Below are 72,089 nucleotides of genomic sequence, written 5' to 3' on the forward strand. Positions count from 1 at the left end.
CTTAGTGGCCTTAGCCATGAAGCATGATGAAGATTCGAAGAGAGAAGGCTTCTCATTTATAGCAATGCTTGCAAGAACCTTCTTCTTGGTGGTCTTGTTATCGTCACTATTATCATCATCATCACTTGAGGAACCATCACTATCCCAAGTGACTACATATGAACCACCCTTCTTCTTCTTGAATGCCATCTTGTCCTTCTTCTCTTTCTTTTCCTTCTTGTCCTTCTTTGTGTTCTTCTTGTTGTCATCATCATTGTCGCTATTGTATGGGCATTGAGCAACAAGATGATCTTTGCTTCCACACTTGAAGCACCTTCTTGACTCTTATTTGTTCTTGGATGAAGACTTCTTCCTTCTAGCACGGTAGCCCTTCTTCACATTGAACTTGCCAAATCTCTTGACAAAGAGAGCCATCTTCTCATCATCATCATCATTCCAAGATTCATCTTCTTCACTTGATGTCTCTTGCTTAGCTTTGCCCTTTGATGATGTGGCTTTGAATGCCATGCTTTTCTTCTTGTCATCCTTCTTGTCATCTTTCTTCTCCATCTTTTCTTCCTTCTCATCATCATCTCTATAAGTATCATCGGTCATTATATCTCCCAATACTTGGTTTGGTGTCATAGTGTCCAAACCGCTTCTTACTAGAATGGTGACCAATGTGCCAAATCTTGAAGGTAAGCACCTCAAGAACTTATGGGAGAAGTCCTTGTCCTTCACCTCTTCTCCAAGTGCTTTGAGATCATTGACAAGCACTTGAAGCCTATGGAACATCTCCGGCACACTCTCATCCTCCTTCATCTTGAAGCTTGCAAACTTCTCTTTGAGGATGTATGCCTTAGCACCCTTTACGCCTTGAGTGCCCTCAAATGATTCTTCCAACTTCTTCCAAGCTTCATGTGCCATCTCAATATTCTTGATTTGCTCAAATGTTCTTTCATCAATTGCATCATGAATAGCACTTAGAGCAATATCATTGTTTTGGAGAAGCACTTCTTCGGCCGCGGTGGGATTCTCCGGATCTTCAATCTCAATTTTGGTTTCTACCACCTTCCACACTCTTCTATTGATTGACTTGATATGTGCGGTCATCTTTGACTTCCAATATGGATAATTTGTGCCATCAAATAGAGGTGGCTTCTTGGTGTTGTTGATTTGAGCCATTTTTACACCGAAGGTTGTTAAGCCTCAAATCACGGTGACCTCGGCTCTGATACCACTTGAAAGGTCCTAATAGCTAGAGGGGGAGTGAATAGCCTAATAAAATTTCTACAACAACACTTAACAAAATAGTTAGACAATTATGAGGCGAAGCAAGTGTTGCGCTAGCCTACTCAAAAAGCAAGCCACCTACCACAATTCTAGTTTAGATAGTGTCGATTCACACAAAAGCTATGACACTACCCTATGTTAGTGTGCTCTCAAAGGCTAACTAAAGAGACACACCAACCAAGCAAGCAAGCTCTCACAACTAGCTACACTAAAGAGCTTGTCAACTAGTTTGCGGTAAAGTAAAGAGAGTGATCAAGAAGGTTATACCACCGTGTATAAGAAGAAATCAATCAATCACAAGGATGAATAACAATGAAGACCAATCACCTCAGAATCAATGATGAACACAATGATTTTTACTGAGGTTCACTTGCTTGCCGGTAAGCTAGTCCTCGTTGTGGCAATTCACTCACTTGGAGGTTCACGCGCTAATTGGCTTCTCACGTCAAACCCTCAATAGGGTGCCACACAACCAACACAAGATGAGGATCACACAAGCCACGAGCAATCCACTAGAGTATCTTTTGGCTCTCTGCCGGGGAAAGGTCAAGAACCCCTCACAATCACCATGATCGGAGCCGGAGACAATCACCACCCTTCGCTCAATGATCCTCGCTGCTCCAAGCTGTCTAGGTGGTGGCAACCACCAAGAGTAACAAGCGAAATCCGCAGCAAAACACGAATACTAAGTGCCTCTAGATGCAAACACTCAAGCAATGCACTTGGATTCTCTCCCAATCTCACAAAGATGATGAATCAATGATAGAGATGAGTGGGAGGGCTTTGACTAAGCTCACAAGGTTGCTATGTCAATAAAAATGGCCAAATATGTGAGCTTCAACTGGCCATGGGGCTTAAATAGAAGCCCCCATGAAATAGAGTCGTTGGCTCAAATATTTGGCTGACTGCGCATCGACCGGATGCTCCGGTCACAATACACCAGACGCAGCACCGAACGCTCCGACCGTGAATATTGGACATGTCCGGTCAGCCTACTGGACATGTCCGGTAGCTCCCAGACTGCCACGTGTCCAGTTCAAACCAACCTAGCCGTTGCTGCCCATTCTGCCGATGACCAGACGCTCATACCGAACGCACAAACACAAATGACCGAATGCTGAGCCGTTGCGTCTGATCGAGTCCAGTAAGCCTCCAGGGCCGATCGGACGTGTCAGTTAAAAACTGACCGGACGCTGAGCCTCAGTGTCTGGTCGAGTACAATAAGCATCCATGCTCGACCGGACACGTCTGGTCACACCGGACCGGACGCTGCCAGCGTCCGATCAATGGATCTGCTGAACATTGCGTTTGCTGATTCATACCGGACGTTTCCGGTGTGGTGACTAGATGCGTCCGGTCGCTGAGTTCGTCGCTAAATACCAGACGTGTCCGGTCACCATACCAGACGCGTTTGGTCACTCTGTAACCAGCGCGACTAACTCCTTTTCAACTCTATCTTCTTCACCCTTGCTCAAATGTGCCAACCACCAAGTGTATCTCCTTGTGCACATGTGTTAGCATATTTTCATAAACATTTTTCAAGGGTGTTAGCACTCCACTAGATCCTAAATGCATATGCAATGAGTTAGAGCATCTAGTGGCACTTTGATAACCGCATTTCAATGCGAGTTCCACCCCTCTTAATAGTATGGCTATCGATCCTAAATGTGATCACACTCGCTAAGTGTCTTGATCACCGAAACAAAATGGCTCCTACAATTTTACCTTTGCCTTGAGCCTTTTGTTTTTCTCTTTCTTCTTTTCCAAGTTTAAGCATTTGATCATCACCATGCCATCAACATTGTCATGATCTTCGCCATTGCTTCATCACTTGGAGTGTGCTACCTATCTCATGATCACTTGATAAACTAGGTTAGCACATAGGGTTTCATCAATTTACCAAAATCAAACTAGAGCTTTCAACCGTGAACCTATCTTGCACCGACACTAACACTGACTCCAAAACTATCTTGCATCAAGATTACACTATCTCCAAATGGATCGAAATGAGCTATAGCTTGAGAGTCGTCACCTAGTAGTACCATCGGGTGCATCCAACATGATTTATGAGCCTATGGTATGTTTGGCGTAAACCGTGCACCTATCTTACACAGACACTAACTGTCGGGTTCATAGACCCAAGGTCCATCGGGGACCGGCTTCCTAGACAAAGGCTCGGCCCAAACTAACAAATGCACAACTCATGGGTTGGCCCAAGTATCAGAGCAACAGGCCGGGGGAGTGGTCCAATCTCCGACCAGAAGGTCAGGTCGAGGAGGAACAGCGCCCGTTTTCGGACTCTAGCCAACCTCTCCAACCAGAGCACTTGATTCAGTCACCAGCCCGCCTCTAGATGGCCTCTCCAACTGGAAGGACTGGCCAAAAGCACCGCTTCCGACTCTGACCCTGCTGTCTCTGACCGAGGATACGCCCAGCCCCTGCTCACCGTCCTTCTCCGACTAGCACAATCAGAGCCAACTGAGATCAACCGACCGGGGACGCCCAATTGGTAGGGACCAGGAGACGTGCGGAGAAAAGCAAGGCAAGGCTCACAAGTCAAAACCACTGTACTAGGGACCATACCCTGCATGGAACAGTACTCCATAACCACCCTAACACAAACATTATTGTAGGTGCTGACATTTCCCTCTACAGTGTTGTGGGCGCCATTGACTCCCATATGGCGAGGCCCCCCACATGCCCCTAGGCATCGACAATGTTGTTGGTGCCGAAATTACCGTACCGAGTAAACATGGTGAAACCCCCTCACATGCCTCTAGGCATCAACAGTATAGAAGATACTGATATATGCCATACCCGAACAAGACGACATAACCGCCCACATGCATCTGACATTCTATAGTGACATCAACAGTGTTGTGGCGCCTACCATTATCCTGCACCCGTCGGCGTGGGCAACAAGGCTTAGAAGCATTCGTACTCTCTCCCTCTCACTTGTAAGGCCATCCCCTTCATCTATAAAAGGGGCTTGCTCTCTCCCAATAGACCAAGTTAACCCAAGTTGATTCAAGCTCAGTCCCTTCAGATTCATTAGATCGATCAAGTTCACTAGCTCACAACCACAGAACGGCTAGGTTTGGATCTTAAGCACACGCTTGAACACTTAGCTCATAGCGGAGCTCCTGTCGCTCTCGGCCCTTCCGACCAGAGCCGACCAGACCTCTTGTACACCCCATCTTTCTCCTTCTCGTTTGTAACCCCACTGTAGACTTCGAGCACCTGGGCTTAGGAATAAAGTCACCAACCGACTCAAACTAGACGTAGGGTACATTGCCTAAACCAGTATAAACCCTATGTCATTGAGTGCTAGGCCACCTCCGATCACAACGTATGGCAAAACTACAAATATTCACTAGCTGGTCACTTTCTGTACCGACACTAACAATGTCTCTGAATGGGCCAAAATGAGATTCCACATGACGCACGTCACCTAGGAGTTCCATCGGGTGCGTCCAAAATGATTTCTGAGTCTATGATACGTTCGGTGCAAATAATGCACCTATATTGCGTCAAGATTAGCACTATCTACAAATGGACCAAACCAATCTTCCACTTGAGCCTCATCACCTAGGAGTACCATTGGGTGCATCCAAAATGATTTCTGAGCCTATGGGACGTTTGGTGCAAACCGTGCACCTATCTTGCACTAACACTAACACTATCTCCAAACAGACCAAATCGTGATTCCAAATGACCCACGCCACCTAGGAGATCCATTGCATGCGTCTAAAATGATTTCTGAGCCTATGGTACGTTCGATGCAAACTGTGCACCTATCTGGCATCTAGATTACACTATCTCCAAATGGGCTAAAATGAGCTACCACTTGAGCCTTGTCAACTTGGAGTACCATCGGGTGCATCCAAAATGATTTCTGAGCCTAAGGTACGTTCGGTGCAAACCGTGCACCTATCTTGCATCAAGATTACACTATCTCCAAATGGACCGAAATGAGCTACCACTTGGGCATCGTCACCTAAGAGTACCATTGGGTGCGTCCAAAACGATTTATGAGCTTGTGGTACATTTGGTGCCAACCAAGCACCTATCTTGCACCTACACTAACAGTCTCCAAACTGACCGAAACGAGATTCCACATGACCCACGTCACCTAGGAGTTCCATCTGGTGCCTCCAAAACAATTTCTAAGCCTATGGTATGTTCTTCGCAAACCATACACCTATCTTGCGTCAAGATTAGCACTATCTCCAAGCGGACCGAAATGAGCTCCACTTGAGCCTCATCACGTAGGAGTATGATTGGGTCCATCCAAAACCATTTCTAAGCCTATGGGACATTTGGCGCAAACCATGCACCTATCTTGCACAGACACTAACACTATCTCCAAATGAACCAAAACGAGATTCCACATGACCCATGTTACCTAGGAGTTCCATTGTGTGCGTCTAAAATGATTTCCTAGCCTATGGTACATACAATGCAAACCATCCACCTATCTTGCGTCAAGATGAGCACTATCTCCAAATGGACTGAACCGAGCCTCCACTTGAGCCTCGTCACCTAGGAGCACCATTGGGTGCGTACAAAATGATTTTTTAGCCTATGGCACATTTGGCGCAAACCGTGCACTTATCTTGCACCGACATTAACACTGTCTCCAAACGGACCAAAACGAGATTCCACATGACCCATGTCACCTAGGAGTTCCATCAGGTGCATCCAAAATGATTTCTAAGCCTATGGTACGTTCGGTGCAAACCATGCACCTATCTTGCGTCAAGATTACACTATCTCCAAATGGACAAAAATGAGCTACCACTTGAGCCTTGTCACCAAGATGTACCATTGGGTGCATCCAAAATCATTTCTGAGCCTATGGTATGTTTGGTACAAACCATGCAACTATCTTGCATCAAGGTTACACTATCTCCAAATGGACCGAAACGAGCTACCACTTGAGCTTCGTCACCTAGGTGTACCAATGGGTGCGTCCAAAAGAATTTCTGAGCCTCTGGTACATTTGGCCCTAACCCTGCACCTTTCTTGCACCAACACTAACAGTCTCTAAACAGACCAAAACGAGATTCCACATGACCCACAACACCTAGGAGTTCCATCTGGTGCCTCAAAAATGATTTCTGAGCTTATGGTATGTTCGTCGCAAACCATGCACCTATCTTGCGTCAAGATTAGCACTATCTCCAAACGGACCAAAATAAGCTTCCACTTGAGCCTCATCACGTAGTAGTACTATCGGGTGCGTCCAAAACAGTTTATGAGCCTACATTACATTTGGCACAAACCGTGCACCTATCTTTCGTCAAGATTACACTATCTCCAAATGGACCGAAATGAGCTACCACTTGGGCCTCATCACCTAAGAGTACCATTGGGTGCGTCCAAAAGGATTTCTGAGCTTGTGGTATGTTTGGTGCCAACCAAGCACCTATCTTGCACCAACACTAACAGTCTCCAAACAGACCAAAATGAGATTCCACATGACCCACGTCACCTAGGAGTTCCATCTGGTGCCTCCCAAATGATTTTTGAGCCTATGGTATGTTCTTCGCAAACCATACACCTATCTTGCGTCAAGATTAGCACTATCTCCAAATGGACCGAAATGAGCTTCCACTTGAGCCTCATCACGTAGGAGTACGATCGGGTCCATCCAAAACCATTTTTGAGCCTATGGGACATTTGGCGCAAACCGTGCACCTATCTTGCACAGACACTAACAGTATCTCCAAATGAACCAAAACGAGATTCCACATGACCCATGTCACCTAGGAGTTCCATTGCGTGCGTCTAAAATGATTTCCTAGCCTATGGTACGTACGGTGCAAACCATGCACCTATCTTGTGTCAAGATTAGCACTATCTCCAAACGGACTGAACCGAGCTTCCACTTGAGCCTCATCACCGAGGAGCACCATTGGGTGTGTCCAAAATGATTTGGTAGCCTATGGCACGTTTGGCGCAAACCGTGCACTTATCTTGTACCAACATTAACACTATCTCCAAACGGACCGAAACAAGATTCCACATGACCCATGTTACCTAGGAGTTCCATCGGGTGCATCCAAAATGATTTCCGAGCCTATGGTACGTTCGGTGCAAACCATGCACCTATCTTGCGTCAAGATTACACTATCTCCAAATGGACTAAAACGAGCTACCACTTGAGCCTCGTCACCTAGATGTACCATTGTGTGCAGCCAAAATCATTTATGAGCCTATGGTATGTTCAGTACAAACCGTGCAACTATCTTTCATCAAGGTTACACTATCTCCAAATGGACTAAAACGAGCTACCACTTGAGCTTTGTCACCTAGGAGTACCAATGGGTGCGTCCAAAAGAATTTCTGAGCCTCTAGTACATTTGGCACTAACCCTGCACCATTCTTGCACCAACATTAACAGTCTCTAAACAGACCAAAACAAGATTCCACATGACCCACGACACCTAGGAGTTCCATCTAGTGCCTCAAAAATGATTTCTAAGCCTATGGTATGTTCGTCGCAAACCATGCACCTATCTTACGTCAAGATTAGCACTATCTCCAAACAAACCAAAATAAGCTTCCACTTGAGCCTCATCACGTAGTAGTACTATCGGGTGCGTCCAAAACAATTTATGAGCCTACGTTACATTTGGCGCAAACCATGCACCAATCTTTCGTCAAGATTACACTATCTCCAAATGGACCGAAATGAGCTACCACTTGGGCTCGTCACCTAAGAGTACCATTGGGTGCGTCCAAAAGGATTTCTAAGCTTGTGGTACGTTTGATGCCAACCAAGCACCTATCTTGCACCGACACTAACAGTCTCCAAACAGACCGAAATGAGATTCCACTTGACCCACGTCGCCTAGGAGTTCCATCTGGTGCCTCCAAAATGATTTCTGAGCCTATGGTATGTTCTTCGCAAACCATACACCTATCTTGCGTCAAGATTAGCACTATCTCCAAATGGACCGAAATGAGCTTCCACTTGAGCGTCATCACATAGGAGCACGAAAGGGTCCATCCAAAACCATTTCTGAGCCTATGGGACATTTGGCGCAAACCGTGCACCTATCTTGCACAGACACTAACACTGTCTCCAAATGAACCAAAACGAGATTCCACATGACCCATGTCACCTAGGAGTTCCATTGCGTGCATCTAAAATGATTTCCTAGCCTATGGTACGTACGGTGCAAACCATACACCTATCTTGCGTCAAGATTAGCACTATCTCCAAACGGACCGAACCGAGCTTCCACTTGAGCCTCGTCACCTAGGAGCTCCATTGGGTGCGTCCAAAATGATTTTTTAGCCTATGCCACGTTTGGCGCAAACCATGCACTTATCTTGCACCGACATTAACACTGTCTCCAAACGGACCGAAACGAGATTCCACATGACCCATGTCACCTAGGAGTTTCATCAGTTGCATCCAAAATGATTTCCGAGCCTATGGTACGTTCGGTGCAAACCATGCACCTATCTTGCGTCAAGATTACACTATCTCCAAATGGACTAAAACGAGCTACCACTTGAGCCTCGTCACCTAGATGTACCATTGGGTGCATCCAAAATCATTTCTGAGCCTATGGTATGTTCGGTACAAACCGTGCAACTATCTTGCATCAAGGTTACACTATGTCCAAATGGACCAAAATGAGCTACCAGTTGAGCTTCATCACCTAGGTGTACCAATGGGTGCGTCCAAAAGAATTTCTGAGCCTCTGGTACATTTGGCACTAACCCTGCACCTTTCTTGCACCAACACTAACAGTCTCTAAACAGACCAAAACGAGATTCCACATGACCCACGGCACCTAGGAGTTCCATTTGGTTTCTCAAAATGATTTCTGAGCCTATGGTATGTTCGTCGCAAACCATGCACCTATCTTGCGTCCAGATTAGCACTATCTCCAAATGGACCGAAATAAGCTACCACTTGAGCCTCATCACGTAGTAGTACTATCGGGTGCGTCCAAAACAATTTTTGAGCCTATGTTACATTTGGCGCAAACCGTGCACCTATCTTTCGTCAAGATTACACTATCTCCAAATGGACCGAAATGAGCTACCACTTGGGCCTCATCACCTAAGAGTACCATTGGGTGCATCCAAAAGGACTTCTGAGCTTGTGGTACGTTTGGTGCCAACCAAGCACCTATCTTGCACCTACACTAACAGTCTCCAAACAGACCAAAATGAGATTCCACATGACCCACGTCACCTAGGAGTTCCATCTGGTGCCTCCAAAACAATTTCTGAGCCTATGGTATGTTCTTCGCAAACCATACACCTATCTTGTGTCAAGATTAGCACTATCTCCAAACGGACCGAAATGAGCTTCCACTTGAGCCTCGTCACGTAGGAGGATGATTGGGTCCATCCAAAACCAATTCTGAGCCTATGGGACATTTGGCGCAAACCGTGAACCTATCTTGCATAGACACTAACACTGTCTCCAAATGAACCAAAACGAGATTCCACATGACCCATGTCACCTAGGAGTTCCATTGTGTGCGTCTAAAATGCTTTCCTAGTCTATGGTACGTACGGTGCAAACCATGCACCTATCTTACGTCAAGATTAGCACTATCTCCAAACGGACTAAACCGAGCTTCCACTTGAGCCTCGTCACCTAGGAGCACCATTGGTGCATCCAAAATGATTTTTTAGCCTATGGCACGTTTGGCGCAAACCGTGCACTTATCTTGCACCGACATTAACAATGTCTCCAAACGGATTGAAAGGAGATTCCACATGACCCATGTCACCTAGGAGTTCCATCGGGTGCATCCAAAATGATTTCTGAGCCTATGGTATGTTCAGTGCAAACCATGCACCTATCTTGCATCAAGATTACACTATCTCCAAATGGACTAAAACGAGCTACCACTTGAGCCTCGTCACCTAGATGTACCATTGGGTGCATCCAAAATCATTTCTGAGCCTATGGTATGTTCGGTACAAACCGTGCAACTATCTTGCATCAAGGTTACACTATCTCCAAATGGACCGAAACGAGCTACCACTTGAGCTTCGTCACCTTGGTGCACCAATGGGTGCATCCAAAAGAATTTCTGAGCCTCTGGTACATTTGGCACTAACCCTGCACCTTTCTTGCACCAACACTAACAGTCTCTAAACAGACCAAAATGAGATTCCACATGACCCACGACACCTAGGAGTTCCATCTGGTGCCTCAAAAATGATTCCTGAGCCTATGGTATGTTCGTCGCAAACCATGCACCTATCTTGCGTCAAGATTAGCACTATCTCCAAATGGACCGAAATAAGCTTCCACTTGAACCTTATCACGTAGTAGTACTATCGGGGGCATCCAAAACAATTTATGAGCCTACGTTACATTTGGCGCAAACCATGCACCTATCTTTCATCAAGATTACACTATCTCCAAATGGACCGAAATGAGCTACCACTTGGGCCTTGTCACCTAAGAGTACCATTGGGTGGGTCCAAAAGGATTTCTGAGCTTGTGGTACATTTGGTGCCAACCAAGCACCTATCTTGCACCTGCACTAACAGTCTCCAAACAGACCAAAATGAGATTCCATATGACCCACGTCACCTAGGAGTTCCATCTGGTGCCACCAAAACAATTTCTGAGCCTATGGTATGTTCTACGCAAACCATACACCTATCTTGTGTCAAGATTAGCACTATCTCCAAACAGACCAAAATGAGCTTCCACTTGAGCCTCGACACGTAGGAGTATGATTGGGTCCATCCAAAACCATTTCTGAGCCTTTGGGACATTTGGCGCAAACCATGCACCTATCTTGCATAGACACTAACACTGTCTCCAAATGAACCAAAATAAGATTCCACATGACCCATGTCACCTAGGAGTTCCATTGTGTGTGCCTAAATGATTTCGTAGCCTATGGTACGTATGGTGCAAACCATGCAAATATCCTGTGTCAAGATTAGCACTATCTCCAAATGGACTAAACCGAGCTTCCACTTGAGCCTCGTCACCTAGGAGCACCATTGGCTTCGTCCAAAATTATTTTTTAGCCAATGTCATGTTTGGCGCAAACCATGCACTTATCTTGCACCGACATTAACACTGCCTCCAAATGGACCAAAATGAGATTCCACATGACCCATGTCACCTAGGAGTTCCATCGGGTGCATCCAAAACGATTTCCGAGCCTATGGTATGTTCGGTGAAAACCATGCACCTATCTTGCGTCAAGATTACACTATATCCAAATGGACTAAAACGAGCTACCACTTGAGCCTCGTCACCTAGATGTACCATTGGGTGCATCCAAAATCATTTCTGAGCCTATGGTATGTTCGGTACAAACCGTGCAACTATCTTGCATCAAGGTTACACTATCTCCAAATGGACCAAAAGGAGCTACAACTTGAGCTTCGTCACCTAGGTGTACCAATGGATGCATCCAAAAGAATTTCTAAGCCTCTGGTACATTTGGCACTAACCCTACACCTTTCTTGCACCAACACTAACAGTCTCTAAACAGACCAAAACGAGATACCACATGACCCACGACACCTAGGAGTTCCATCTAGTGCCTCAAAAATGATTTCTGAGCCTATGGTATGTTCGTCACAAACCATGCACCTATCTTGCATCAAGATTAGCAGTATGTCCAGACAAACCGAAATGAGCTTTCACTTGAGCCTCATCACGTAGTAGTACTATCGGGTGCGTCCAAAACAATTTATGAGCCTACATTAAATTTGGCACAAACCGTGCACCTATCTTTCGTCAAGATTACACTCTCCAAATGGACCGAAATGAGCTACCACTTGGGCCTCGTCACCTAAGAGTACCATTGGGTGGGTCCAAAAGGATTTCTGAGCTTGTGGTACGTTTGGTGCCAACCAAGCACCTATCTTGCACAGACACTAACATTCTCCAAACAGACCGAAATGAGATTCCACATGACCCACGTCACCTAGGAGTTCCATCTGGTGCCTCCAAAATGATTTCTAAGCCTATGGTATGTTCTTCGCAAACCATACATCTATCTTGCGTCAAGATTAGCACTATCTCCAAATAGATCGAAACGAGCTTCCACTTGAGCCTCATCACGTAGGAGTACGATTGGGTCCATCCAAAACCATTTCTGAGCCTATGGGACATTTGGCGCAAACTGTGCACCTATCTTGCATAGACACTAACACTGTGTTCAAATGAACCAAAACGAGATTCCACATGACCCATGTCACCTAGGAGTTCCATTGCGTGCGTCTAAAATGATTTCTAACCTTTGGTACGTACGGTGCAAACCATGCACCTATCTTGCGTCAAGATGAGCACTATCTCCAAATGGACTAAACCGAGCTTCCACTTGAGCCTCGTCACCTAGGAGCACCATTGGGTGCCTCCAAAATGATTTTTTAGCCTATGGCACGTTTGGCACAAACCGTGCACTTATCTTGCACCGACATTAACACTGTCTCCAAACGGACCAAAACAAGATTCCACATGACCCATGTCACCTAGGAGTTCCATCGGGTGCATCCAAAATGATTTCTGAGCCTATGGTACGTTCGGTGCAAACCATGCACCTATCTTGCGTCAAGATTACACTATCTCCAAATGGACTAAAACGAGCTACCACTTGAGCCTCGTCACCTAGATGTACCATTGGGTGCATCCAAAATCATTTCTGAGCCTATGGTATGTTCGGTACAAACCATGCAACTATCTTGCATCAAGGTTACACTATCTCCAAATGGACCGAAATGAGCTACCACTTGAGCTTCATCACCTAGGTGTACCAACAGGTGCATCCAAAAGAATTTCTGAGCCTCTGGTACATTTGGCACTAACCCTGCACCTTTCTTGCACCAACACTAACAATCTCTAAACAGACCAAAACAAGATTCCACATGACCCATGGCACCTAGGAGTTCCATCTGTTGCCTCAAAAATGATTTCTGAGCCTATGGTATGTTCATCGCAAACCATGCACCTATCTTGCGTCAAGATTAGCACTATCTCCAAACGGATTGAAATAAGCTTCCACTTGAGCCTCATCTCGTAGTAGTACTATCGGGTGCGTCCAAAACAATTTATGAGCCTACGTTACATTTGGCGCAAACCATGCACCTATCTTTCGTCAAGATTACACTATCTCCAAATGGACCGAAATGAGCTACCACTTGGGCCTCGTCACCTAAGAGTACCATTGGGTGCGTCCAAAAGGATTTTTGAGCTTGTAGTACGTTTGGTGCCAACCAAGCACCTATCTTGCACCGACACTAACAGTCTCCAAACAGACCAAAATGAGATTCCACATGACCCACGTCACCTAGGAGTTCCATCTGGTGCCTCCAAAACGATTTCTGAGCCTATGGTATGTTCTTCGCAAACCATACATCTATATTGCATCAAGATTAGCACTATCTCGAAATGGACCAAAATGAGCTTCCACTTAAGCCTCATCACGTAGGAGTACGATCGGGTCCATCCAAAACCATTTCTGAGCCTATGGGACATTTGGCGCAAACCATGCACCTATCTTGCATAGACACTAACACTGTCTCCAAATGAACCAAGATGAGATTCCACATGACCCATGTCAGCTAGGAGTTCCATTGCGTGTGTCTAAAATGATTTCCTAGCCTATGGTACGTACGGTGCAAACCATGCACCTATCTTGCGTCAAGATTAGCACTATCTCCAAACAGACTGAACCGAGCTTCCACTTGAGCCTCGTCACCTAGGAGCACCATTGGGTGCGTCCAAAATGATTTTTTAGCCTATGCCACATTTAGCGCAAACCATGCACTTATCTTGCACTGACATTAACACTGTCTCCAAACGAACCGAAACGAGATTCCACATGACCCATGTCACCTAGGAGTTCCATCGGGTGCATCCAAAATGATTTCCGAGCCTATGGTACGTTCGGTGCAAACCATGCACCTATCTTGCATCAAGATTACAGTATCTCCAAATGGACTAAAATGAGCTACCACTTGAGCCTCGTCACCTAGATGTACCATTGGGTGCATCCAAAATCATTTCAGAGCCTATGGTATGTTCGGTACAAACCGTGCAACTATCTTGCATCAGGTTTACACTATTCCCAAATGGACCGAAACGAGCTACCACTTGAGCTTCGTCACCTAGGTGTACCAACGGGTGCGTCCAAAAGAATTTCTGAGCCTCTGGTACATTTAGCACTAACCCTGCACCTTTCTTGCACCAACACTAATAGTCTCTAAATAGACCAAAACGAGATTCCACATGACCCATGACACCTAGGAGTTCCATCTGGTGCCTCAAAAATGATTTTTGAGCCTATGGTATGTTCATCGCAAACCATGCACCTATCTTGCGTCAAGATTAGCACTATCTCCAAACGGACCGAATTAAGCTTCCACTTGAGCCTCATCACGTAGTAGTACTATCGGGTGCGTCCAAAACAATTGCTGAGCCTATGTTACATTTGGCGCAAACCGTGCACCTATCTTTCATCAAGATTACACTATCTCCAAATGGACCAAAATGAGCTACCACTTGGGCCTCGTCACCTAAGAGTACCATTGGGTGTGTCCAAAAGGATTTCTGAGCTTGTGGTACGGTTGGTGCCAACCAAGCACCTATCTTGCACCAACACTAATAGTCTCCAAACAGACCAAAACGAGATTCCACATGACCCACGTCACCTAGGAGTTCCATCTGGTGCCTCCAAAATGATTTCTAAGCCTATGGTATGTTCTTCGCAAACCATACACCTATCTTGCGTCAAGATTAGCACTATCTCCAAACGGACCGAAATGAGCTTCCACTTGAGCCTCATCACGCAAGAGTACGATTGGGTCCATCCAAAACCATTTCTGAGCCTATGGGACATTTGGCGCAAACCGTGCACCTATCTTGCATAGACACTAACACTGTCTCGAAATGAACCAAAACGAGATTCCACATGACCTATGTCACCTAGGAGTTCCATTGCGTGCATCTAAAATGATTTCCTAGCCTATGGTACGTACGGTGCAGACCATGCACCTATCTTGCGTCAAGATTAGCACTATCTCCAAACAGACTGAACCGAGCTTCCACTTGAGCCTCGTCACCTAGGAGCACCATTGGCTGCATCCAAAATGATTTTTTAGCCTATGCCACGTTTGGCGCAAAGCATGCACTTATCTTGCACTGACATTAACACTGTCTCCAAACGAACCAAAACGAGATTCCACATGACCCATGTCACCTAGGACTTCCATCGGGTGCATCTAAAATGATTTACGAGCCTATGGTACGTTCGGTGCCAACCATGCACCTATCTTGCGTCAAGATTACACTATCTCTAAATGGACTAAAACGAGCAACCACTTGAGCCTCGTCACCTAGATGTACCATTGGGTACATCCAAAATCATTTCTGAGCCTATGGTATGTTCGGTACAAACCGTACAACTATCTTGCACCAAGGTTACACTATCTCCAAATGGACCGAAATGAGCTACCACTTGAGCTTCGTCACCTAGGTGTACCAATGGGTGCGTCCAAAAGAATTTCTGAGCCTCTGGTACATTTGGCACTAACCCTGCACCTTTCTTGCACCAACACTAACAGTCTCTAAAAAGACCAAAACAAGATTCCACATGACCCACGACACCTAGGAGTTCCATCTGGTGCTTTAAAAATGATTTCTGAGCCTATGGTATGTTCATCGCAAACCATGCACCTATCTTGCGTCAAGATTAGCACTATCTCCAAACGGACCGAAATAAGCTTCCACTAGAGCTTCATCACGTAGTAGTACTATCGGGTGCGTCCAAAAAATTTTTGGGCCTATGTTACATTTGGCGCAAATCGTGCACCTATATTTCGTCAAGATTACACTATCTCCAAATGGATCGAAATGAGCTACCACTTGGGCCTCGTCACCTAAGATTACCATTGGGTGCATCCAAAAGGATTTCTGAGCTCGTGGTACGTTTGGTGCCAACCAAGCACCTATCTTGCACTGACACTAACAGTCTCCAAACAGACCAAAACAAGATTCCACATGACCCACGTCACCTAGGAGTTCCATCTGGTGCCTCCAAAATGATTTTTGAGCCTATGGTATGTTCTTCGCAAACCATACACCTATCTTGCGTCAAGATTAGCACTATCTCCAAATGGACAAAAATGAGCTTCCACTTGAGCCTCATCACATAGGAGTACAATCGGGTCCATCCAAAACCATTTCTGAGCCTATGGGACATTTGGCGCAAACCGTGCACCTATCCTGCACACACACTAACACTGTCTCCAAATGAACCAAAACGAGATTCCACATGACCCATGTCACCTAGGAGTTCCATTGCGTGCATCTAAAATGATTTCCTAGCCTATGGTACATACGGTGCAAACCATGCAACTATCTTGCGTCAAGATTAGCACTATCTCCAAACGGACTGAACCGAGCTTCCACTTGAGCCTCGTCACCTAGGAGCACCAGTGGGTGCGTCCAAAATGATTTTTAGCCTATGCCACGTTTGGCGCAAACCATGCACTTATCTTGCACCGATATTAACACTGTCACCAAACGAACCGAAATGAGATTCCACATGACCCATATCACCTAGGAGTTCCATCGCGTGCATCCAAAATGATTTCTGAGCCTATGGTACGTTCGGTGCAAACCATGCACCTATCTTGCGTCAAGATTACACTATCTCCAAATGGACTAAAACGAGCTACCACTTGAGCCTCGTCACCTAGATGTACCACTGGGTGCATCCAAAATCATTTCTGAGCCTATGGCATGTTCGGTACAAACCGTGCACCTATCTTGCATCAAGGTTACACTATCTCCAAATGGACCGAAACGAGCTACCACTTGAGCTTCGTCACCTAGGTGTACCAACGGGTGCATCCAAAAGAATTTCTGAGCCTCTGGTACATTTGGCACTAACCCTGCACCTTTCTCGCACCAACACTAACAGTCTCTAAAAAGACCAAAACAAGATTCCACGTGACCCACGGCACCTAGGAGTTCCATCTGGTTTCTCAAAAATGATTTCTGAGCCTATGGTATGTTCGTCACAAACCATGCACCTATCTTGCGTCAAGATTAGCACTATCTCCAAATGGACCGAAATAAGCTACCACTTGAGCCTCATCACGTAGTAGTACTATCGGGTGCGTCCAAAACAATTTTTGAGCCTACGTTACATTTGGCGCAAACCGTGCACCTATCTTTCGTCAAGATTACACTATCTCCAAATGGACCGAAATGAGCTACTACTTGGGCCTCATCACCTAAGAGTACCATTGGGTGCATCCAAAAGGATTTCTGAGCTTGTGGTACGTTTGGTGCCAACCAAGCACCTATCTTGCACCTACACTAACAGTCTCCAAACAGACCAAAATGAGATTCCACATGACCCACGTCACCTAGGAGTTCCATCTGGTGCCTCCAAAACAATTTCTGAGCCTATGGTATGTTCTTCGCAAACCATACACCTATCTTGTGTCAAGATTAGCACTATCTCCAAACGGACCGAAATGAGCTTCCACTTGAGCCTCGTCACGTAGGAGTATGATTGGGTCCATCCAAAACCAATTCTAAGCCTATGGGACATTTGGCGCAAACCGTGAACCTATCTTGCATAGACACTAACACTGTCTCCAAATGAACCAAAATGAGATTCCACATGACCCATGTCACCTAGGAGTTCCATTGCGTGCGTCTAAAATGATTTCCTAGCCTATGGTATGTACGGTGCAAACCATGCACCTATCTTGCGTCAAGATTAGCACTATCTCCAAACAGACTAAACCGAGCTTCCACTTGAGCCTCGTCACCTAGGAGCACCATTGGGTGCGTCCGAAACAATTTTTTAGCCTATGGCACCTTTGGCGCAAACCGTGCACCTATCTTGCATCGACATTAACACTATCTTCAAACGGACCAAAACGAGATTCCATATGACCCATGTCACCTAGGAGTTCCATCGCGTGCATCCAAAATGATTTCCGAGCCTATGGTACGTTTGGTGCAAACCATGCACCTATCTTGCGTCAAGATTACACTATCTCCAAATGGACTAAAACGAGCTACCACTTGAGCCTCGTCACCTAGATGTACCACTGGGTGCATCCAAAATCATTTCTGAGCCTATGGCATGTTCGGTACAAACCGTGCACCTATCTTGCATCAAGGTTACACTATCTCCAAATGGACCGAAACGAGCTACCACTTGAGCTTCGTCACCTAGGTGTACCAACGGGTGCATCCAAAAGAATTTCTGAGCCTCTGGTACATTTGGCACTAACCCTGCACCTTTCTCGCACCAACACTAACAGTCTCTAAATAGACCAAAATGAGATTCCACGTGACCCACGGCACCTAGGAGTTCCATCTGGTTTCTCAAAAATGATTTCTGAGCCTATGGTATGTTCGTCACAAACCATGCACCTATCTTGCGTCAAGATTAGCACTATCTCCAAATGGACCGAAATAAGCTACCACTTGAGCCTCATCACGTAGTAGTACTATCGGGTGCGTCCAAAACAATTTTTGAGCCTACGTTACATTTGGCGCAAACCGTGCACCTATCTTTCGTCAAGATTACACTATCTCCAAATGGACCGAAATGAGCTACTACTTGGGCCTCATCACCTAAGAGTACCATTGGGTGCATCCAAAAGGATTTCTGAGCTTGTGGTACGTTTGGTGCCAACCAAGCACCTATCTTGCACCTACACTAACAGTCTCCAAACAGACCAAAATGAGATTCCACATGACCCACGTCACCTAGGAGTTCCATCTGGTGCCTCCAAAACAATTTCTGAGCCTATGGTATGTTCTTCGCAAACCATACACCTATCTTGTGTCAAGATTAGCACTATCTCCAAACGGACCGAAATGAGCTTCCACTTGAGCCTCGTCACGTAGGAGTATGATTGGGTCCATCCAAAACCAATTCTAAGCCTATGGGACATTTGGCGCAAACCGTGAACCTATCTTGCATAGACACTAACACTGTCTCCAAATGAACCAAAATGAGATTCCACATGACCCATGTCACCTAGGAGTTCCATTGCGTGCGTCTAAAATGATTTCCTAGCCTATGGTATGTACGGTGCAAACCATGCACCTATCTTGCGTCAAGATTAGCACTATCTCCAAACAGACTAAACCGAGCTTCCACTTGAGCCTCGTCACCTAGGAGCACCATTGGGTGCGTCCGAAACAATTTTTTAGCCTATGGCACCTTTGGCGCAAACCGTGCACCTATCTTGCATCGACATTAACACTATCTTCAAACGGACCAAAACGAGATTCCATATGACCCATGTCACCTAGGAGTTCCATCGCGTGCATCCAAAATGATTTCCGAGCCTATGGTACGTTTGGTGCAAACCATGCACCTATCTTGCGTCAAGATTACACTATCTCCAAATGGACTAAAACGAGCTACCACTTGAGCCTCGTCACCTAGATGTACCACTGGGTGCATCCAAAATCATTTCTGAGCCTATGGCATGTTCGGTACAAACCGTGCACCTATCTTGCATCAAGGTTACACTATCTCCAAATGGACCGAAACGAGCTACCACTTGTGCTTCGTCACCTAGGTGTACCAACGGGTGCGTCCAAAAGAATTTTCGTGCCTCTGGTACATTTGTCACTAACCCTGCACCTTTCTTGCACCAACACTAACAGTCTCTAAACAGACCAAAATGAGATACCACATGACCCACGACACCTAGGAGTTTCATCTGGTGCCTCAAAAATGATTTCTGAGCCTATGATATGTTCGTCGCAAACCATGCACCTATCTTGCGTCAAGATTAGCACTATCTCCAAACAGACCGAAATAAGCTTCCACTTGAGCCTCATCACTTAGTAGTACTATCAGGTGCGTCCAAAACAATTTATGAGCCTACGTTACATTTGGCGCAAACCGTGCACCTATCTTTTGTCAAGATTACACTATCTCCAAATGGACCGAAATGAGCTACCACTTGGGCCTCGTCACCTAAGAGTACCATTGGGTGCGTCCAAAAGGATTTCTGAGCTTGTGGTACATTTGGTGCCAACCAAGCACCTATCTTGCACCTACACTAACAGTCTCCAAACAGACCAAAACGAGATTCCACATGACCCACGTCACCTAGGAGTTCCATCTGGTGCCTCCAAAACAATTTCTGAGCCTATGGTATGTTCTTCGCAAACCATACACCTATCTTGTGTCAAGATTAGCACTATCTCCAAATGGATCGAAATGAGCTTCCACTTGAGCCTCATCATGTAGGAGTATGATTGGGTCCATCCAAAACCATTTCTGAGCCTATGGGACATTTGGCACAAACTGTGCACCTATCTTGCACAGACACTAACACTATCTCCAAATGAACCAAAATGAGATTCCACATGACCCATGTCACCTAGGAGTTCCATTGCATGAGTCTAAAATGATTTCCTAGCCTATGGTATGTTCGGTGCAAACCATGCACCTATCTTGAGTCAAGATTAGCACTATCTCCAAACAGACTGAATCGAGCTTACACTTGAGCCTCGTCACCTAGGAGCACCATTGGGTGCGTCCAAAATAATTTTTTAGCCTATGGCACGTTTTGGCGCAAACCATGCTCCTATCTTGCACCGACATTAACACTATCTTCAAACGGACCAAAACAAGATTCCATATGACCCATGTCACCTAGGAGTTCCATTGCGTGCATCCAAAATGATTTCCGAGCCTATGGTACGTTTGGTGCAAACCATGCACCTATCTTGCATCAAGATTACACTATCTCCAAATGGACTAAAACGAGCTACCACTTGTGCTTCGTCACCTAGATGTACCATTGGGTGCATCCAAAATCATTTCTGAGCCTATGGTATATTCGGTACAAACTGTGCAACTATCTTGCATCAAGGTTACACTATCTCCAAATGGACCGAAATGAGCTACCACTTGAGCTTCATCACCTAGGTGTACCAACAGGTGCGTCCAAAAGAATTTCCGTGCCTCTGGTACATTTGTCACTAACCCTGCACCTTTCTTGCACCAACACTAATAGTCTCTAAATAGACCAAAATGAGATACCACATGACCCACGACACCTAGGAGTTTCATCTGGTGCCTCAAAAATGATTTCTAAGCCTATGGTATGTTCGTCGCAAACCATGCACCTATCTTGCATCAAGATTAGCACTATCTCCAAACGGACCGAAATAAGCTTCCACTTGAGCCTCTTCATGTAGTAGTACTATCAGGTGCGTGCAAAACAATTTATGAGCCTACGTTACATTTGGCACAAACCGTGCACCTATCTTTCGTCAATATTACACTATCTCCAAATGGACCGAAATGAGCTACCACTTGGGCCTCGTCACCTAAGAGTACCATTGGGTGCGTCCAAAAGGATTTCTGAGCTTGTGGTACGTTTGGTGCCAACCAAGCACCTATCTTGCACCGACACTAACAGTCTCCAAACAGACCAAAACGAGATTCCACATGAACCATGTCACCTAGGAGTTCCATCTAGTGCCTCCAAAATGATTTCTAAGCCTATGGTATGTTCTTCGCAAACCATACACCTATCTTGCGTCAAGATTAGCACTATCTCCAAACGGACCGAAATGAGCTTCCACTTGAGCCTCATCACGTAGGAGTATGATCGGGTCCATCCAAAACCATTTCTGAGCCTATGGAACATTTGGCGCAAACCGTGCACCTATCTTGCACAGACCTACACTATCTCCAAATGAACCAAAACAAGATTCCACATGACCCTTGTCACCAAGGAGTTCCATTGCGTGCGTCTAAAATGATTTCCTAGCCTATGGTACGTACGGTGCAAACCTTGCACCTATCTTGCGTCAAGCTTAGCACTATCTCCAAATGGACTGAACTGAGCTTCCACTTGAGCCTCATCACCTAGGAGCACCATTGGGTGCGTCCAAAATGATTTTTGAGCCTATGGCACGTTTGGCGCAAACCGTGCACTTATCTTGCACCAACATTAACACTGTCTCCAAATGAACCAAAATGAGATTCCACATGACCCATGTTCACCTAGGAGTTTCCATTGCGTGCGTCTAAAATGATTTCCTAACCTATGGTACGTTCGGTGCAAACCATGCACCTATCTTGCGTCAAGATTAGCACTATCTCCAAACAGACTAAACCGAGCTTCCACTTGGCCTTGTCACCTAGGAGCACTATTGGTGCGTCCAAAACAATTTTTTAGCCTATGGCACGTTAGCGGCAAACCATACACCTATCTTGCACCGACATTAACACTATCTCCAAACAGACCTAAATGAGATTCGACATGACCCATGTCACCTAGGAGTTTCATCGGGTGCAATCCAAAATAATTTCTGAGCCTGTGGTACGTTCGGTGCAAACCATGCACCTATCTTGCGTCAAGATTACACTATCTCCAAATGGACTAAAACGAGCTACCACTTGAGCCTCATCACCTAGATGTACATTGGGTGCATCCAAAATCATTTCTGAGCCTATGGTATGTTCAGTACAAACCATGCAACTGTCTTGCATCAAGGTTACACTATCTCCAAATGGACCGAAATGAGCTACCACTTGAGCTTCGTCACCTAGGTGTACCACAGGTGCGTCCAAAAGAATTTCTGAGCCTATGGTGCATTTGGCACTAACCCTGCCCCTTTTTTCACCAACACTAACAGTCCTCTAAACAGACCAAAACGAGATTCCACAAGACCCACGGCACCTAGGAGGTTCCATCTGGTGCCCTCAAAAATGATTTTTGTGCCTATGGTATGTTCGTCGCAAATCATTGCACCTATCTTGCGTCAAGATTAGCACTATCTCCAAACAGACTGAAATGAGCTTCCACTGGAGCCTCATCACGTAGTAGTACTATCGGGTGCGTCCAAAATGATTTCTGAGCCTACTTACATTTGGCGCAAACCATGCACCTATCTTGCGTCAAGATTAGCACTATCTCCAAACAGAAAGAAATGAGCTTCCACTTGAGTCTCATCACCTAGGAGTACCATCGTGTACATCCAAACGTTTTTTTGAACCTATCGTACGTTCGGAGCCAACCATGCACCTATCTTGCACTGACACCTATCTCTAGATGGAGCAAAATGAGATTTCACATGACCCACGTCACCTAGATGTTCCAATGCGTGCGTCCAAAACGATTTCAGAGCCTATGGTACGTTCGGTGCAAACCGTGCACCGATCTTACATCAAGAATACACTATCTCCAAATGGACCGAAACGAGCTTCCACTTGACCCACATCACCTACGAGATCCATTGGGTGCGTCGAAAATGATTTCTGAGCCTATGGCACGTTTAGCGCAAACCATGCACCTATCTTGCACAGGCACTAACACTATCTCCAAACATACCAAAATGAGATTCCACATGACGTACGTCACCTAGGAGTTCCATCGGGTGCGTCCAAAATGATATCCGAGCCTATGGTACGTTCAGTGCAAACCGTGCATCTATCTTGCGTCAAGATTACACTATCTCTAAATGGACCAAAAGATCTTCCACTTGACCCACGTCACCTTACCATCAGCTACGTCCAAAACGATTTTGAGCCTATGGTACGTTAGGTGCAAACCATGCACCTATCTTGCACTGACACTAACACTGTCTCCAAATGGACTAGAACAAGATTCCACATGACCCACATCACCTAGGAGTTCCATTGGGTGTGTCCAAAATGATTTCTGAGCCCATGGTATGTTCGGCGCAAAACGTGCACCTATCTTGCGTCAAGATTAGCACTATCTCCAAATGGACTGAAACGAGCTTCCACTAGAGCCTATTACCTAGGAGTACCATTAGGTGCGTCCAAAATGATTTCTGAGCCTGTGGTACATTTAGCGCAAACCGTGCACCTATCTTGCCCCGACACTAACACTGTCTCCAAATGAACCGAAACGAGATTCCAAATGACCCATGTCACCTACGAGTTCCTCTAGGTGTGTCCAAAATGATTTTTGAGCCTATGGTACATTTGGTGCCAACCATGCACCTATCTTGCACCGACACTAATAGTCTCCAAATGGACCGAAATGATATTTCACATGACCCACGTTAGCTAGGTTTTCCATCTGGTGCCTCCAAATTATTTCTGAGCCTATGGTATGTTCGGTGTAAACCATGCATCAATCTTGCATCAAGATTAGCACTATCACCAAATGGACCAAAATGAGCTTCCACTTATGCCTCGTCACCTAGGAGCACCATTGGGTGCGTTCAAAACAATTTTTGATCCTATGGCATGTTTGGCGCAAACCGTGAACCTATCTTGCACCGACATTAACACTGACTCCAAACGGACCAAAACCAGATTCGACATAACCCACGTCACCTCAGAGTTCCATTGGGTGTGTCCTAAATGATTTCTGAGCCTATGGTACATTTGGTTTCAACCATGCACCTATCTTGCATCAAGATTACACTATCTCCAAATGGGATCAAACAAGCTACCACTTGAGACTCATCACCTTGGAGTACCATCGGGTGCATCCAAAATGATTCTAAGCCTATGGTATGTTTGTCACCAACCGTGCACCTATCTTGCACCGACACTAACTATCTACAAATGGACCGAAACGAGATTCCACATGACCCACGTCACCAAGGAGTTCTATCTAGTGCCTCCAAAATGATTTATTAGCCAATGGTATGTTCGATACAAACCATGCACCTACCTTGCGTCAAGATGAGCACTATCTCAAAATAGACCGAAATGAGCTTCCACTTGAGCCTCGTCACATAGGAGTACCATCGGGTGCGTCCAAAACCATTTCTGAGCCTATGGGATGTTTGGCGCAAACCATGCACCTATCTTGCTCTGACACTAACACTGTCTCCAAATGGACTGAAATTAGATTGCACATGACCCACGTCACCTAGGAGTTCCATTGCTTGCGTCTAAAATGATTTCCGAGCCTATGGTACATTCAGTGCAAACCATGCACCTATCGTGCATCAAGATTACACTATCTCCAAATGGGCTAAAAGGAGCTACCACTTGATCCTCGTCTCCTAGGAGTACCATCGGGTGCATCCAAAATGATTTCTGAGCCTAAGGTACATACGGTGCAAACCGTGCACCTATCTTGCGTCAAGATTACACTATCTCCAAATGGACCGAAACGTGCTACCACTTGAGCCTCATCACCTAGGAGTACCATTGGGTGTGTCCAAAAGAATTTCTGAGCTTGTGGTACGTTTGGTGCCAACCAAGCACCTATCTTGCACCCACACTATCAGTCTCGAAATGGACCAAAACAAGATTCCACATGACCCACATCACCTAGGAGTTCCATCTGGTGCCTCCAAAATGATTTCTGAGCATATGGTATGTTCGGCGCAAACCATACACCTATCTTGCGTCAAGATTAGCACTATCTCCAAACAGACATGTTTACACCAAAATTTGGGAAGAAGAACACGGGAACTCAAAGCTTCCAAGATCATGTCATCAAGGAATCGATTGCATAAGGGTCGATATCAGCTGATTCAAATGCAGCACTGGAATCGGCTCTCTTCAAATGACACCAGCAGATAACGACAAAAAGCTACGGTTAGCATTGGGACAAACATGTCGAACTCTACAAAAAGGGAAAGATTAGGGTCCAAGTTATCTTAAATTAGGAATGTTTTATCTTATGCCAGAGATTGTAATAAGTCATACTTAAGTAGGATTCATGCTTAGGTTCTGGGTATAAATATTGGACCCTGGCTATTGTAAAAAGGACATCCAATCAATCAATACAAATTACTTTTTTTTAGCTCCGTGCCACCACTTAGGTGTAGGAGTAGTGTAGATCTCGATGAGTTCTTCAACAAGCAGGGCTGCATCGGTTTGGCCGCCCTCCAGCTTGTCTGTAAGTACTGTTATGGCTTATACTTTGGTTTGTAAGGCTGCATCGGTTAAGTTTGACCTACACTGTGTGCTCTAGTATAAGCTAGTTATCGATCTTTATCTAGTTCAAGTATGGCTGCATCGGTTAAGTTCGACCTCCACTACTCGAATTAGATTAAGGTCAAGTTATCAGCTCTACCTAAGGGTGGTGTCCTTTAGGTAGATTCATTAAGTTACCGATCTTGCTGATGTTCTTATTGATTATTAGTTTTCAGCAATATAAACCTGCCCGATCAAGATCGAACTAGATCGGCCTCATATCCTTTTAGTCCATCGTTTGCTTTGTGACAATACGATATTCCTTACTTTGAGCGACGGGTTATGTTTTATCGACTGTTCTACCTCGATCTTGAACGTGCATAGTACATGGTTAAGGCACGTATGATCTTGAAGAGGTTTGCTGGCTAGTTAAATCTGGTCTATAGTTCTCTATTATGGCTGCAACGATCCGGTCGATCCCCACTGATGGCACTTTAGATTGGAGGATGCTAGTTGGTAGATTTGTTCCCAATCAGGCATGACCTAAGTTGTTTGCTATGCTTGCATTGGCTAAATAGCCGATCGCCTATGCTTTAATGCTCATGGTATGTCTTTATGATCCTGTTAAATATAAGTAGACCCATTTTCTTTTAAGATTTAATCTGTTATCTTTATTATGGTTGCCATCAATCTAGTCGAACCCCACTGTTAAAGATGATAGGTTAGGTTTGAGGAGTTGATAGGTCTGCTCGTATTGAATAGTCGATTGTTCACATGTTGTGACCCTTTTTCTACTAGAATCAGCTCGTTTAGCTGATTCGCCTACGCCTTCAAAGATATAGCATGTCTTTCAGAAACCTATCAAGGTGTGGATGGTTTTGTGAAATTCTTTGGCTTTAGTTTCTTGTTATCATCATAGCTACATTGATCCGGTCGAACCTCACTATTGATCATAGCAGATTAGATTCAGAGCATTTGTAGAACTATCCGTACTAGATAGTTGATTTGTTTGCATGTTATATCCTTTCTCGCTAGACTCATCAGCTCAATGCTTCATATTGGTTATATTTTGTCTAGCTGATGATTTTACTTACAACTATGTGCACCATATTCATCATCATAAAAATAATCACAACCTGCGAGTGTTATAGTCTTTAACAACCAATTTTCTTCTCATGTCGGCTATTCGATCGATTTTTCCTATCTGGCTGTTGGCCCACGGGATCACCGGTGCTGCCGACCACTCACCAGTGCTACCGACCATGGCTAACGTCATCTATCGACGAAATATGGTTGGCAGTCCACCGAGGGGGGTGCCCGTGGTGGTAGATTATCGGTAGACGGTGCATGTAATTAGGAACCAGATGGTTACAGAGGCACAAGACACAAGATTTATACAGATTCAGCCGCCGTGTTGGCGTAATACCTACGTCTCGTGTCTCATTATTCTGTATTGATTGAGGTGAGATCTGTTAGGATCTGTATAATCTAGATGATCTGTTGTAGATTGTCGATGAAATATGGTTGGCAGTCTACCTAGGGGTATGCCCAAGGTAGTAGATTGTCGGTAGACAGATGCGCAAGCCATAAACAAGATGGTGACGCAAGACAGACACGAGGTTTTATCCAGGTTCGGCCACCAAGAAGGCGTAATACCTACGTCCTGCGTCTGATTTGTATTGCTGTATGTCAATGAGAGATGTTTTTTAGAGGGATCCCCTGCCTGCCTTATATAGTCCGGGGGGTAGGGTTACAGATTTGGAAACCAATCCTAGTCAGTTACAATTGCCATATGTGGCCGGATAAGGATTCCTATTCTAACCAACCAAGATCCTGCTTGATCGCCAAATCCGCCTTGACTCCTTGTGCGGGACTCTGATCAGGTTGGCTGGGCCGCACGTCATCTTTCGGGTGGACCAGACCCATCGATCTGGGCCGGCCCAAGCTTAGCCGTAAGGATATAGGGGTTAATACCCCCATAGCTAGTCCCCGAGCACCATGTATTATGCTGAGACACGCCATTTTAACCTTCTCCGACAAGTAAGGCTTGAGTTCTTGACATTTCTGACCACCGTCATCGCCGGAGAAGTAAGTTGTTTGAAGAATGTATGGTGCTCTTAAGAAAAAAGAAAAAGATTTCCGTCCTGAGAAGTGTGCCCACTTGTATTTCTAGAAAGAAATGTAAGTGGTCTGGAAGCATAGCGTCCTTGAACGTCAGAGGCGTAGGGGTCGAAAAAACCAACACATTCACCGCAAGGTGAAGTGTGCCCACTTAGTCCCTGAGCCTAGTAGTAGGTGACGTAGGCATGTGGTGCCAGGGTCTAAAAAGAATTCCCAGTTAAGTTGAGAACCCAATTGTCATACAAACAAAAATGAGATGCACCGGCAGGTGCATCGTACCGACGCAATCCCCGAGCTTGCTGGAAGGCGAGGTATGAACCTTGTAGCAAGGTCTAAATAAATGTCTCTCAACTATATGTGAGTACAAATCACATGTAGCCGAGGAGAACCATTCTCCGAGCAGTGGTCGGGATAGTCCCCGAGCACATAGATAATCCTTACAATCATTCAAAGCATAGGGGTCGATTAAAACACATTCACCATAAGGTAAAGTGTGCCCACTTAGTCCCCGAGCCTGGTAGTAGGTGACGCAGGCACGTGGTGCCAGGGTCTAAAAAAGAATTTCCACCAAAGTTAAGAATCCAATCGTTGTACAGGCGATACGAGATGCACCGGCAGGTGCATCATACCGACGTAGTCCCCGAGCTTGCTGGAAGGCGAAGTATGAGCCTTGTAGCATGGTCTAAATAAATTTCTCTCAACTGTATGTGAGTACAAATCACATGTAGCCGAGGAGAACCATTCTCCAAGCAATGGTCGGGACAGTCCCCAAGCACATCAGTTGTCGGAGTAGTCCCCGAGCACGGCAGTGGTCAGAGCAGTCCCCGAGCACAGCAGTGGTCGGAGCAATCCCCGAGCACGGTAGTGGTCTTGGTAGTCCACGAGCATGGCAGTGGTCTTGGCAGTCCCCGAGCATGGTAGTGGTCTGGGCAGTCCCCGAGCATTGTAGTAGTCTGATCCATCCTTGAGCACAAGACAAGCATCGAAAATATAAACGCCATTGGTGTATTTATTTGGTGTATTTATTTATCTCCTTTCTCTGCCAAGTCCAGTCTAACACGTCTGGTCAAAAAAGCAGATGGGTATAGTACATCACTATGTCTTCTTGCTCTTTTCTGGCAAACAGTCGCTTGGCACCTATATGAAGGTGCGTCAGTGTGGGCCCTCTTACACTATCAACGAAGAGGCGCGTACACTAGTAACGATGGGGCGCATTTATTGACATAGATCTCGAGGTTGTGTGAACAACCATCTGTGGCGTGTGCGCACGTCTCCCAAGAATCTCGGTAGACAAAACGATGGAGCTCTTTGTTATTTATAATATAGATCTGATAAGTTACTTTTACCGATCCCCATTGTCATTCGCCACCGCAACCTTCTTCTTCCTCTTGCCGAACCCTATTCCTCCGAAAATCATCCCCAATCCCCTCACCATCGCATCCACCCCCTTAGTAAGGACAGACTAATGGCGAAGAGAGACGCCTAGAAGAAAGGCGGAGTCATGGCGAAGGAGTGGTGGAAGTCATGGAGGAATGAGCAAACCATCGAAGACCTCGTCGCCATGGGAGTGCTCCACAACAAGGCACTCGCGGGATGGCGTGCGCCGGAAGGAGAAAGCTTCCCCGATCCATAACCAGGTGAGATTGTGGTGTTCGAGGATTTCTTCAAATGGGGTTTTAGGGTTCCAGTGCACCCTTTCCTTCAGGGTCTCTGCTTGTATTACGAGATTGGGATTTGCAATCTGCATCCCAACTCGATTCTTCTTGTCTCCACCTTCATCCATCTCTGCAAGGCTTATGGTGGCTTCCAGCCCCATTTCAACCTCTTTCGCCACCTATTCTGTCTACGGAAGAAAGGGAGCGGCGGCTCAAAGATAGCCGGAGGCGTCTACCTCAATCTGCGTGATGGTATGAAGGCCCAGTACCTGCACTGCCCCTGGAACACCTCACTAGACGAGTGGTACAAGAAGTGGTTCTACATCATGAAGACCCAAACACAATCACCCTGTGCGACGTGGGGCTGATTCCGGAGAAGAAGAACAGCTGGTCAGAGAAGCCCGAGAACATGGAGCAGATCGCAGAACTGCTCGGGATGATCCCATGGGGAAGGCTAGATGGTCCAAGCGTGGTCAGGAACTTCATCAGCCGAAGGATTCAGCCCTACCAGAAGAGGGTACATCCTGGCTTCGAGTACCAGGGGAGCGCAGATCCAACGAGAACCAAGAAAGAGGCGCTCGATAAGATAGAAGTCAAGGCTAGGATTAGGGAGCTATTCAACCTAGCCGATCCCAATTATGTCAGGTTAAATGACATCGAGCACGCCTTCAAGCTGGCCCGACCTCCCCCAAAGGTAAATGACGCTTCCTTGTAACTGTAGAATCATGTTGTAACAAGAAATTGACTGTTGTCTCCGTTATGTGTCTCAGAGTAATGGTCGTGACCGGGCAGCAGTGTTCGTGTCTCCGCCCCCCGGTGTGGATTGGCCGCAAGTTGCCGGCCCAGCCACCTAGACCAGCGCTAGGACCGACGACGTCCATTGGGCAGCATTCGAGGCTGTGGAGGACGCATCGACCAGAGCTGCTAGCAAGCGTCCGACTGCCAACAAACAACGCCAAGCCATCTTCCCCCTTTCAGACGATGAAGCAGAGGATGCGGACATCTTTTGGCTCGTCCCCCGAAAGAAGAGGAGACAAATGGGGTTGATGGAGTAGGGTGGCTCCTCTGTGTCAGTAGTGATCGCATCACCGACCACTGCAACACAGAGGACAAGCGAGGGAAATGTCGAGCATCAAACCCCGGCGCCAGTACCGGTCATCGAGAAAGACCCGGTGGAAAACGCTGAGCATGCGGAGCAGGGGCGATCGAGGAGACGCTCCTTTGCCACATCATTCCGTGCTTCAAAGCTATAAGTATCTATGACTTTGATGTAAGCTTGTAATTTGTATTGAATATTATTGTTGTCTGAACTCTTCCGTGGTGTATCAGGTCGACGTCCACCAAAAATCCCGACCAGCTAGCCGGGTGCGGCACAACTTCGCCAACAATGGCAGAAAAAACTGCCCAGTAGCCAGCCGTGGAGGAACCTGTAGAAGAAACTCCGCTAGAACCTCAGCAGGCGAGCGGCCCAACGACAGTCCCCGAGCAGCTCGTCGAGAAGATAGCCGAGCTAAGTACAAGTGTTCCGAGCACTAACCCTACTGAGGTGGATACCTTGGCGCCAAGGGAATCAAACCAAGCCGAGGAGTAGTAGCCGAAGGTGGCTCAGAGCACTCTTGCCGATGCAACGGCTCGTGGGAAAGCCATGGTGGTCGCGAAGACTGTAGATTCTAGACCAGTGCCGCCCCTTGAATAGGAGGCTATAGAGGACGAAGTAGAAGAGGTCCTGGGTCGTCCCCAAGATAAGCGACAACATGTATATGTGTCGCGCTGGCGGAACGACGAGTGGGTTATGCACGAAGAAATCCCAGAGGTCGAAGAGACCCTAAGAGTCGAACGGGCGGTAAAGCGTCTGGTGACAGAAGTCCAGGTATGTTTGGCTTGACCACTTGACCCTATTATGTAGTCGATCTGTCTGACTGAGCTTGTTTATATGCAAGACTTGATGAAGACCGCGAAGTACCGAAAGAGGTGCTTCGACCAGATTGAGGGAATCACGGCGAATAACAAAGAACTGGTGGCCGAGGTGGAACGCTTGCGCTGCCAACTTGAAGCCGCCGACTAGGAGAGGACAGAGCGAGAGGCATAGAACCAAAACCTAGTTGGCCAGCTCAATAACAAAGAGCGGGAGAAAACAAGTAAGTTTTAATCTTATCATAGCAAGTGTAGGACTTGTGTTGTTGCATTGTTGGTAGTAACAGCTTTAATGCAGGTTTAGAAGCTGAAGTGACCCGCCTCCAAGGGGAGAATAGCCACGTGACCGCAGAATGTGGTCACCTGAAGGAGGACAACGAGAAACTGGCGCGCAACCAGTCTGAACTCCAGGACCGCACAACCAAAATGAAGGAGGAACTGAAAAGTAAGTATTCCAAACCACCTTTCTCATTCTGTTGCCCACCTTGTCTTGTTGTGTCATTACATTTGATGTCTTGTACAGTGTTCAGTTTTAAAAGTCAATGCCAAGAGGCACCTAGAGGCCGTGATCAAAGAGCGTGACGACTGGAAAGCACAATGCCTCAAGGCCACCAAGGAGCGGGACACATGGAAGAACTGGTGCCAAGAAGTGGCAACTGGCATTGTGCCCGTCCTCGACCTTATTGACCTGGTGCTCACAGAGGAAGAGCCAAGGACACCCCAGCTTGGACTGGTCGAGAGATGCAGACAAGCATGGGGATGGTTCCAAGAGTTTGTGAAGGAGGCGGGTGAGTACACGGGTGCCCATGTACTAAGCATGGTGCGTGCCCACTACCCCCTGATCGATCTCAAGTGCCTAGAGGCTGGGTACCCAAAGGAGGTAGACCCAGACAAGGCGGAGGAGCTTCGGATGGCCCAGCTGGACTTGTCATCAAAGATAATTGGTGACATTAACCTATGTGGAGGTGGGACAGCACCTGTATAGGGGACGCCATAGACAAGTCAGCTGTAAATGCCGTCAGTTGCAAGCCAACCAATGAAGCCTGCGGTCTCGACCAGCCAGGCACCGGTGGGCCATCCCCTTCAGCTCAACTAGCACAAGAGTCCCCGAGACTCGAGTAGGATATCGGAAGCGGCGAGCAGTAAGTGCCATGCGCCCCGACCATCCAATGTAATAGGCTTAGAGCTGTAGAAGGAGGACATAGTTGTGTTATTGTAAACTTGAGCCTCTTTAGGCAAGCTTGTAATAACGTAACTATATATCATTATAAGCTTGTTTGCTTTGTATAAAACATATTTAAGCTTGAAACTTTTTCTTGGTGTAACTAAGTGAGAACATGTTAACGTTCTATTTAGTTGTACCATTTTGCTCGACACATCATCCCGAAAAGTTTGTGCGGCCCTCATTTGCCATGTGGTTGGAGTGTGAGGTACGGTGACCTGTGCACACATAGACGCAGACAAGTCAAACCAAGGGGGGCCTGCCGATCACCCGTAACGTAGAGAGCGGATCCCATGCACACGTTGGGAAGAACCAGAGATAGGGCCTGCTCCGAAAACCGTAGAAGGAGTGGTGGTCGGCTTTTACTGGCTAAGTTAGAATAACCATAAAATTCGAAGTGACACATTAGAGTGGTCGGAGAAATCATAATTACTTTATTGAAGTAAATCGAAAGTACAAGAGGAGTACATATCTCAGTAGTTAAGCATAGAAACGTCTAAGTTTGTCGATGTGCCACAAGTTTGGTACATTCGTACTGTCCAAGTGAGCTAACCTATAAGACATTGGTCGTGTGACTTCCTTGATCATGAAGGGTCCCTCCCATGGGGTTGCGAGTTTGTGGACACCAGCTTGGTTCATCTTCCACTTTAGGACCAAATCCCCGACCACGAAGAACCGCTCTTTAACGTTCTTGTTGTAGTACCTGCGCAAAACAGCAAGGTATTTGGCCGTACGTACACAAGAATCGAGCCTTTTCTCTTCTGCACTGTTCACTTCTAGCTCCCATACTTCATTGACCTTGCCTTCGTCAAAGTTCTCTACCCGTGCTGATCTGAAAGCTATATCTGGTGGGAGGACTGCCTCAGCGCCGTAAACCATAAAGTATGGTGAGACACCGGTGTTACGACTGGGCTAAGTTCTGAGGCCCCAGACCACAGCTGGTAACTCTTTGAGCCATTGTCTAGGAGCTTTGTCATTTTCTCTGTACATCCTCTTCTTCAATGCGTCCAGGATCATGCCATTTGCTCGCTCGACTTGTCCATTAGCTCTAGGGTGCGCCACCGAGACGTATTTTACTACTATGCTCCTTTCATCGCAGAAGTCCCAAAAAGCGTTCCTGGTGAACTGAGTACCTAGATCGGTGATGATGCTGTTGGGTATGCCAAAATGGTGGATGACCTGGTCGAGGAACATGATAGCCTTCTCTGAGGATGCCTGTACCAAAGGCATGTATTCTATCCACTTAGAAAATTTGTCAATCAGCACGAAGATGCATGTAAATTTCCTAGGAGCCGGTTTGAAAAGGCCCGATCATATCCAGTCCCCAGCATGCGAAGGGCCAAGAGGCTGGAATCGTCTGGATCTCATGTGCTGGTATGTGGATTCTCTTGGCGAAGAACTGACAACCCTTACAGTAGTGGACTAGCTTCTCTGCGTCGACTACTGCTGACGGCCAATAGAACCCTGCTCGGAAAGCCTTACCGACCAGTGTTCTTGAGGCCGTGTGGTTGCCATAGGAGCCAAAGTGGATTTGGTCTAGGAGATGTTCACCTTCCTCCTGGGTTATACACTTCATCAAGATTTTCTCCTTTGCGTTTTTGCGCCATAACTTGCCATCAACGAGCAGATACTGCTTACTGCGACGCATCAGATGCTCATTTTCTGTCTGATCAGGATAACCGCTTCCATCTGTTAAGTACTTGATGAAAGGTGTTCTCCAGTCTGGCTCATGCATGGTCGGAGGCGGCTCGGTTGTGCTTGGCACCGGAACTGTAGCCACCAATTGCTGGTCTGGAGCTTTGTCGACCGTGGAATCTTCCTCTTCGATGGAAGGCGTGAGTAGGTCTTGGATGAATATGCCATGTGGGATTTTGGCTCAGGATGATCCTAACTTTGACAGTGCATCCGCTGCTTGGTTCTTGTCCCAGACCACGTGTATGTACTTGATGCCATAGAACCTGCCTTCTAGCTTTCTTATCGATTTGCAGTATGCGTCCATCTTTTCACTGGTTGTGTCCTAGTCCTTGTTGAGTTGGTTGATGACCAGAGCCGAGTCTCCGTAGACATAGAGACGTTTAACACCAAGCTCAACCGCAATGCGTAAACCATGCAGACATGCTTCATATTCGGCGGCGTTATTAGATGCCAGGAAATAAATTCTGAGGATGTACCGGAGTTGCTCCTTGGATGGTGACACGAAAAGAACTCCTGCTCCCACACCATCAATGTTGAGAGAGCCATCGAAGTACATCATCCAATATTCGTCGGATCCCGGAGAGGCAGGCGTGCTTAAGTCTGTCCACTCGACGATGAAATCGACGAGTGCCTGAGACTTGATTGTAGTACGGCTTGCAAATTCCAAGGAAAAGGGGCATAGCTCCATTGCCCATTTGATGATGCGCCCGTTCGCATCCTTATTGCGAATGATGTCCCCCAAAGGGTACTCGGTCATGACCACCACATGATATCCGTCGAAGTAATGTCTCAACTTTCAGGATGTTATCAGTATGGCGTAGAGCAGTTTCTGAATCTATGGGTACCTGGTCTTGGATTCGTTGAGTACCTCACTGATGAAATAAATTGGCCGCTGTACCTTATAGGCGTGGCCCGGCTCGTTGCACTCGACCACCATTGTAGTGGAGACCACCCGATTGGTTGCCGCAATGTAAAGTAGGAGAGTTTCGTCTTCTCTGGGAGCAGTGAGGACCGGAGGTGATGTAAGGTATTGTTTTAGCTACGTGAAGGCAGCGTCTGCTTCCTCCAACCACTCAAACTTCTCGGATGCTTTGAGCAGTTTGAAAAATGGTAGTCCTTTTTCTCCTAATCTTGATATGAAATGGCTGAGAGCAGCCATGCATCCGGTAAGCTTCTAGACATCCTTCGCCTTTTTGGGGGGGCTTCATGTCTAAGACAACTTTGACTTTCTCCGGATTAGGGCATATGCCGTCGTAACTGACGACGTTGCCTAGCAATATACCAGAAGGAACACCAAAGATGCACTTCTTTGGGTTTAACTTCCATTGGAATGTATTGAGGGCTGCAAAGGTGCGTTTTAGGTTGTCAACAAGGGTATGTGCTTCCTTGGTTTTGACAACTACATCATCCACATAGGCCTCTACATGGTCGTCTTTTATCTTGTCCGTGAGGCAGGCCTAAATGGCGCGTTGGTATGTAGCCCCGGCGTTCTTGAGCCCAAACGACATAGTCATGTAGCAGTAGGCACCAAAAGGCGTGATGAAAGACGTCTTGATCTGATCATCCTTTTTGAGAGCGATCTAGTGATAACCAGAGTAGCAATCGAGAAAGGAAAGGAGCTCGCAACCGGCGGTTGAATCTACGACCTCGTCTATGCGAGGTAAGCCGAAGGGGTCCTTAGGGTAGTGTTTGTTGAGATTAGTGTAATCAACGCACATTCTCCATTCATTATTCTTTTTGCGTACAAGAACCGGGTTGGCTAACCACTCCAGATGATACACTTTGATAAATCCGACTGCCAAAAGCCGTGTCACTTCTACCCTAATCGCCTCCTTTTTGTCATGAGCGAACCGTCGTAGCTTCTGCTTGATAGGTTTGGCCTTGCTGTTGACATTCAAGGAGTGCTCGATCAAGTCCCAAGGTACACCGGGCATGTCGGTAGGTTTCCATGCGAACACATCCACGTTGCTCCTCAAGAACCCGACGAGCGCATCTTCCTATTTGGGATCTAGGTTGGCCCTGATAAGGGCTGTTTTGCTGGAGTCGCCGTCGACTAGCTAGATCACCTTGTGCTCCTTTGACTTGATGTTCTTACGTGGAGCCTCGAGCTCTGGGATCTCCAGGTGGTCGGCTGAGGTCTTCTTAGCGTCGAGCATGGTCTCGGCCATGCGAATAGAGAGGTCGTGGGCCTCTGCTATTTTGAAACTATCATCTTCGCAGGTGTAAGCGGTGTACACATTACCTCGGAGGGTTAGGACTCCTTTCTCGGTAGGCATCTTGAGCACCAGATACCTGTAATGAGGTATGGCCATGAACTTGGTGAGCGATGATCGACCAAGAATAGCATGGTAGGTGCCATCGAAGTCAGCGACCACAAAGTTGACATAGTCAGTGCGGAAGTGGTCTGGGGTCCCAAACTGCACAGGTAGCATGATCTGCCCGAGAGGTGTAGAGCTTTGTCCAGGGAGAACACCCCAGAACTGTGCCTCGTATGGCTTAAGATCCGCCTGAGCTATCTTCAGGGCAGGCAGACTGTTCTTGAATAGTATATCGATGGAGCTGCCGCCATCGATCAGTACTCTGTCAAACTAGACCTTGTTGATACAAGGATTGAGGACCAGGGGAAAATGTCCTGGCTCCGGTATTGCCGCCCATTGGTCCTTCTTGCTGAAAGAGATTTCACGGTGAGACTATGGAGGGAGCCGTGGATCGGCGAGGAGGTTATCGGCGTTGGCCACGTTCAAGCAAGCACGGGCGAGCAGCTTGCATTCTCGCTTGGTCTCGATGGACACTTTGCCTCTGATGATGGTGTGCACGCGATCGGTTGGCTTGACGTACTTGTGATGAGGGTCTGCATCATCGTCGTTGTTATCCTCATTGCGCTGTTCCCCTGCATCGTTAGGCTTGTCGGATGTGTCCGGAGCCTGTTGAAGCGTATAGATAGACTTGAGAACACAGCAATTCTCCATGGTATGGTTTGACTTAGGATGGAGCTGGTAGGGCCCTTTCAATGCTTTGGCATAGTCGTCTTCGTAATTACGACGTCTGCCACCCTTTTTAATGGTATTGACCTCACCGCCGTCTTCCCGAGCACGCTTGCTCCTGTAATCGTCACGGCGGTTACGCCGCTGATTACGTTGGTCGTGGTGGTCGCAGGAGTCGTTGCGCTGGTTGCGGCGGTCAAAATTGTCATTCCGACCACGGTTGCCACGGTAGTCGTCGTGGTGTGGGGGGTGGTCGAAGCGTGGAACCCTTGCTGCTTCTTCAATAATTATCTTCTTAGCGTCGTTGGCATCCACATATTTCTTAGCGGTGGCTAGGAGCGCTGTGATCAATTCAGGTCTCTTCCGGAGGAGCTTGTCTCTTAGGGCGTCGTGGAAACGAAGGCCAGTGATGAAAGCCTCGATTGCCTTGTTGTCGGAGATTGATGGGACCTTGATGCACATCTCTGAGAAACGCCAGACGTACTCGCACAGTGGCTCATCTTTCTGATCTCGGATCCATTGTAGATCATACTTGTTGCCCAGTTGTTCACAAGTAGCGATGAAATTGTCGATGAAGGCTTGCTTAAGCTCCTGCCAAGAATCAAAGTAGTTCGCTGGCAAGCTGACCAGCCATTGGTGACCTGCATGGCCAACAGCAACTGGGAAGTAGTTAGACATGACGTGCTCGTCAGCCATGGCTGATCTGCATGTAGTTTCATAGAGCATGACCCATAATTCAGGGTTTTCCTTGCTGTCGTACTTCTAAAGTTTCTTGAGCTTGAAATTCTTGGGCCATATGACTTGGCGAAGGTGTGGAGTACACTGCTTCAAACCCGACGGACCGTGGGCGGTGTCATACTCCATGCGGTGATAGCTTTCGTAGGATGCTCGATCGTCGGCTCTCTGGTTAATGCGAGCACACAGATCGCGTCCACCGAGGTAATGGCGGAGATCGTTATTGCCATCGCGGCGATCTCGATTGCCATCTGGATTAGCCCTGCGACCGCGGTTATCGCGGTGATTGTCGCGGTTGTCTCGGCGATTATCGTCCCGGACGTCGCGACAGTTGTCCTCCCAACGGCGGTTGTCATCCTGACCACCATCGTGGCCACCGTTTCTGCCTTGACAGTTGTTTGATGGGTCGTTATTGCGTGAGCCACGTGGGTTGAGTGGCTGTGAGTGACTTGGGAGCTGGCGGCTGTGGCTTGACTCGACTGAGACAGATGGAGCCTGGACTTGATTTACAATTTCTGCGGTCTGGGCCATGGCAGCCGTCAGATAGGCTTGTATTTCATTGTGAACTGCTTGGGTTTCTGGGGTGTTGGGTAGCCGTTGCATTATCGCCATGGTGATGGCTACGTTGGCACTTGGAGTCCTAAAGACCTATTTGTCCCCCACCCTATCGAAAGCATCATTGAGGTCGCGTGGCGGGACCCTTATGCATCGTGCCTCCGGGTCTGCTTCGACTTCGATTGGTCGGCGATTAAACCGGTCAATATTGCGTGCTTCGCGCGCGGTCCTTTCTTGTTCTGTTTCACCAACCGCTGGCGGTTCGTCATTGCTGACAACATGGATCAGATCCCCTCATCTTGGCGGGAAAGACGGGAATTGTGAAAACCCCGGGGCGTGGTCTGGCAGATCCAGATCATACTTGGCGCCGTCGTCTTTGTGATGTTGAAGCTCGGTGTGGACAGATGCTTTAGATGTGATGCTAGACGAGGAGCTGGAGTCGCCCTCTTGGACTGTGTGGATGGATCCTTCTTGATAATCTTCAGTCCGAATCATGTTGATGAAGTCACGCGGCTTCGGCCGAGGTCGATGCATAAAACACAGATCCGAGCGGCGTTGTAGGTTATACGCATAGCTGGAGGCAGCGTTTCGCAGGCCGTAGGGCTGGACCTGGTGGTTCTCCATCGAGGCTTCATACTCGGAGAGCCGGAGACCCATCGCGGAGGCTGGCCGGCGACGAGCGGAGCGCCCTTTAGGAGTAGATATGACCACGAGATCTGTACCAAGTTGTGCAGGATGACTGGTCTGAGCTAGTTGGGTAGATCTGTTGTGGGGAGCGGTTACCTACTCGTTAGGTTGACTTTGAATTGTACTTACCAGAGCTAGGGTTTCAGTGAGTTTGGTGCCGACCCGATCGATGGAGTCGAGCAGGTCGGTGTTGTTGATCTGCTTCCCTTTGTAGCGGGGAAGCGGACGACGAGTTGTCGGTGTGGCTGAAGATGATGCAGGCGTGGTCAGAGCCAGATGTACCATGGTCAGAGCTAGGTCCATCATGGTCAGAGCCATACCCATCATGGTCGGAGCCATAGCCGATGCAGGTGAAGCAGTAGTCGGCGCAGACTGAATCCACGCCTCCTCTGTGGCCATGGCGATGAAGTCGTCGGAGCCGGTGGTCCAGGTGATCTGGCCGACGATGAACGTGAGGCCATTCGGCATAGCCATGGAGGCGGAGACGATGACCATCTTGTTTGCTTGGAGAGCAGTACGCACACCCCCTACCTAGCACGCCACTATCGACGAAATATGGTCGGTAGTCTACCTAAGGGTATGCCCAAGGTAGTAGATTGTCGGCAGACAGATGCGCAAGCCACAAACAAGATGGTGACGCAAGACAGACACGAGGTTTTATCCAGGTTTGGCCGCCAAGAAGGCATAATACCTACGTCCTATGTCTGATTTGTATTGCTGTATGTCAATGAGAGATGTTTTTTAGAGGGATCCCCTACCCACCTTATATAGTCCGGGGGGTAGGGTTATAGATCTAGAAACCAATCCTAGTCAGTTACAATTGCCATATGTGGCCGGATAAGGATTCCTATTCTAACCGACCAGGATCCTGCTTGATCGCCAAATCCGCCTTGACTCCTTGTGCGGGACTCCGATCAGGTTGGCTGGGCCGCACGTCGTCTTTCGGGTGGATCGGACCCATCGATCCGGGCCGGCCCAAGCTTAGCCATAAGGGTATAGGGGTTAATACCCCCACATAGATCGATTGTCCTCCTTGAGGGGGACCCCTGCCTCTCCTTATATAGTCCGGAGGAGGAGGGTTACAAGTAAAGTATCCTATTTGGTACTATTACAATATCTAGTACAACTTGTAATCTTGCTGTGCACGCCTTGATCTTACGGGCCGGGCCACCTCGGATGGTGTGGCCCATATACCATCTTGTGGTACCCGGGGGTATATTCCCCACAGCTAGTCCTCGAGCGCCATGTATTATGATGCGACGCACCATTTTAACCTTCTCCGAATAGTGAGGCTTGAGTTTTTGACATCTGCGACCACCATTGTCGCCAGAGAGTAGGTTGTCCGAAGAATGTATGGTGCTCTTAAGAAGAAAGAAAAAGATTTCCGTCCTGGGAAGTGTGCCCACTTGGGTTTCTGTGAACAAACGTAAGGGTGTCTTGAAGCGTAGCATCTTTGATCATTAGAGGCGTAGTGGTCGAAAAACAAGCACATTCACCGCAAGGTGAAGTGTGCCCACTTAGTCCCCAAGCCTGGAAGTAGGTGACGTAGGCACGTGGTGCCAGGGTCTAAAAAGAATTCCTAGTTAAGTTGAGAATCCAATCGTCGTACAGGCGATACGAGATGCACCGGCAGGTGCATCGTACCGATGTAGTCCCCGAGCTTGCTGGAAGGTGAGGTATGAGCCTTGTAGCAAGGTCTAAGTGAGAAAAAATATCCCAACTGTATGCGAGTCGCTAGTCGCATGTAGTCGAGACGTAAAGTCCCCAAGCCGTGGTCGAAGAGTGGTCGAGGCAGTCCCTGAGCACAGGTCGAGGAGCGAGCGACGAAGTCCTCGAGCTGTGGTCGGAGAGTGATCGAGGCAGTCCCCGAGCGTAGGTCAAGAAGCGAGCGACGAAGTCCCCGAGCTATGGTCAGAGAGTGATCGAGGCAGTCCCCGGGCGTAGGTCGAGAAGCGAGCGATGAAGACCCCGAGCATAGCTCAAAATTCCTATAGTATAAATATGTAGAATGGTAGTACATGATGTACAAAATAATAAATTATGGAGAAAAAATCAGCGGTGAAGAAATAACGCTCAACAGTCACTTGTAAATGAGCATGATGTGATAAAGCAGTTGGTGCTTTGTAAACATCAGTGTTAATGTGAAGTTTGTGTTTATACTTAATATAAACTGTCCGACCAGTTAGTATGTAGCGGAGTCTCTAGCCCTAGCTAGCCCATTAACCATAACGCGGGGTGCGGAGCTCATCCACGTCTAGGAAGAACAAAGCGTCACTAAGGAGCCGCTGCTGACCACCCATAACGCAGAGGGCAGACACTCGTGCACATGTAGGGAGGAGCTGGAGAAAGGGCCTTTTCTAGAGACATCGAGCGTCAACATGACTGGTCGAGGATTTGCATTAAGTACAGCTGTATGTTATATTTAAGATTGTATACATGGACAAACGTTATTTGAAGAATAACCATGATGAGGACGTTTGTGGAGAAACATCATAATGAAAAATTATATTAAATATAAATATTAGAAGTGTACTTATCTTTGGATAGAAATCCGGTTGGCGGTGATGAAGTTGTCCGGTCCTTGAGCTTTTTGGCCTGTTGTGACGTTGGCCGCGGTTGTCATAGCGCCGCTCTTCGTGGCAATCATCATTGCGAGGTGGTCTGGTGGTCGGAGCTCAGCAGAGCTACTTGGGACGTGGTCGACATGGTCTAGTGGTCAAGGTGGTCGGAGCTCGGTAGAGCCGCTCGGGACGTGGTCTGGTGGTCGGAGTTCGGCGGAGCCGCTCAGGACGTGGTCAGCGTGGTCTGGTGGTCGAGGTGGTCGAAGCTCGGCGGAGCCGCTCAGGACGTGGTCGACGTGGTCTAGTGGTCGAGGTGGTCGAAGCTCGGTGGAGCCGCTCGGGACGTGGTCTGGTGGTCGAGGTGGTCGGAGCTCAGCAGAGCCGCTCGAGACATGGTCGACATGGTCTAGTGGTCAAGGTGGTCGGAGCTCGGCGTGCCTCGCTCCGTGGCTCGGCGTGGCTTGCTTGATGGCTCACTACGGCTCGCCAACAGCTCGGACAGCTTGTTCGATGGCTTGGAATCTCATCTCGGCGATGATGTCGCCGTCGAAGATCTTTGTGGTCATGAGATGAGATGCTCCCGGCTTGGCCGCGGCGGTTGGCGCATGATGTTGAAGGTTTCAACTGGAGTCGGTGCAGCCGTGCAGGTTACGTGTTCGTCAGACTCGGAACTCTTGCTTGCTTGTCGCTGCTTGATCAGGGCCGAGTAGCCGCTTGCGTGGTCATGTACATAGATGCAAGTACGTGAAGCTTGCATGTGATGCATATATACATGCAAGTTGATCGTAGACATCCTAGTTTGGTCTTCTTTTATTGGTTGCATGTCCGCTATGAGTCAGATTGGATCATGTCTACAAGCCAGCTAGGCATCATGGTGGGATCTCAGATCCGATCAGCATGGGACAAGTTTCTTGGTACGCCGCCGCCAAGGCTGATCAAGATCATCATGCTGTGATGCGTTGCTGAAGGATGCTAGCCACGAGAAGCCGAGTCACCGCGGTTGACGTTGACGAAGAAAATTCCCATCTGGTTCGCCTGGGATCAGTACGCACAACCCCTAAAAGGGGACCCCTACCTGGCGCGCCACTATCGACGAAATATGGTCAACAGTCCACCGAGGGGGGTGCCCGTGGTGGTAGATTATCGGTAGATGGTGCATGTAATCAGGAACCAGATGGTTACAGAGGCATAAGACACAAGATTTATACAGGTTCGGCCATCATGTTGGCATAATACCTACGTCCTGTGTCTCATTATTCTATATTGATTGAGGTGAGATCTGTTAGGATCTGTATAATCTAGATGATTTGTTGTAGATCGATTGTCCTCCCTGAGGGGGACCCCTACCTCTCCTTATATAGTCTAGAGGAGGAGGGTTACAAGTAAAGTATCCTATTTGGTACTATTACAATATCTAGTATAACTTGTAATCTTGCTGTGCACGCCTTGATCTTACGGGCTGGGCCACCTTGGATGGTGCGGCCCATGTACCATCTTGTGGTACCCAGGGGTATATCCCCCACATCGTCCGACCACACACTATGACTAGAGGGAGGACAATGATATTTCATGGTCGGCATCACTAGTGCATGCTCGACAACATTAGTGTGTGGTCGGACATCTTCGTGCTGAAGATCCACTGGGCTAACATTGGCTGCTCCCGAAGCGGCACACTTAGAACTATCTGGGCCAAACTGGCGTGTTCCACCTTAAATTACTGATAAACTTTCTCTCCTTTTCAATTGCAGGTCAAATTGACCAGCACGCCCTCAGGAGGAATTCACAGGGTCGACTGGTCCTGTGTTAAAGCCAGGCGGATCTCCAGCCTTGCTCTATCAAGCAGATCCTTCTAGCTTGCTGTGTGCTCGGCGCATTGACATGTTTTTGCACCGACACAAGTTGTGGCACGCTGGGTGGGACACCACAATTGTCATGGTGACTTACAACAACAATGACATCCTTATGGTGCCTTATGAAGACCTACCTGGTGAATATAAAGATGTCATCAGTAAAGCTATAGAAGGATTTTAGAACAAGTGTTTGTTGTCCTACACCAAGACACGTGACAATAAAGTTGTTCAGAAATATTCACTACCAAGAGTTTTGTTACATGGGCAAACAGATGCAGATGAAGCTGAAGACAGGCATTTCTTTGTAGAAGCTGTAAACAAATATGTTCATGATTCCATATTAAACCATAATACAATTTTCCTGAACACATTCCACAACACCTTGAAGAGGTGTTTCATGGATATCCGATTGATCAAGTTGGGCCGATTTACTATAATATTCAACATCTATCGACTCAGGGGACTAATCAAGCTGGTACCAGCCATCAAGAAATAGCACCAGCTAGTAATGATGATGTCCAGGCAGTTCAGAGTTCATCTGAGCAAGTTCAAGGTGCTACTGCTAATCAGATATAGTATAATCCTAGATCATCAGTGCAGCATATGCAATAGCCAATGGGGCAAGGTCAGAACCGGATGGTTAATTTTGGCACATCAGTCCAAATACCATCATCGGCTCAAAAAATAGCACCACCAGTTCAAAGGATTCGTAGAGATATAGATCCTAACATCTATAACCAGAGACTTCAAGTGGCAAACCAGCAAAGGACCTAGCAGATAGACATTCCACAAGGATATCATTATGGCATAGATTACAACACCCTTCACATGATTCCAAATCTGGGGTATCAAGGTACCTGAAATTTTAATCCACAGATGGGTCAGCAATTGCAGAGAAATCCAAATTCAAATGCTGATGAGTTGTTGCTTAGAGTGACCGAGATGATGAAGAATCGGTTCGGTTTGAAGCCAAAAGGGCAGACCTTCTTGTACAAATGCCCATATCCAGAGTGGTATGATTTGGTCGCTCTTTCTACAAATTATAGGATCCCGAAGTTTGCTAAGTTCACTGGCCAAGATAGCACAAGCACAATAGAACATGCCAGCCGGTATCTTACATAGTTGGGCGAAGCATCCATTGAAGAGGCCCATCGAGTTTGTTTCTTCTCCTTGTCCCTGTTTGGACTAGCCTTCACTTGGTTTTCATCGCTGCCAGTTAACTCCATTACCAATTAGGCTAACCTAGAGAAGAAGTTTCATACATATTTTTACACTGGGACAGGAGAAAAGAAAATTACCGATCTGATGACTATAAGGCAGAGAACTAATGAATCGGGCACCGAGTTTCTTTAGAGGTTCCAAGAGACTAGAAATTTGTGCTTTCTCATTGGACTTGACTGATGATCAGCAAGCTACTTTGGCCGTTCAAGAAATGTTGCCAACATGGAGAGAGAAGCTGCTGGGGCAAGAGTTTGACAACTTGGGTCAGATGGCTCAACGAGTGGCAGCACTCAATAGCCAATTCTAGAATATGCGTAGAGATACCTGATTCCTAAAGAGTACTGTAAGTGCCTAAACCTATAATCCATATTTAGTTGATGATGGCTATGAGGATGATGAAGAAGAAGAGGTTGCCATGGCTGAGTGGAATTGGGGTAAGAAGACAGTAATGGTGCCAAATCCTTGGGGAAGAGGAGTCGAAGAGAGCTATGATTTTGATGTCACAAAATTGGACAAGCTCTTCGATTTCTTGCTCGAGAAGGGACAGATCAAGTTGCTCGATAATCATGTTATGTTGCCCTTGATCAATTGAAGAATAAGAAGTTCTGCAAATTTCACAATGCCATTTCTCATTCTACTAATGAGTGTAGAGTTCTCTGGCAACACATATAGAGGGCTATTCAGCAAGGAAGGCTCAAATTTGATACACCTCAAAACATGAAAATTGATGATAATCCTTTCCCAAGAGATCAGAACATGGTTGATGCTAGGTTGCTCAAAGGGAAAACCAAAGTCCTAACATCAACTAGACCAAGAGAAACTGGAGCAGTCGATTCCGAGATGCAAATATCGGCTGATGAATATAGAGAGATTAGAAGGCATCGTGATCAACAAAAGAGCCTATATGAGCAGGGAGAGACGTCAAGGGATGGGGCGACAAGGCCGCGTGTTACATCTCAAATTTTGTTGAATAAATGGCAGTGGCAGAGGGAAAAGGATTATGAGCGTTAGTTGAAAGAGAAAGAATACCATCGTCAACAAGAAAAAGAGAGGTATAAAAGAAAGCAAGCTAAATCACATTGGAATTGTCCTTTCTTCAGGCATTGTTGGAATGAAGGTTTGAAATTGCCTACTAGAAATAATTGCCCAGAATGCAGTGAGCAATACTAGGAGTTTAGGCAATCTCAAGCCAACCGCTGGTCTATCCATTCTCAAAATGAGTATCATCATGATGATATGGATCGGTGCTTTAAAAATATAAGTGTTCATGATTGGCTTGGAAAGCTAGTTGTTGATCAAAATTGGGCTAATTATGAAGAAGAAAGTAATGAGGAAGGATATGTTTGGCAGGAAGGGCAATGGTGTCTAGGAGGTTTGATAAGAAGCCAGAAAAGAAGGGTAAAACGCCTAAGGAATAGAGAGCTAGAATAGGCTCATGCATCAGGTAGACCTCAGGTGTGGCGTGCTAAACAAATAGCCGATAGGGGTCAACCATCGGCTAATATTCAAATGGCTTTTCTATTGCCATCAGAATTTAGAGCTCCAGCAGACCAAGATGTCTATTTGGATTTTGATGAATTGGAGTATGAGGAAATAGTTGCCAAGTTGACGGTGATACAACAGGCTATATTCGATAAGCCAGTCAAGCATTGGCACTTAAAGGCTTTATATGTAAAAGGTTTTGTTGATGGGAAGCTGATGAGCAAGATGTTGGTGGATGGAGGTGCTTCTGTCAATCTTATACCTTATACCACTTTTTGCAAGCTTGGCAAGGGGCCAGGAGATTTGATTAAAACTGATATGATGCTTAAGGATTTTGGAGGTAATGCATCTAAGACTAGGGGGGCAATGAACGTCAAATTGACAATCAGAAGTAAAACTTTGCTCACTATATTCTTCATCATTGATGGAAAAGGGTCGTACAGTCTACTCCTTGGTCATGACTGGATTCATGCTAATTGTTGTGTACCATCAACCATGCATCAATGTTTGATTCAGTGGCATGGAGATGATGTTGAGCTGGTTCATGCTGATGATTCTATAAGTATCGCAACAGCTAATTCAATGTATTGGGAGCTAGAAGACTTTGAGTGTTTTTCTAGCAAGCTATGGGAAGGAGGCTTCATTAAAGTCAATGATGAAAGCCAACAGCCGATCCAAGCAGTTGGGTTGGAGAATTTGTTTTAATGGATAATCCAATAGATGGTACAGATGGTAAACTAGGACATGGCTTTATGTCGACCGATGAATTAGAAGAGATAGATATTGGTTCTAGAGATAGGCATAGGCCGACGTATATAAGTGCCAAGTTGGATCCTGAGTATAAGCAAGAGTTAGTAGATCTATTAAAGGAATTTAAAGATTGTTTTGCTTGGGAATACTATGAGATGCCTGATCTAGACCAATCGATTGTTGAACATTGGTTGCCAATCAAACCTGGATATCGGCCATTTAAACAAGCTTTCAGGAGGTTCAACCCAAATGTTCTTGATGATACCAAAAAGGAGACTAAAAGGTTATTAGAAGCGAAATTTATCCGACCATGCCGATATGTAGAGTGGATATCGAATGTTGTTCCTGTGTATAAGAAGAATGGGAAGTTAAGAGTTTGCATCAATTTCAGAGATCTGAATAAAGCTACACCCATGGATGGTTATCTGATGCCGATAGCCGATATGTTTGTAGATGCAGCAGCTGGGCACAAGGTTATTAGTTTCATGGACGGCAATGCAGGATATAACCAAATTTTTATGGCTAAGGAAGACAGCAAAAACAACTTTTAGATGCCCAAGCGCAATCAGTTTATTTGAATGGGTTGTGATGACCTTTGGTTTGAAGAATGCCGGTGCAACTTATCAGAGGGCAATGAATTATATTTTTCATAAGTTGATCGGCAGGATTGTTGAAATCTACATTGACGATCTGATGGTGAAATCCAAGGGATACAAGGAACATCTAGCTGATTTGCGGGAGACTTTGGGGTGCACAAGAAAACATGGTCTAAAGATGAATCCTAATAAGTGTGCCTTTGGAGTATCAGCTGGACAATTTTTGGGTTTCATGGTCCATGAGAGAGGAATCGAAATTGGTCAAAAAAGCATGAAAGCAATTGATGAGGCAGTGCTCCCGACTACTAAAACAGAGTTACAATCTTTGTTTGGTAAGATTAATTTTATCAGGAGGTTTATTTCAAATTTGTTGGAAAGAGTTCTGTCGTTTTCTCCCTTGTTGAAGTTGACAAATGATCAATAATTTAAGTGGGGGGATGTACAATAAAAGGCATTTGAGGAGATAAAAGAATATATGAAATGTCCACCTATGCTGGTCCCTCCTCAGCAAGGTAAGCCTTTTAAGTTGTACGTATCGGCCAATGACCAAACAATTGGATCGGCCTTGATGCAAGAGTTTGAAGGAAAAGAATGAGCTATTTTCTATCTAAGTAGAAGGATTTTGGACCCAGAAACAAGATATTCTCCCATTGAAAAGTTATGCTTATATTTCTCTTGCACTAAGTTGTGACATTATTTATTATCGGCTGAGTGTATAGTTGTCTCCAAGACTGATGTGATCAAGCTCATACTATTAATGTCAATATTAAATGGAAGAATGGGGAAGTGGATTCTTGCATTATCAGAATTTGACTTGAGGTACGAATCAACCAAAGCAGTCAAAGGGCATGTAATAGCCGATTTTGTCACCCAGCATCATAAGCCAAGTATTGATTATGTAGAGCCGGTACCTTGGGCGTTGTTCTTTGATGGGTCATCATGGAAGCAAGGTGGTGGCATTGGTATTGTTATTATTTCACCTCAGGGGGCAAGTTTTGAGTTTGCTTTCCCAATCGAGCCAATGATTACCAACAACTAAGCAGAATATGAAGCTATTCTTAAGGGGCTTCAACTTCTTCATGAAGTAAAGGCCGAGGCAATTAAAGTATTTGGAGATTCATAGTTAATTATTAATCAGTTGATCGGCCTATATGAATGCAAAGAAGATGCTCTGAGGGGATATTGTGATGAGTGCCAAAGGTTGCTCAAGGGATTTCCTCATGTCTCTCTTCAGCATATTCTGAGAGCACAGAATCAAGAGGCTAATCGTTTAGCTCAAAGTGCGTCAGGTTATTGAGTGTTTCAAGAGATCTTAAGTAGCGAGACCTCGAATAATGATTGGAGAGTTGAAATAGCTGATTACCTTAAGAATCCATCATAGAAGGTTACCAGGAGGCTAAGGTATAAATCAACTAAGTATGTCTTGCTGGATGATCAGTTATATTATAAAACAGTCGATGGGGTGTTGCTTAAATGCATAAATCAAGAAGAAGCTAAGGTGTTGATGGGCAAAGTGTATGAAGGGATATGTGGATCTCATCAATCGACTTATAAGATGAAATGGATTATTCACAGGACTGGATACTTCTTGCCAACAATACTAGAAGATTGTTTTGAATATTATAAGGGGTGTCAAAATTGTCAACGTTTTGGTAATATTCAGAAATCACCCGTATTGGCTATGAATCCAATAATCAAAACATGTCCGTTTAGAGGTTGGGGAATTGATTTAATTGGCCAGTGTCACACCCAGTTTTCGAAGAATACCAAGCGCTAACTATATGTGTGCCTAGGATGTCCACACGACACATATAGCGACAAATATGGAGAATATCAAGAACAATGCTTTATTATATATCGAACATAATTACAATAGGACTTACAACTATTATAGAAGCATAGCGGAAACTATTCTTAATCTTCTCTTTGGGACTCCATACTCCATAGGGATGGTTGACTGGGGGAAACACTCGCCTGGTACTCATGGACTCCACAAGAAACTCTTTAATTGATCCACCATCTGGTACCCATCCGGGATTTTTGTTGATTCTAAAGCAAGTGTGAGCGCACCATACTCAACAAGTATAACATGAGGGGATGCAAGGCTCAAAAGGCTAGACACGGTTGAACGACGGGGATTAACAGCAGGATGGCAAAATCATAATTAGAGCATCTTCTACCTTGGGCTTTCATCTCCATCAGAACGTGGCCATGGAGATGGCCTGCTGCTGCTCGCGGAGGGGACCGACGCAGGGGCAAGGGCCTTGGCGATGGGGCCTACTGGCCGGCTAGTGGTGGTATGTGGCCATGTGGCAGGCCCAACGCTGGCCGGCCGGTGGTGGTACATGGCCACGTGGCGGGTGTTGGGCCCGCCCGCAGGGTCACAACGACCAGCGCAGGGCCTGCACGTCCGAGCCCACATAGGCCGGCGGCGGCGCCTTCTATACAGGGAGCAGGAGGCCACGGGGCCAGGAACAAGGTGTGGGGTCCATGTGGTGGAGGCGCAGGAGTGGGGTGAATGGGCGGAGATGGTGCTACAGTGTCGGACGACGAAGAACGAAGAAGCTCTGTCGGCCATGGTGGTTCCTCACCGGGGAAGAAAAAGAGAGGTTAGGGAAACGATGAATGGGCATGGATTCATGACAAGGATAGCAAGACAGTATAGAGGACGATGAGATCTACCTCATGGTGGTGGTGGTCGATGCTAAAACGCGATAGTTTTGCCGAAAAAGCTCGCCGGAAGTTCATCGGAAACCTAGCTTTTTCGAACTTCAGCGTCCGATCTGCGGGGCTACAAGTGGCAGCTCGTGAAATGGGCTGTACTTCTAGAACCATTGCATCGAGACGAACACCAGCATATATATATGTCTAGGGTTTGGAGATTTTGAAAATTCAAGATATTTTAGAAATCATTGATTTTCGGAATTAAAATAATTCCAGAAAATCTAGAACTACCATTTAGGCTCTGAAAAATATCTCTGAGCTCCGAAAATTTCTATAAAAATTCCTAGGGATAGATGGAAGGATGAGGAACACAACCAAAGTGGTTTTAGCTCCTGGAAAGACTTTTCGATTGATTGAGGAAAAAGACAAAGCTCCAAGCAATAGTAATTTAATCTCGAAAAAGATCAGAAAGATTCCCAAAAAGAAAGGCACCGTTCTAACGTGTCTTAAAATCTTTTCCAAGCCTTTGGATTTTGAAAACAAAGCATCTTATCTAACTTTTGTTTTTGCAAGTTTTCAAATTCTTTATAAACCACTACTTGAAAATAATATTTTGAAGATTGAGTTTTGAATTTATTTTCCAAACCACTCATCACAAAAGTACCAATGCAACGACATGTATGCACAAACATGTTGCTACCCTTATGTTGGATTTTAATTTAAAGAAAATTTTCTTTTACCTATGTTTTTATGAGCACAAAACAATTAACAGAAATCATTTTACTCTTTTTAGAAAGTAGCAAATTTTAGGGTGTTACAATTCTACCCCCTTTAGATGAATCTTGTCCCTGAGATTCAGAGAATAAGAGCAAAGAAGAGAGGGATACTTCAACTTGAGATCTTCGTCACTTCCTTGAGCAACACCATCTTGATACTCACCTTGTGTTGTATGAGAATTCATCACGTGGCTACTCTTGTAGATTCTTGTTCCATGTTATTCCAAGTTCGATCTTGTTGTTTCTCTTAATTCGTTCTAGTGAATCTTATTATCCATATGTTAAGGTTCCAAAAGATCTTGCTTAGCATGAATCAGAACTTTGAATTCTATGGTTCATTTTTTATGCATTTTGAAATGTTTTACTTTTCAAAAGGAAGACTTTAAATCAAAACCGGGCAAAAAAAATTTTCAACTCCTTTTGAATTAGCTTTCAAAATATGTTTTATGTTTAGAAATCAAGAAAATATTTCAACCATGTTTTGAAACTCTTTTGAATAAATGTTTTTATGGTTTTGAAATAAACCCAACCATTTTGAAATCATTGGAAACTTAGGAAAACATACTAAGCTTTGTTTTTCAAACTCTTTTGAAAACTCGACTTTATAATCAAATCTCAGATAAAGAGCAGACAAATAAACTCAGGTTCTTTTGAAATCTGTTTCAAACAAGGGATTTTCAAGATTTTAGAAAATAAATGAAACATTCGACTTCATTTTCAAATCATTTTGATTGAACTCTTTTGGGATTTCTGAAATCAAACCAAATCAATTTCAAAACTACTTTAGAAATGAAGAGAGTAAGTTTTCAATTCCCATTTTCTTTTGAAGTCAACAAAAGACTTAATACACATGTTCAAGTTCTTTTTGGAATAAGACTTTTGGGGAATTAAATCAAATCAAATAATTTTCAACCCTTTCGAACCATTTTGGAAGACTTCTTTTAGAAATACACTTTTGAAATCAACTCAAACCTTTTCTTTTCAAATTTTGTTTTGAAATCAAACTTATTTCTAATTGAAAGCCAAAACTGCTCCGTTTCCAAATGTAAATTGTTGCAAACTTTTGAACCTATTTTTTCAAACTTTTGTAAAATATCTTGAAAGCATTTTGAACACCTTTCAAATAAAATTTGAAATAAGACAACTCAAATTGTGTTTTTTCAATCGGTCTTTTCTAAACATCCCATTTTAAAAACACTTTTGAACCATTTTCAAAGTGTTTTAGAATAACACTTTGAAGATTAACTGAATACATTTTACTCTTTTTGAAATTTAGTTCAAAGCAAAGTGGGTTTTGAAATCCAAATTTACTTCCAACTTTTTGAAGTTTTAGAAATAAGATATTTTCAAACTTTTTATGAATATCTATTTTTAAACTAAAACCTTGAGTGAAGCAGTTCAAATCAAATTGTTTTCTTTTGAATGAGCAAAAGTGTCTTTCAAAATTCAAATCAAAACTTTTGAAATGTCTCAAATATAGTCTTTAGCAACTCTTTTTGAATCTTTTAAACTTTAATACTCTTTTTAAATCAACTCTCATTCTTTGGTGAAATTCTTTTGAAATTAAGTTTTGAATACCAACTCTTGAAAATGAGAAAACAAACTTAAACCCTTTTTGAACTTAGTTCAAATCAACTTTTGAAGAAGTTTTTCAAAGTTGTTGAATCAAAAGGTTGTTAATTCATTTTCCAACATTGTTTGAAGATTTCATTTCAAGGAAAGAGCTTTAAATAGAAATCAAAACCAATACAATTGTTTTCAAGAGTTAATCTTAGTCTTGAGCATTCTTGCAACTATTTGTATACATCTATATCCTAGGTACATGAAGATCGAACTCCCAACCATAGCGAGCTCGAAGATCAATCTTGATGTGGATCCGAACTCCTTGTAGTTCATGAACTCGCAACACTCTTAGCTTGGCTACCCCCCCTTAAGAAGAGATGGGATAGGGGCACCAACATCCAACATGTAACTTTCTTCAAGGTGTATTATCATACTCTGACAATCTAGAGAGCTTGTGGACATAGATAAGAATAAGAAAAATTGATCCTTCCCATAGATAGGAAACAGCAACACAGAAAAACATCCATATTTCGAGTTCTGTTTATCCAATAAAGTTGCATCTTAAACCATTGGAAATCTTATAAAACTCCCCACAACTTTGTTTTAGACCACTCCTTCAGATTCTGCAGTTAACTTGGTCGAAATCTTTGCTAAACAGAAACTATTCCAGATTCCCGATAGCGCAGATGTATCGCCTTGTGATTTTCATATCTCCCAAACTAGAATAGCTATCAAGGTTATTCTTGCGGGAAAAGAAATATCTTGAAGTCTATTTTCACCTAGAATTTTCTTAGAGTTTTTAGTTGCCCAGATTTTGGAGACATAGGCCGTAGAGGACAGACTGCTCCAGAAAACCGAAAGGAGGAGACAAGAGAAAAAGAACCCAACTATTTATTTCCTTATCCCTTATACTTTAAACCTTTAATGAAATTGTGAGCATAACCCACAATTTCATTGCACTCATTACAAAGATCCAACTCAACCATGATCATTCGGACAAACCACTCAAACATAAAATACAAGCTCATTGCTAATCGTTCCTTCTAGCTACTTGGTAGGCATTCTTAAGGGAAAACTTTCTTATTAGGGCTTTGGTAATTTGAATAGAGGTGAGACTACAAAGTTTTGTAAGAAATCAAGAACAACTCAAGGAGATAAGAAAGTATAGCTCAAAGGGAGCTATCAAGGAGAGGAGACAATAGGACAAGGATTGGAAATATTCAATTCAATGAGTCAAGGAGCTGGAGAAATAGTTTTATAGTAAAATAGGTTTTTTACAAATGACTAGTGCTAACTAGGCTTGCATCCTACAGTCAACACTACTTTGATACCATTCTATTGCACCTAGTTTTCTAAAGAATACCAAGCGCTAACTATATGTGTGCTCAGGATGTCCACACGACACATATAGCGACAAATATGGAGAATATCAAGAAGAATGCTTTATTATATATCGAACATAATTACAACAGGACTTACAACTATTACATAAGCATAGCAGAAACTATTCTTAATCTTCTCTTTGGGACTCCATACTCCACAGGGACGGTTGACTGGGGGAAACACTCGCCTGGAACTCATGGACTCCACAAGAAACTCTTCACTTGATCCACCATCTGATACCCATCCAGGATTTTTGTCGATTGTAAAGCAAGTGTGAGCGCACCATACTCAACAAGTATAACATGAGGGGATGTAAGGCTCAAAAGGCTAGACATGGTTGAACTGCGGTAAGCACTTTTAGTTAGTCATATTTTATCTGTTAAACCTGTGTTGCTAGGTTATGCTTAAGTCCCAAGGTGTAAGTATATTTAACATCAAGGTTGATCATATCCCAAACCATCCATAGAACCATCTATCTCGAAAAGGATCCAGGCGACTCATGTCTGTGAGCATGGCTGATATATCAATTTTATACTCTGCAGAGTTTGTACAATTTCACCACGAGCCATGATTGCCCTTTTGCCCGAGAAGCTCAGCCTCTTGACTCACTTCCAAGATAAGTCGGTAGGGATCACTACGAAGCTTTTCACTAGTCATCCTAATAAGTAGCAGCCGCTATGGTTTCAGCTGTCTAGCTATATGCAGCCCTCCTCTAGGAGTGGCACTCATGGTCGTGGCATCGTACACACCCTAGTAGGAAAAGAAACATACCAACTAGTGCCCCCCTCTTTCCCTTTTCGGTAAGCTGCCGATGAACTAGAACAGATCAAGATACTAGGTTAAGATTAGAGTCATGTCATTCTCATGGCTGTATAGTAAGTCCTGGGTTGCCACTTTAGGATTCGGTCCTTATGGTGGGTAGACTAGGGCACCCAAAAAGGCCCAATGCTCTAGCCCCCTTCTTTCCATGTTGCTAAAAAGCATCTTTTAATACCATGTTGCATATATCTTTAATTGTATTCTTTAGTCAATATTAGTTGGAGCAAACTGAGCATACTACCCACATGCAAAACCCATAGGTAAATTAAGGGCAGGATAATCAATATCAAGGTAAATAGACTCTAGGTGGTTCATGAACATATGCATATGAATTGAGATTGCATTAAAGTGAATAGATAACAAGGAGCCTCATATTATACTTGCCTTAACTTGCTTAGAGAATCTTCAGACTTCATCTTTCAATATTGCAGCTTCTGGCACTCAACTTCTGGTCTCCAACGCTTAGGTATGGTTCACTTCTACTCATAACAAACACCAAGCACAAAGAGACATATAAACAGACAAACCAAAGACAACTAAGAACAATACACCAATCATAACCAAAAGCTTTAAAACAATATACTAAAAGAGAGGGATCGTCGCTATAATCACGGGAACGCAAGAATCACCAATAACGGAACTATCGTTAAAAAGAAACGACTATCGGGATTTTATATTACAAAAGAGAGAAAAAGCCTATATGCTTGATTTATTTTAATTGAGCAAAACTATATGAAACATATTAATTTATATTACATAAAATCACATTTTATTTTAAAAGCCGAGTTGAACTAGTCATATTTTATACATAAACATGCACGTATCATTTAATCAAATTAAACTTTAACTTTGTAAGAGAAAAATGCATGTGAAAGCATGTTAACTGACTTTATATAAATCATGTTTAAACTAAGCAAATTATAATTAATAAATACATATTTAAGTTGACATTAATTAACAAGTAATTATAAAAGGTGGATACTGTCCTAGGTTGTTGTTATTTAGAAACAGGTTTATGTAATCATTAATCAAATTAATATTTAAATTATAATATTATGAACATGTGACATGATAAACGTTGCTGCTAACGCGTACCTTACATTGACACGATTTAACACGACAAGAACGAAGTTAACCCTATATAGTTGCTTTTAATTAAAAGCTATTGAATAAATATAAATTAAATTAATACCTTATATTAAAATTCAGAAACATTTGTTATATTGGATGACGCTGCTAACACGTATCACACATTGCCATAAAACTCGCGCAATCGAATCGAAATCAAAAACATAAATCAATTTTTCTTAAACAACGATTAATTAATTATAACACAATTAATATTTTAATAAAATAAATTCATAAACATGTGACATATAAACTAATAACTCTACTATGTAGATCTCCACGACATGAAACTAACGCAACTGGAACGAACTGAAACAGAGCTAAAATGATTAAACGACGGGGATTAACAGCAGGATGGCAAAATCGTAATTAGAGCATCTTCTACCTTAGGCTTTCATCTCCATCAAACGTGGCCATGGAGATGGTCTGCTGCTACTCATGGAGGAGACTGACACGGGGGTAGGGGCCTCAGCAACGGGGCCTGCTAGCCAGTCGGTGGTGGTACGCGGCTGGGCCCACCCGCGGGGTCACAGTGGCCAGCGTAGGGCCTGCACGGCCGAGCCCACACAGGCCGGCGGTGGCGCCTTCTGTGCAAGGAGCGGGAGGCCACAGGGTCTGTGTGGTGGGGGCGCAGGAGTGGGGTCAAGGGGCGGAGATGGTGCTGCAGCATCGGACGATGAAGAACGAAGAAGCTCCATCAGCCATGGTGGTTCCTCGTCGGAGAAGAAAAAGAGAGGTTAGGGAAACAATGAACAGGCACAGATTCACGAAAAGGATAGCAAGATGGTGTAGAGGACAATGAGATCTACCTCGTAGTGGTGATGTTCGATGCTGGAACGAGATGGTTTTGTCGGAAAAGCTCGCCGGAAGTTTGTCGGAAACCTAGCTTTTCTGAACTTCGGCGTCCGATCTGTGGGGCTACGATTGGTGGCTCACGAAACGGGCTTTACATCTGGAACCAGCGCGTCGAGATGAACACCAGCATATATACATGTCTAGGGTTTGGAGATTTTAGAAATTCGAGATATTTTAGAAATCATTGATTTTCGGAATTAAAATAATTCCAGAAAATCTAGAATTACTATTTAGGCTCTGAAAAATATCTCTAAGCTCGGAAAAATTCTATAAAAATTCCTAGGGATAGATGGAAGGATAAGGAACACAACCAAAGTGGTTTTAGCTCTCGAAAAGACTTTTGGATTGATCGAGGAAAAAGACAAAGCTCCAAGCAATAGGAATTTAATCTCAAAAAAGGTGGGAAAGATTCCCGGAAAGAAAGGCATCGTTCTAACGTGTCTTAAAATCTTTTCCAAGCCTTTGGATTTTTAAAACAAAGCATCTTATCTAACTTTGTTTTTGCAAGTTTTCAAATTCTTTATAAACCACTACTTGAAAATAATATTTTGAAGATTGAGATTTGAATTTATTTTTCCAAACCACTCATCACAAAAGTACCAATGCAACGGCATGTATGCGCAAACATGTTGCTACCCTTATGTTGGATTTTAATTTAAAGAAAATTTTGTTTTACCTATGTTTTTATGAGCACAAAACAATTAACAGAAATCATTTTACTCTTTTTAGAAATTAGCTAATTTTAGGGTGTTACAATTCTACCCCCTTAAGATGAATCTCACCTCCGAGATTCAGAGAAGAAGAGCACAGAAGAGAGGGATACTTCAACTTGAGATCTTCTTCACTTTCTTGAGCAACACCATCTTGATACTCACCTTGTGTTGTATGAGATTTCATCACATGGCTACTCTTGCAGATTCTTATTCCATCTTATTCCAAGTCCGATCTTGTTGTTTCTCTTAGTTCGTTCCAGTGAATTTTATTATCCATATGTTAAGCTTCCAAAAGATCTTGCTTAGCTTGAATCAGAACTTTGAATTCTATGGTTCATTTTTTATGCATTTTGAAATGTTTTACTTTTTAAAAGGAAGACTTTAAATCAAAACTGGGCAATTTTTTTTCAACTCCTTTTGAATTAGCTTTCAAAATATGTTTTATGTTTAGAAATCAAGAAAATATTTCAACCATATTTTGAAACTCTTTTGAATAAATGTTTTTAAGGTTTTGAAATAAACCCAACCATTTTCAAATCATTGGAAACTTAGGAAAACATACTAACCTTTATTTTTCAAACTCTTTTGAAAACTCGACCTTTTAATAATATCTCAGATAAAGAGCAGACAAATCAACTCAGGTTCTTTTGAAATCTGTTTCAAACAAGGGATTTTAAAGATTTTAGAAAACGAATGAAACATTCGACTTCATTTTCAAATCATTTTGAATGAACTCTTTTGGGATTTCTGAAATCAAACCAAATCAATTTCAAAACTACTTTAGAAATGAAGAGAGTAAGTTTTCAATTCCCATTTTCTTTTGAAGTTAACAAAAGACTTAATACACATGTTCAAGTTCTTTTTGGAATAAGACTTTTGGGGAATTGAATCAAATCAAATAATTTTCAACCCTTTCGAACCATTTTGGAGTCTTTTAGAAATACACTTTTGAAATCAACTCAAACCTAATTGAAAGCCAAAAGTGCTCCGTTTCCAAATGCAAATTTTTGAAAACTTTTGAACCAAAATTTTCAAACTTTTGTAAAATATCTTGAAAGCATTTTGAACACCTTTCAAATAAAATTTGAAATAAGACAACTCAAATTGTTTTTTTTCCAATCAGTCTTTTCCAAACAACCCATTTTAAAAACACTTTTGAACCATTTTCAAAGTGTTTTAGAATAACACTTTGAAGAGTAACTAAATACATTTTACTCTTTTTGAAATTTAGTTCACAGCAAAGTGGGTTTTGAAATCCAAATTTACTTCCAACTTTTTGAAGTTTTAGTAATCAGATACTTTCAAACTTTTTATGAATATCTATTTTAAAACTAAAACCTTGAGTGAAGCAGTTCAAATCAAATTGTATTCTTTTGAATGAGCAAAAGAGTCTTTCAAAATTCAATTCACAACTTTTGAAATGTCTCAAATATAGTCTTTAGCAACTCTTTTTGAATCTTTTAAACTTTAATATTCTTTTCAAATCAACTCTCATTCTTTGGTGAAATACTTTTGAAATTAAGTTTCGAATACCAACTCTTGAAAATGAGAAAACAAACTTAAACCCTTTTTGAACTTAGTTCAAATCAACTTTTGAAGAAGTTTTTCAAAGTTGTTGAATCAAAAGGTTGTTAATTCATTTTCCAACATCTTTTGAAGATTTCATTTCAAAGAAAGAGCTTTAAATAGAAATCAAAACCAATCCAATTGTTTTCAAGAGTTAATCTTAGTCTTGAGCATTCTTGCAACTCTTTGTATACGTCTATATCCTAGGTACGTGAAGATCGAACTCCCAACCATTGCTAGCTCGAAGATCAATCTTGACGTGGATCCGAACTCCTTGTAGTTCACCAACTCGCAACATTCTTAGCTTGGCTACCCCCTTAAGAAGAGATGGGATGGGGGCACCAGCATCCAACATGTAACTTTCTTCAAGGTGTATTATCATACTATGACATCCCAGAGAGCTTGTGGACATACATAAGAATAAGAAAATTTGATCCTTCCCATAGATAGAAAACAGGAGCACAGAAAAAACGTCCATATCTCGAGTTTCATTTATTCAATAAAGTTGTATCTTAAACCATTGGAAAGCTTATAAAACTCCCCACAACTTTGTTTTAGACCACTCCTTCAGATTCTGCAGTTAACTTGGTTGAAATCTTTGCTCAACAGAAACTATTCCAGATTCCAGGCAGCACAGATGTATCGCCTTGTGATTTTCATAACTCCCAAACCAGAATAGCTATCAAGGTTATTCTAGCGGGAAAAGAAATATCTTGAAGTCTATTTTCACCAAGAATTTTCTCAAAATTTTTGGTTGCCCAGTGTTTGGAGACATAGGCCATAGAGGACAGACTGCTTCGGAAGACCGAAAGGAGGAGAGAAGAGAAAAAGAACCCAACTATTTATTTCCTTATCCCTTATACTTTAAACCTTTAATGAAATTGTGAGCATAACCGACAAATTCATTGCACTCATTACAAAGATCCAACTCAACCATGATCATTAGGACAAACCACTCAAATATGAAATACAAGCTCATTCCACAAATAAAATACTGGCAAGTTCAACCATGTCAGTTTCGACCAGATAGTCAAGATATCGTGCCGCAATCACAGCTATCAAGTCAAGCACACCCTCGTGGAGTGCAACCTCATCAAGCGCTACTTCAGCGGTGACTACAAGATGACCGGCACGGACGCGTCGTCCGGGCCCGCCAGCAATGAAGAGAAGGGGGATGCGTATCTCGACCCGAGAGGGTGCCTTATGATCTTCGGCGGACCGATGACGTATGAGTCCAAACACTAGCAGAAGATCACAACTACGGAGGTCAACGTAGCCGCCCTGGGCGAAGCCATCCCGGCCTTCCTAAAATGGTCAAAACTCGTGATCACTTTTGACAGGAAGGATCACCCCGACCACATTCCATAACCTGGATGCTTCCGCCTTGTCGTCGACCCGATCATTGGCTAGACCCGCCTGTCTTGAGTCCTCATGGACGGTGAGTGCGGCCTCAACCTTCTCTACATAGAGACCTATGACGCCATGGGACTTTCATGGGTAGTGATACGACCATCTAGAGCCCCGTTCCACGGAGTCATACCTAGGCTTTAGGCCATTCCCCTTGGGCAGGTTGACTCACCCGTAACATTCGGAGGTCAGGCCAACTTCCGCACGGAAATGCTCACCTTCAAAATAGTAGATTTTCCTAGCGCCTACCACGCCATTCTAGGCCAACTGTGCTACACCAAGTTCATGGATGTTCCCAACTACACCTACCTGAAGCTCAAGATGCTCGGCCCTCATAGAATCATCACTATAGGAGGTGACCTCTAGTAGGCCCACCTATGTGAACATGAGAATTACAACATCATGATAGTTGCGTGCTAACCCTTAGGGGCTGAACCCGAACATGACTTCCCTACGTGGTAGGGGAGCACATGGAAATCGTGCTCTATGACCCTGACCAAGGCATGTGATGAGGCAGGCAACGACACGGCACGAGGAGGACATAATCGATGACCGCCAGGGCTCGTGATGTAGCGCATTCCTCGATTCGATGAGCCACGCGCTCCAGGCCTCGCCGCATCAAGCTCCACGGACAACAAAAGCCACAACTAGTGGTGTAGACATTTGGTGTTCATGTTAAAGCTACTCTTAGCCAGCCAAGAATTTGTACATAGTGATCAATGAAACATCCCTACCCTAGAGATCGCATCATGCCTTAGTGGATGCACACCAAAGCGACACTCTAACGACACGTGTAACCCCAAGCGACCCATGCCAATCTGCACATGCCAGTTGACATGGCTCTCTCATGGGGGCTACACTACACCATGCCACAAATCAATGTTCACTAGAACAAAGATCGTCATGACCTAAAAGAGAGAGGATGATGAAAGGCGTGCTGTCACCAGACCTACCCTACAACGATCTAGTCACAAAAATGGAGTCGCACTAAGCTAAGCTTCATGGGTTGATCCCCAGGCAAGGTCACCCTACTATGGTATTCAAACGATCAGGTCATTGGCAAGCACACAAAGGCAAAAGAAGCTTAGGATACAAACTAATAAAACTCCTTTATTAAAAAGACCCTAGGTACAACCTAAGGTCCTTGGCCACCGCCGCAAAGGATGTCCTCCTTGTTTACAGCGGCCACGATGGCTACCATAGCCATTACAAAGTCGCCGACCAGCTCCACCCGCTTTGCCTGCTAGGCATGGTCTGGGAACCCAGGCACGTCCTGACGGAAGTCCTATCGGTGCTAAGCTGTAGGGCGATGAGGGTGACGCCGACTCCCTGCCAGATCCTGGCCACCACCACGCATTCATAGTCCTCCATTAGGAGAACCTCCTAGACACGAGCCTCCTCCATCTCATGGCAAGAAGCCAACAACTGCTCCTCCAATGCCGGTGACAAGAAGATAGGCATATTATAAAAGGCAAGCAACAAATGGGACGACAAGACAAATAGGCACCCCAACCCATGATGCGGGCCTAGGCATCGGCGACCGCCGCCTGCACAGCAGTGGTCTCCCTCTCCAAGGCCTCAAGGGCCACCTTGATGGCATGAAGGCAACATTCTTGCTGGCTCACTTCTCAGGCGGTGTCGGAGTAGCACTAGCAGGCCTTGTCCACCCTGCGGACGAGCTCATGGAACTCATGCCGATCATCCAAAAAGGATGACGATGAGGTTGACCCCCCCTGTGGGTGGGGTCACGACATGGGTGCCGTGGGTAGCCCCTCTGGATGTGGCGTGGGAGGTAGCCCTACAAACTTGAATGTCATTCGAATGCACTTACCCCTGATCGCGCAGGTAGGGACAAAGAGGCGGCAGTGCCCTACCGCTACCTGGTGACTCCTCCAATGTCCGCTTACCATGGTCTATCCCAACCGACAAGGAAGGAACTCTGGCTGCTCAAAAGCGAAGACAACAAAGTGGTGGAGCAGGCAACTAGAAGCGAATGCCTTCCCACTGTACCACTCCAAGAGCATTTATAGCCGCTAGGGGCACTCAAGGCAAATGCGCGTTCATTCACATTTGCTAACAGCTTGGAAAAACCCGTAGAGCAGGTGAAGCAATCGGGGGAAAGGCGGAACGATGGGTGCCCATGTAGCAACGCGAGACAAGTAAGCCACACACATCCCCACTCTTTTCATATCATTTTGATTTGCACGCCCACGTTCTATGGCGCACGATGGCTCATGAGTGGGCACCATTATGCCACGAAGTGACCGAGGAGGCCTGTCGTCCCCCAAGATCGTGCGCAGAGTCACCTACTGCGGACACAACCCCATGTCAAGCTTAGGAAACCCACTCTTAGGCTGGTCCTTAGAAGAGCTTGAGGCCACAAAAGGGAAAGGGGCAGGGAGGAGATGGGCCCCTATGGCTCTAATCAGTGGTGCGGAGCCACACGACCATCCCTTCCTATGTCCGAGTCGTCTATTTTGAAGTCTCCTAGGTTGACACCCTCTAAGGGAGGCATCTTGCCCTCTAGCCACTGCAGAGGCGGTTGGGGTCCAACAGGATTGATGGTCGATGATTTATGAGATGTCTCACGTGAGGCACAACCAAACTCCATGTCAATTGGGGAGGATATCGGGTCCCACTCGGATTACCCATAGACCCTGACGAGGCGCACCGCACCAACCACGTGGTTATAGTGGACATGCCTCTCCCCGCATGGGGTGAAACCAATCTAGCCTGTAACAGGGCATCACGACCTTTCAGGGTCAATAGGAGCGCTGGGAAATGGGAGTCGGGTCCCCGCGACCCCATAAAAGGGTTGAAACCAAGACCAAGACCCCTCCTAGCACCTACAAGTATAAAGACCAAGGGCTAGCTTTGAAGACTCATGAACCATCAGAGGTCCAAGACCTCTCTAGGAGGGATCGATGAAGCATGTGGCCCGGGTAATGCAGCAAGTGACTTCCATACGAAGTGATGCAGAACCCAAAATGTGATCACGGCTCGGTAAGGTGGAAAAAGCAAAAAGGTCCAAAACCTACGAGCCAGAGCATGATCATAGAAAACCTCATGAACAGGCAAAGAGAGGTCGAGAAAACATTTTCTCACATTAAATCGAAAGCCGCAATCACGATCCCATGACATAGGGGCTCGCGACAGGCTCAGAAGAAAACCCAAATGCGCAGAAAAGAGCGTTCTTATCATTCAAATCCTCAGAAGTACAAGAGCGGTCGAGCCACTTGGAAATGTACTAAATCATGACTTTGCTGCTTAGGCGGCAGAGTCGGGGTCCCTAGAGGCACCTACTACAAGTGTGGGAGGAAGAAGACAAGAAATCACTTCACTCCCCTTCTTGTAGCATCACAACCTCTGGGATAGAAAGGCGCGAGGAGGATGAATGAGAGCAGGATCAAGCCCATAGGCCACCACCATCATGCTTTTGAAAGCATGATGGGGATGGCAATGCCTCCCCTGAACCATGAGCAACTCCTAGGAGTAGCCCGTGGGCTCTGGGAGAAGTTGATTGTTGCTCTTGGCGCTCATGTTTCAGTGACCCAAAACCAACGGGTTTGGGAAAGCACTAAAACCACGAGGGCTTGCAGTTGGCCTTAACACCACCTCAATCCTCCCTCGCTCGCAAGATCCCTTCTAGCACCAGTTGTCGAAGGGGCACCACCAGCTTCTAGGCACTACTGGTAGGGACACAGGACATGAACCATGTGATTCTTCTTGAACTTTCCTCTCTCGTTCCTTTGCCCTCTCAGCGGGAAGGGTAGGAGTGGTTTGTAGATACAGCCATGGGTGGTTCAAATGAAAGGAAGGCACATATTTATAGGCCTAAGGGTAGACCAAACAGTCTAAAACTCCCACACCGTGTGGCAAAACCATAGGAGGTCATGGCCAATGTTAGATACCCACATAAAGTCAAGAAAGTCTAGACCTCCCTAAAGGTAGGGCTGGTGTAGCATCGATGAGACCACATGGCCCTACCTTGGTCACAGACCTCGATGAGAGACATGTTGACACGACAAGGCTCAACAATCACATACCACTTCAATAGGATGGGATAGGGTGCAATGTCTGACTACCACCCTAAATGCACCAAGCCCACAAGGGGTCAAGCGACGAAGCTTGATGAAGCCACGGCTATGGACCCGCGCTCAATGCGCACGCCTCTTAGTGCTTTCACAATCACTTTGCAATTGCAAAAATGCTCAGGGGCTACTATTAGGGTTATAACCCTGGGGTGTCTCAAGGCACCGATTAGATAGCTGGCCATGAGGCCTACAATGTGCTAGCTAGCAAAGGCCCAAACGATCGAGGCCTAGTCAAGCCGAGCAAGCCAGGCTGGACAAAAGGGCTAGGGTCAGCCATGACCTCTTCCTCCAACCCTAGCCATGAAGCATTCACAAAGCACATGACCTCTCCCCATTATGACCATCAGAAGAGATGGGGAGAGGTCGTGTCTGGCCAAGCGCTCTAGCTCTAACAAAAGCAAGCATGCTACACTGACCCCGCAAGGACTGAGGGGATAGCAGTCACCTCAGCCTAGTTAGACACCAAGCCTATGCCATGCCACATGGACAAGAGAACACCGCCTTGAAGCGATAATAATGGGTATGAAGACCACCGACCAAACACGGTCCGGTGATACAGATATATGGCCCCACCCACTACAGGATGGGATCCACGACAAAGGCCATGACATCAAAGCCATCTAGACTAGCAGCGAGCCCCAACCTCAACAACAGGGGTCATGATCCTTAGCTCCTCAAGACAAGATGGTCATCGGTGACCCGGGGTGGCCAACAACTCCTATATGATGCCTCGGGAGACAAGATGATGATGATGAAGACCACAACAGAGACCATGCCACATAGGGCAGCTAGCAAATCATCACCATGCCCAGAGTGTTGCCACGGCCAGCATAGTAACATTACATCACAACCTATCATAGCATAGCTAGAAGACCATGATGATAGCCATGATTGGATGAGCACTAAAAGATGACATAGCTTGCAAGCCAAGTTAGCTAGGACCTCCCTTAGGCTCATGACCCTTTGGTCGGGAGAACCTCCTCTTTGTATGAGCCCTAGCCCCGAACTCTATTAAGGACCGCAATGGCAACACGATCCCCATCCTCTACCATTCCATTCACTCACCGTCGTAGTAGGGCTCCTGGAGCTTCTCTTCGGGCAGCCCTTCGCCTAGCATAGGTCCTTCCATATCTTCCACCATTCTTGCACCCCCCATTATAAGAACTTTAGAGCATTCAAGCGAGGAACACGCACTCAATCATCTCTAAGACTAGACCAGTATAAATCCTCATGTCTATTGGATGCTACCATCATGTTCCTAGAGTAGCGTGACAATTGATTAAATTTACTAGTTTGGTTTACAAAACATCTCCACCTATAAAAGGCGGCTTCCTCCTCCTCATTAACAATAACACAAGAGAAGGGCACCAAATCAAGAGCAAGAGCAACATCATTCCATGGGCTTAGGCCCTAGCTAGCTATAGAAGTAGTAGGGAGAGATGTGAGGGAGAGTTTGGGGAAGAGCTAGGCTTGTCGGTGTCTCCCCAACTTGTATCTCGATGAACACGAGCTTTATACCTCAATGGGTTTCTTAGTAAGTATTCGTGATTCTTATGGTCACAAATCTTTTGGGTAGTTAAGCTATACTTTTATTTGCTTGCACGTTCGTCATCCATTCTTGTAGTGAATACTCTAGTATAGGGCCCTGAGAAAGACGGATAACCCTGATCAACGCTGGAGTAGTAGTCGATACCAAAGACGTGGTGTCTAGGCTAGAGGCTACATTCGTTTGCCTCATACTCCATGGTTAAGGGGTAGGTAGCAGGTGGTGATAACCCTATTCATCCCTTGTAATCCCCTATGTCTAGGTATGGCATAGAGCAACTGGCCAGCAATGCTTGGCAGACCAAGTGTTCACCGGTGCCCAAAGTAAGTAAGTAGAACTAGAGCTTTTCTATCCTTACACCCTAAACCATAAGAATGCATCTCTACCCTCATTAGCTATCCTTGTGTTGTCCTTGGATGAATTAGCTAGAAGAAATACCTCTATTCCCTATGGAAAATATGATACTCTGAATACTTCCGGATGAAAGCTACAACGGTAATTCTATACGCTTGCGAATCCTTTCTGTAACGTTAAGAAATAACAACAAGCTTTCTGACGCCATTGTTGAGGAATGGTTGTTGTATTTTCTTCAAACCTAGTTCGTCCTTGTATCTTATCTAAAAAACAAAAACATCTTCTTTTATCTTTTCCACCATGAAGCCAACTCCAACTCCTATTCAAAATCTATCCGCTTCAAAGGGGGAGTTTCCTGAGCCATCACCTATTTCAAAACCAACCCTTCCATATGGCTGTCCACCCTAATTTCATTGCCATGGTTCGAGCACAACCCTTCTCTAGGCTTGATAGCAAAAACCCAAGCAATCATCTGCTAAAGTTCGAGCAGATGTATTCGTGTTTGAGCATCTCAGGTATGACACAGGGAACTCTAAGGTGGACATTATTTCTCTTCTCTCTCACAGGGTAGGCAAAGCAATGGTACACATACGCCGTAGAAAGTATGAATGGGGACTAGAATGAACTTAAGGACAAGCTTTCTCTTGTATTTTCCCCATGTCCCGTTTCATCTCTCTACCAAGGGCAATCCTCGATTTCAAGCAGAATGAGAAGGAGTCTATAGGTGTAGCCTGGGCTAGGTTTTTAAAGTTAATACATGCCAGCCTAGGCTTGCTTTTACCCGATGGCATGATTTTGCATCTCTTTTGTTTGGGTCTTGACATAGATGCTGACCTATGCCTAGACATGACTACCGAAGGGCGTTTTACACACAAACCCATGACAGAACAAGTAAAATTCCTTGAAAACTTCCTTGAAAGACATGCTTCTTCCATCATGAAACCTAGAACCCTCTAGGCAAAAGTCATGTCAAGTGTTGAGGAGTCAACATCAGTCAAATCCAAACATGTACCATCCTTAGATTTGACTCATGAACCCTCACCCGAACCACGAACACCAAAGGAAAGATTAATTCATCCTTTAGAGTTCCCTATCAAATTCATGGATTATGGTAATACCTCAAGACAATTTGGGCATGAAAAGCTTACACTTCCTTCTAAGGAAGCTTCCCCTAAGGTAGAACTATCAAAGGAATGGTTAATGAAAGTGAAACGTTCTTTTGAAGCAATTCGGATTCTTTCAACTTCTGCGACCATGCCTTGTTGAATAAGGGGAACAAACATAGAAGCCCTACACAACCCCATAGTCAGAACAAGCATCAAGTCAGAATTTCTTATGGAAACCCTTTTGGATAACATGCCACTAGTCCTGACCAATAAACTTTTCAAAAGTCTATCAGGACTCATTTTTAGTGTTGTGGGATTGTTAGGGCCATGCCAATCATAATTGACAAAACTGAGGTTCACCTATACTTCCATGTTTTTGCCATCCTCAAGTTTGATCTTCTCATAGGCTATCCTTTTGAAAAGATTTTACAAAAAGAATCTAGGAGCCTTAATGAAGAGTTCAGGAAAACTGCTGCCGCCAGTCACTTAGATATCCCAATGGAGAAGCAGCATCCTATTCATGACCAATTTGAGGAGGTGAAGTTCATTTCCCCATTTGTTTCACATCCTTGTGAAACAGAATGTCCATCATCACCCTCGCTTGAACTCAACCCATGTCCCTCTAGCCATCCAAATGAAAACTTTTATGTCATGGACATTTCTAAAGCAACTCTGGGGACCAAGAAGAAGGACCCGATAGTTGAGCATGAAAGCTTCTCTTTTGAAACCCCTCAAGTCTCATGCTCACTTTCTGAGTCTTCAGAGTTGATAGTGTTTAGTACTGAGTACTGAGTGTTCCTACCAAGACCACAACCTCCTCTTAATCCTTGTTCATAAACTTTTTAAGAGGATGGTTGTGGATGCTTTCGTTTATCATAAACATTGCAAATCCCATAGTAGCACTATGGTACTAACCTTGCAGCTTGAACAAAATTGTTAAATGCTTGGTGGTGAAGCTAGGAACTACACCACCAATGATAACTGCAAGATGAAGTTCCCATGATCAAACTTAACATGATAAATTAAGCACTGCCGAGAGATACCCTGGATTATCATGAAAAAAATAAAAAAAATCTTTCTTATCAATAAAAGCAAGAACATGTTTTCAAGTTAGTATGCACCTTTGGGTATTCTTGGTTGCTAACCCTTTCAGGGTTGAGACTAAGAAGAACAAGGGGCATATGATATGAGAGAACATGAGAGCTGCATCAAACTAAATGCCGTGATACCCTTTGGTGATGGAACACACTCAAGAGGAGACCCTGACACTACACACTTAACTTTTACACAAAAGTCCAAGTGTGGGGGAGGATGTCTCACCAATGGCCATCTTGGTTAAAAATGATGTACCCCTGCCTTGCTAAAAAATAGAGATCTAAAAAAAGAAGAAAAAAGGGGGATATATAAAAAATAATAGAAAAAATATATAAAAATGATGATAAAAAAGAAGAGAAAGAAAAGGAAGAAGAAGAAAAACTGAAAAAGATGAAAAAGAGAGAATATATAGAAAAAGGGAGAAAAAAAGAGAGATAAAAAGAGAAGGAGCCGCAAGACGGGTGCTCCTCTTCTAGACCTTTGCTGCGACCACCAAGGACCATGGCCTATACACACTATTTGTGTGTGTGGCCTAGCCTTGCTACTCACCTAAGTTGGACCATATGCGACCAAGCCACCGCTGCAACAGCCTCAAAGCTTCATCTAAATATATTGGCAGAAAGTACACTCAGGTATGCAAAGGCAAATAAATGTTCTCCAAACTCTGTTACTCATACTTGTCTCCATGAGATCATACAAATTCATGCCTTTCTTGTTTATGTCATATGCTCTGGTTTGGATGCCTCCAGTTGGTACATCCATAGGTCTTTTGAAATTAAGCATGGTACTTAGGTTAAAAATATCTTCTTTAATCAAAATTTGACATGGTATTGAAATTTGATTAATGAACCTTGGAGTGTTACTTTCATAAATAATAGAGGTAACCTGTTATGGAGATAAATCAAGGTTAGATTTACTTTGCAAACTTTACCTTTAGCCATGTATGAGTTATGCCAAAAGATAAAAAGTTAGGTGAACAGATAAATATATAAATAAATAAATAAAAATATAAAATATAAATAAATAAAAAATAATAACAATAATAAAATGTAGGCTCCCCAATGTTCATGCTGGTAGAGTCCTTGCTTGTTTTTCACTTTTCCTGTTTTTTAAATAAAGCAGGTACAAGAATAAGTGTGGGGGAGATCTCTCAAGCATAACTAACACACATTTGAGATCTCCCCAACACATTGCATAAACCTAAACGACCCATCATGCAGAAGGACATGACGAATGGCTCTAGAGAGGGTTGGTAGAACTTCTAGTTTAGCCAAACCACCTTAGATTCCCTTAGCTCCTTCTTCCTCTTCAAATGATGGTTTGTGCAACACTACCCTCAACTCCCTACAATTTCGAGTTTAAAAACAAACATAATTCTGATTACTAAAAATAAACTCAATGAACCAACAATGCCCCTATGCAAAACTGACAAACCACACTTCCTTCAACATCCCAAAAGTGACATGTTCATAACATCTCTAAGATAGAAGCGTGCATAAAGTTTGTTCCATTTACATACACTTATGCTTGTGGGAAAATGTTCTAATAGGACAATCATGTTGACTAAGTTGTTGTGAGGTGTGATATAGTTCTAACTTAGAAATCCTACTATTTCTATTCAAAGTACTTGGAGAATTTGTTTTGATAAAAATGTTATAAAACCATAGTATCACATACTCCTCATTTGGTGAGCAATTCCTACCAAGGCCAAATATAACATCTAGCAAGTTTCAAGCTTCTAGATATGCTGCTTGTTATTGTGTTGAGTTTGGTCAAGTCTTGTTGACCCTTGTTGAGAGATTTATCATGCTCCCAATGTGACAGAACCGCTCAATTTATACAAGATCAAGTACAGGCTGTCCCCGCTAACACATTGACATGCGCATACTTTCACTTATATAAACCCGGTAGTCCACCGAGTGTCACGAAGGACCTCAGTAAATCAACATCACAACCAAGATCGCATAATTGAGAAAATACACATCACATACGTAGAGTTGCACTAGAAATAATATTACATATGGGTTAACAAATAATAGTCCAAGTTTGGGTTTCAAAACCGATTAGTGAAAATAACATAGCTTTCAAATGATTACATTAATATAAGTTCCAAACACATTGCTAGCATAAGTGACATCCTCTGATAAAAGCATATAGATGAGAAATAAATATAGAGTCACCGAGCCCATCAGCGGTTAGCCACCATCTTCACCATGCTGAGAACTTCACCTGCAACATGGTGGGATAAACCCTGAGTACTCGAAATGTACTCAGCTAGACTTACCCATCATAAACTAGAAATAAAGTGACACCAAAGAGTATGCAAGGCTTTATAAGTGGAGGTAGCTTGACAACATTTTGCATAAAAAGCCACTAATTTAGCTATACATTTTATAATTCTATCATCAAGTTAATTATAGCTATTCATCTCTAGATTAGCAACTAACCTGTGCCAAACATGTGGTATATCATTTAGTAGCATAACAATAGTAACCATAGCCGGTGTAGTAATTCCATGTTTATCCAAACCATCACATTCCATAATACAATTACTACGATGTTGGAGCTAGCCAAGTTTCTCACTGTCCGAGAGAGACGGCGATTCGAATCGATTTCAACCAGCTAGGAATTTATTCCTAACACAAACCCAGATCTACTAGCCATGGTAGCCTTAGGTCACCTTTGGTACAACTCAAGTCCATAATTCATGGGTTCATCCAGCGCCGCACAATCAGGGACAACCAGCTACTAGGACGTTCAGGCTCGGCCTACCCTTGGGCTCACTGTCTGGCTCCCCGCACATCCTTACTACCATCCAAAGTGCGCACTTTTACAGAATAGGTCC

The sequence above is a fragment of the Miscanthus floridulus genome, chromosome 14 (assembly GCF_019320115.1).
Source record: "Miscanthus floridulus cultivar M001 chromosome 14, ASM1932011v1, whole genome shotgun sequence".
In the NCBI taxonomy this organism is placed as follows: Eukaryota; Viridiplantae; Streptophyta; class Magnoliopsida; order Poales; family Poaceae; genus Miscanthus; species Miscanthus floridulus.